Consider the following 72,089-nt stretch of genomic DNA (forward strand, 5'->3'; position numbering starts at 1 on the left):
ATAGCATGGCTCAAGTTTGGCCTTGTGATAGTCATGTAAATCAAACTCCCTACTATCCTCTTGAACATAGTAGGGCCTTCTATCTCATCCCCAACATCAACACTCGACTTCACATTTTTCTTCAATGGTACCGAAAGAGGCTTACATGCTATCATACCATACTTAGATAACATATCCAAGCCATACTGCCTTTGAGATAGCCATATACTATCATCACATCTGTTCGTCTCAATACAAAAAAAGTACCACAACTCACCCAAATCCTTTATCTCAGACTTCTTCTTCAAGGAAACCTTAACTTTAGTAATCTCGATATCACTGTCATCTATAATAATCAGGTCATCCACATAGATGACTATGATGACCAAGCCGACATCTCCCTTTCTCACATAAAGTGAGTGGTCATCATTAGAAACATAAAAGCCAATGTTAACAAGATACTCTCAAATCTTGTCTTAACAGACCATGTTCTAGGTACTTACTTTAGCCCATAGAACACTTTCTTTAACCTGCACAGATATGTGGGATGCTCTAAATCCTCATAACCTACTAGCTGCTCCATATACACCTCTTCTTGTAATTCACCATGCAAGAATGCATTCTTGAAATCCATTTGGTGCAAATTCCAACCTTTGGCTACTGCTAAAGTAATCACACATCTAACAGTTGCCATCCTTGCAACTGGGCTGAATGTTTCTTCATAATCTATGCCATATGTTTGAGTATATAATTTTGCAACCAGCCTAGCCCTATACCTATTAATTGAATCATCTGCATTATGCTTGATTTTATAAACCCACTTACAACCAATAGCTTTCTTTCCCTTAAGCAAGGGTACCAAATCCCAAGTCTTATTGGCTTCTAATGTAGCCGTCTCCTTATCCATTATTGCATCCCAATGAGCATGACCAATGATATCCTCAAAATAAGTGGGTTCAATATCCTCAACTACCTTTATCATATAAGCATAATGGTGAGTTGCATAACCTTCAAAACCAATTCTTTTAATAGGCTATCTGACCTTAATAGACCTACATACCACTAGATCAGTTAATGGAGCCTTTACATTACCATGTGCTCTCTATACACATGGTGTAACCAAGCTCATCATCCAAACACTCTAAAACACTAGAATCTTCATCAAATCCCAAATTACTAGTAGATGCATCATTACCATCCAACAATTTCTTCTTTCCTTTGTCTTTACCTACAATACTTGTAGATCCACCTAAAGATATGGGCTACTCCTTAGTCTCCCAGTAGACCAAGGGCTAACTGTAGATGTAGTACCATATTATATTTCTAGTCCACTAAGGCTCCATGATTCTTGCTTTTCTTTTTTCAAATAACTATCATGATCATGATCATTATCTAATGCATCACCATTAAATGCATATCAACTGCTCATCTCATAAAAAATAACATCTCTGCTCACTCCGAACTCACATGTGTGATATGATTATAACAATGATATCCCTTTTGCTCTAAAGAGTATCAAATAAAAATACAATTTTCAGCCTTTGGATCAAGTTTCTTTCACAACTCATCTAGCACATGAATATATGTGATACAAACAAACACTTTCAAGTGTGACACATCAGGCTTCTTGCTTGTAAAGCATCATTCAGGGGTCATCTCATGAGCTACAATTATGGGAGTTTTGTTCATAATATAGATAGCAGTATAAACAACTTTAGACCAAAAATATTTTGGTATATTCTTCTCATCCATCAATCCCCATACAACTTCTGCAATATACCTACTTTTTCTTTTTGTGACCCCATTTTGCTGTGGAATAAACTTGCAAGTAAACTATCTCTTTATTCCATGAGACCTCAAGAAGCCACTAAACTCATTAGATAGGTACTCTCCCCCTCCATCTGATCTCAAGCACTTAACTTTCAAGCCTGTTTTTGTTTCAATAGCAACCTTGAAAGTTTTGAAGTGCTCAATACATCACTCTTTTCCTTCATGAAATATGTCCATAGCTTCCTTGAACAATCATCAATAAACGTGACAAAGTATTTGCTGCTACCAAGAGATATGTTCTGTGTAGGCCCCCAAGGATATGTATGCACAACATTAAGTATATTTTTGCTCGCATCTCTATCATGCAAAAAAGGTTGTCTTTCTTGCTTATCCAACTGATATACTTCACACACCTTGTGAAATTTTGCAACTCTAAAAGCAAACAATCCTATAACTAATCCTTTGGACTACATTAATTTCAATCTTTGTATATTTGTATATCCAATACTTTTATGTCATATTTCAAAGTCTGCGATCACTCCTTTCCCTTTAGCATACATATTAGTATTCATAGTAGGAATCCTAGCATCTAAAGTGAACATGTAGCCAACTCTACTTCCTTTTGTAACCAATCTGTACTTATCATTAAAGTCCTCTACAAAATAACATTTTGCATTAAATTGAACTCGCAACCCTTGCTCTACCATTTGGCCAATAGACACTAAATTCTTTGTAATTGATGCTACATATAATACATCTGATAGACTCTTTGTCTGGCCATCATGCAAGGACAAGGAAACCTTCCTAATGTGTGAAATTAGGTGGTATGAATCATCACCCATCTGCACATAACCTAAATTTGGTAAATCCTCCATCTCTCCAAACCATTTAGTATGATTGGTCATATGATTAGATGCATTTGAATCAATATACCATACATTATCATGTGCCCCATTTCTTGTAATACCATTCATCATATGCTGCATAACAAACATATGCTCATTTTTGTCTTCATTCTATCATGAAGACAACGCATAGTTTCCTTGCCACAATTTCCATAGTGCATAGCATCCTTCTTAGCATAACAATGAGCTACAATATGACCTATTTTGCCATAATAATGGCAAACAATAGCAGAATTTTTAGAACCTCTATTCTACCATCCAACTCTTCCTTTAAAGCTCCACTTACCTCTAAAGTCTCCACAGCCTCTTGAAACTTGTATTTAATTGAATTGCTGATTTAACTTGTTTTGCTAGTTATCACCAACACATCCCATAATATAGCCTCTCAAAGAGGATCTACCATGTTCCCTTTATGAACTTGAGTAAAATTCATAGACATGTTCATCATTTCTTTCAAAATAGTCACTCTACATATTGATCTCTTCAATAATCGTGAGAGACACTAACTCATCAAAATCTGGAAATGGCTTTCATATATATACAAAAGTGATAAATGATTTCTAAGCCTTCTCATTATTAAGGCCACCTAAAGTAAATGAAACCAAATTATTATCATTAGGCATTGAATCAAAAGTTTCCAAAGCATTTGCAATGCTCCTCACCTTCAAAACATACTCATTGACAAACATTTTTCCTTTCTTCAAAGTATTCAACTCTTCCTTGTGTTGAATCTTGCATGCCTTTGTATTTACTAAAAACATGTTCAAAAATATTGTCCAAGCTGCATGTGAAGTTTCTACATTCTTGTTATGCCCCATCATAGTATTATCAATGACTACAGATAGCTAATATATCATCTTTTTGTCCTTTGTATTCCACTCTTTCAATGCCTTTAATTCATTCGCAGTTGCAAGGTTACTTTGCTCTCTCTCCTTTTCTTCACCTAAAACAAACTCATGAAGGTCTTTTCGTCACATAGAACTTCCACGATGGGTAGTTGTTCTTGTCCAACTTCTCAATGATTGGATTTTCACTGTTCTCTACCATTATCACAAAAATGATACAAAAAAGCAAGTCTTCTATAACCTTTCACAACAAGTACATAATAATATACCAAGCAACCCTTTTCACTTACTACTCAACCGTACATGTAATTTGTAACCTCTTTGGAAATAAAACTTATGTTTGCTTCCTAAAAACACCTAAAAAATTACAGATTTGAAATCTGTAACATGTGCACCCACTTTCAACCAACATAATCAAAATTACAGTATGTCTTAAAATTGTTGTGTTTGCAACCTTACATGTCTAAAAAAGGGCATGAAACATCCTCAGATTGGCCAAAAAAACTAGTGCTCTACTTGTATACCAAATCTCACAATAATTTGAGATTTTCACTCTACCCTACTTTCGGTGCCTCCACAGGCACCATCCAAGAGAAAGAGTGGAAGAATGGGAGAGCTTCTTACCTGTTGCTTACTTGCTTGAATGCTTGCTTCTTCTCCTTCACTTTAGCCTTCAAAACCAATCTCTATTAGTGATGCTGATCTGATACCATGTCAAGAATCGTGTGATGAGGAAACTTGCTTGAGCTACTGTGCCAAACACACACCATACACATAGGAGGAAGCTCACTCAATAACACAAGAAGAGAGATGGAGGCTAAAACATTTTTCTATTGGTTTCTTCTTCTTCTTCTGCACACAACACAATGTAGAAAAAGTATATACAAGATACAATATAAAGAAAAGTGGTCTACTAAGTCAGATAGTGCATAAGTGGCTATACTAATTGACTGACGCTATAACTATGCCAATTGTAGGTAGGTGCAACAAGTTAAATATAAAAAGTGATAAGTCAGTGGCCATGTGAGGATCATAATGATCACTGACGTGCGAAGTGTAGATATGCATACCCATCTAGCTAGGTGGTCAATTATTAATGTCCACATGTATTGAGCTTGCCATCTTAACAAATGCCTCTGATGATCCCTTCCTAAGTAGTGGTTACCATTTGAAGACGTATTACCCTCCCTGGGGATTGCTCCTTACTCTTTCTCATGTCGTTTTGCTGATATCCTTCATTCTCATTCTAACGATACGCATCATTCTTTTAGCCCCTCACCTCCAACTCTTGCCTCTATTTGATTACCCTCCTATGCAATCCAATCAATGTGGCAAGGTTGGTTTTGATCTATGTTATTTTTCCATTTACCTAAAGAAAGGAAAAAAAGAAAAAAAATTAAGAAAAATTAAGTCATGAGAGAAAAGGACTTAGGTCCCTATCATGCCAACCTGGTCTTTGTGAGAAAAGTTGAAAACACCCTCAGGACTAGGAAAAAAAAGAAATAAAAAATAAAGTAAAATAAAAATTATTTTAGAAAAAAAGAAAGAAATTTCATGTCATAACAAGCCTCACTTCAAGAAAAGGTGGCAAACACCCTTGGATGGGAAGCTAGTTGAGGAAAAGGTGGCAACACCCCATAGTCTAGAATAGCTGACTCCTCTGTGGAAAACCCCAAGATGCAATTTCAAAGTCGCCTCCTTGGTGCACTATGTCCTGCGATTTGACAATTACATCCGACCCCTACAGCAGACGACCTCTTTTACATGCCAGTCAAGTTCTTGATCTGTTGGCTACCTCCTTGGGTACGCCTCTTCATCAACAAAAGATGCTATTTGATATTATCAATAAGATGAAGCTGCTTTTCATTGAAAAACCCTGAGTGATGTGAGTTTTCATTCTAACCCGATGGGGATGTAAGTTTGGGCTACCCTCCTATATATATCAATAGAGCATGCGATGAAAGGGGGGGTGAGCGTGACAGATTTTTCCTTCAATCAACTCTAAGAGGTGGGGATTGAGGGACATTATGACATTGGTGCCACGTATGTTTCCATTTTCCTATGTGTTATGGTCTCTCAAGACCACAAGAGGAATACATGATACATCAATTTTCCTAAAAACAAGCCTATAATAACAACTAACTTTTTGAACCATCTACAACCATGATCATCATTTAATATTCACAAACACTATAGAGATAATAAATATATATTATGATTATTCATGAGACACCATTCTCCTAAAATATAAATAATAGGTTACAACCATCACGACTACTCTTGATCACATAACTCAAAGTGGACAATATAGATATTTAGGAATCAAACACAAATAACTAGGATCAACATCAGTGACCATCTCATGGCACTATTCTAAAGAATATTTCATTCCTGATTATACAACATCTGATTGAATACAACTTCCTAATATTTTTTGAACTTGCGCCTAATTTTTAGATGAAACATCATATGAAATCTAAAGACACTTTACACATGTTGATCCCAAAAGCCTACATGTATACAAATACTAAGGTATGAAATAGTACCAAATAGATGATGGAATTCAAGGCCTAACAACAGCTGGCACAGCCTGATGGATGGCTAGGATAGTTAGGACCCAAATCCACAAGCATGCAACTAACTATCTAAAAACATGAAAACTAATTATGATGAAGAGTAGCTCAAAAAACATAGTTATGCCTTGCAGGAGACCTTGCACCTCTTGACAAGCCACACTAATCAATAGTGAGTAGAGGCCCTCTAAGATACTCACAACTCTCTAGTGCAGTTACATACTTGGCTCTAAGAGTTAGTGAAATGCACTAAGATATATAATGGAGAAAATAAAAAAGTACATCAAGGATAAACTTAAGAAGCTCTAGAAACATAAAGGATAATGTCCATGTAAGTAAACATCTACAAAAGTGAATCATTAGCACCATGAACTACCACAAGGTCATGATCCATAGCACTAAACCCCTCATGAACTTCATGAATCATTAGCACCATGAACTACCATAGGGTCATGTTCCATATTACTAAACCCCTCATGAAATTCATGAATCACTTCTTGAACCACATCACTCTTATCAATCTCATTAAAATGCTTATGTTGTAGCAAAGTAGCTACATAATCCTCAATGTGTCTCTTTGCCTCCAAAGCATCCTATAATTTTAACACTAAATCCATGCACTTAGTTTCTAGCATAGATACTTATTACTGAGTCAATGCCTCTATTTTATGAATCTCACCATCTTGCTCCATTGAAAAAAAAAATCCTTAAACAAATTATAAGGCCTAGAGATCATGACATCCAAATGGTTTACTTATCTGGATCACCGGCAAACAAAACATCAACATCATTGGCATCTTTAACATGATGAGAATAATCAATGTTGGCATCTGCCTCCCCTACATTATCTAATAAAGAAGTGATATGCTTAAGCAAATATTCAGCAATTAACTCAGGATAGATAGACCAAGCATATTCATATAACCTACTAAAAAACAACCCATCCTAGATTTGTGGAAATCTTTCGTAGATTTTGAGACCTTAATCTCAGCCATTAACATGTCATACATGAGACCAACCCAATTTGGAATCCCCAAATGCTTAGCATAATGGATAATGCCATAAGTCTCCTTGGCAATACTATCGACCTTGATAAACATAATGAAATGCTCCATAAACCATCTTAACTGCAATTTGTGATGACCCCATCAATGCTCTTTAGCACATATACATTCCTTAGTCTAGTAGGGTCCCCAAATTCCTGCTACATTTGTTCTTCCAAACATAGCCATGATATCAAGTTACTATTCATGGGAAGAGAAAAAACATGGCGGACTACTGATGTAGTCAACTCAACACAACCACCAAGTTTTCCATTTGGCTACCTCAAAACATCCATCTGCAATGAAGCATGCATAGTTGTAGCCCACCGATCCCAAGGTAACCGGGCATATGCATACAACCCTATCTTCTCCAACCACAGGTAATGAGCCTGTACTTCAACATTAAGATACAAAGTCAAATCAACAAAAAGTGTACTGACAGAACTTGAACTTAAGAGATGAGCAACATGCATCGGTGTAGCCTCTTCATCCATCAGCTGCTCAGACTTGTCATCATTTGTGGCATCATACTGCTCTTCATCCTCCTCCTCCAAACTGAGCATGCTTTTGCAAAGACAGCTTACGGGTTGAAGAATGCTTTGTGTGGGTCATGGCGGTAGCTACTACAAGCCGAGACGAACAAAGCAATGGAAAGAGAGATAAGAAAGAAAATGACTTAGTGCTCTGCTCTATTCAAAAACGAAAGTCCAAGTTTTGCCCTGTTGTGCGAGATGTCACATCATGATCATATGCATGTGATCTTTCACACATATAACTGTCACTAACTAATTCTTTTGTCCAATTTGGAATGATTAAATGAACACTTGAATAATATGGTTGGACTAGCCTTTTAAGCCTAAAGCCATTGACTATAGGCTTCAAAATATTACCCTGCAAAAATTTTCAACAGAAATGTACCCTGACCAATATCCTTAAAAATTATAAATGGCCTTGCATATTGAAGCTTCAGCTTACCAAGAAATCTCCCAAATTGGGAATTATAAACCACCATCCAGTCTCCTTAAAAATTTTCTTTTTAATATGTATGTTCACCCAAGCTTGTCTCTACTGTGCTGCATAATTTCTAAAACATAGGTAGCTAACACCCTATCTTTCTCTAGTTTGAGGAGTTGTTCCAGCCTCTACTACACTGACTCTTCAAGATCCAACTTATGTTCAATAGCAACTCTCAAGCTTGGAACCACAAACTCCATAGGCACTACAAACTCTAATCCTTATACCAAACTGAAAGGTGTGAGTCTAGTTGTCACCTTATATGCAGTCTTGAAAGCCCAGAGTGCAGAATCTAGCTTAGCATCCCAATATTTCCTCTTGTCCTAAGATCTTGTTGGAACTCTTTTCTTGACCATTAGCCTGATGATGGTAGGGGGTAGACTTCTTTTGTAGGATTATGTGCTCGACAATCAAGTCCTGAATAACTTGATTCAAAAAATGCTTTCCTCGATCACACTGACCAACTCTATAGGGCATCTAAACCTAGTCATAATGTTAGAATACAAAAATTTGGCCACACTAACTGCTTTATTATCCTTTAGGGCTTGAGCCTCCACCCACTTTGTAGCATAATTAGTGCAAACCAAAATATACCGATTACCCATCCTCTTTGCCACTGGCTTAATGGGTCCAAAAAAATCAATCCCCCACTTCAGAAATGGCTCAAGTGGTAGTACAGGATGATCCTACATCTTGTCCCTACTATGAAGAGGTTGACCTTCCTTCAAACATTGCAAACACTCTTTAGTATACTGATGAGCATTCCTTAAGACAATAGGCCACCATAGACCTACTTGAATATTTTCTTGCATGTAATCTCTCTTGAAAAATAACCACTTGATAGTTTGGCATGAGCTTCATGAAGCGCTTAGGTTACTCGTATTCCCAAGGAGTCCACCTTAGGTTAACCCTCTATATAACGTGCATTCAAATGATATTTCAAAAAACCCTTTTTAAAATATTTACACCATTTTATGTAACCCTTTTGTGAATTTTGAAGGCAATATTTATATCCCTTTTGTAAATCTAAAATTTGAGAGAAGGTGCATTTTCATAACCCCTTCTATACAATTCAAATAAAAACACGATGCTACATTACTTTACACCTAGAGTTTTCACTATGTTCCAAGTTGAATATCTAGACATCATACCAATATTTTAAATATTTTTGGGGGTTGATAGAGATAAACAACAAGACCTTTATAGCTACCTACCCACACAAGGGGACAAAGAACCATAGAAACCAAAGCCCATAATATAATAAAGTGGCCTGCTGAACCTGTGACGTATCGTGGACCTATCCAGTCTGAGTGCATGAGAGAGAATATCTTGGACATCAATGAAAGCATACATGGGTAGAGAGGGAGTGGAGGGAGTGGAGGGAGTGAAGGCAGTATCAAAAGGTTACTTCATGGGTGTCATTTACTTCATGCCCCCAATCCAAATCATAATTATTCAAACTCTTTATGCCCTAACCCCAACCCAAGTCATCATTACTAAAAAAATTGTTAACTCAATGGATGCTTTAAGATAGGTTCATACTAAGTGTAAGCGACCAAGAAAAAGCCAACCGATACAGGCCCACCTAGTTGATGTGGTGAGAGCGAATTGACTTTCAGTGTGGCAAGGACCTAAAATGACAGTCCGACCAACCTTAAACATTAATCTTTCACACATTTAGGTGTTTTGGAAAAAGAGCATGCAAGGCAAGTACTTGTGTTCTTATCCAAAGAGAGCATGCAAATAAAGCAAATCAAACATTAGGTTTTGCTTCTAGAGGTCATCATCCAACTGCTACACCTACATTCACTGCCTTGGCAAGCCAACCTACCACTTACAATCCTCTACAACTAATTTGAATTGCTATTGTAATCCTAGACTCAACCAAATGTGTGTTTTTGCTACCTCTGGTCTATCTACATTGTTGTCATCTTTTTCAAACATCATCAAACATATTCAAATTGTTGCTATTGCATTTGGGATTTGTTTAAAGTCACTCCAACAACAAACTAAAAGTGAACTCCATTAGAAAATGCAAGGGCTGGAGAAATAGGCAATAACTAGAGTGTCAATGTCAATTGGGAAGCCTAGAACAATAGCAAAGGCCTCTCAAGGTGGGGGATAGGCTGTTGGATGTGTACAGATGCTAGGTGGTTTGCCTGATGAAGAAACACAACATAAAGGGACTGGAAATAGGACCTTGATTTGGGGAAGCCTATAGGCAAGCCTATAGGTAGTTGGGTGAAGGCTGTCTTATGATGAACATGTGAAGGAAGCTCCCAAAATCATGTCACGTACCTAGAGGATTGCATGGACAACAAAGTTAGCACTCCAAGAAGCACCATGAATTTTGGTATCCACTAGGAGAGGGGTATAAACAACAATGGGCATGAAGAGGGCTAATGATATTTGGATGGAATGATGGAGTGAGGGGTGGAACACACTAACTAGTGAGCTTATAGAAGAGATTAGATAGCACACTTGAACCTGCATATAACATACTCAGTCCTAGTTTATGGTCCATATCAAAATCAAATATAAGGGCTGTAACATATCAATTTCATGTGAAATCAAAATCAATTCTAAGAGCTCAGATGCAAAAATAAAAAGACACTAAGTACCATTATATCTAAGGCAAGGTTTCTCAAATATAACAAACATTACATTTTGGCATTAGCAATTTGGTCACAAATGAGATCTATTATGATAGTGAATACAAGCATGATTAGAACTACCTAACAGATCAAACCACAATACAAGGTTATCAATTAATTTACAAGAGTCATAATAAAACACAAAAGAAAGTGTGAATTCCAACCTAAGAGGTCGATGAAGCTTGAACCAAGGCCATAGCTTTGAAGTACATCCACAGAAATACAACAACACAAATAGTGCAATTTCTCGAGTAGAAGGGAACTGATGTAGGTTAGCATGATCCTTGTAGCTTTATAATATTAGATGCCTTGTCAATGAAAACAATGGAGAAGATTGAGGCAAGATTCCAGTTGGACAAGAAATTGGCGCTCCTCTTGAGATTGAGAGAGAGCTATGATGGTGCTTCAAGCTTCTTTGTAGCTACAACAAGGTATCATTATCTCGAAGGCTCATAACCTTCATCTGTAAAGTTCTCATACCAAGGTTGATTCTGTGAATCTCTAACACAATTGTTGGTTGTATCTCATTTCTATATGCACTTTTTTTGTAGAGCTGGTAGCACTTACCTAGTCTAGTATGGCCAACTCTTCCTGCACGTTGTTTTGCATATGCTTGAGAAATGGGTGTAATGATGAGGGAGTCTAAACGAAGCTTTTTGTAGATGTTCTATTTTACAAATCCTAGGTCATCTACATAATAAATGCCATCAATTGTCAAAGAGGCTTTAGCGATGTTGGTGGCTACTACCACTTTCTTTGAACCTAGAGTAGCTGGCTCAAAAATTCATGTATGCATCTCACTCGCGAGGGCACTATAGACAGGGAGAATGATTAGCTTAGGAATGTTTCGACCCAACCCTTTCATCCTTTCATATAGAATCTGGCAAGCAATGTCAATTTCTTCCTAACCAATTAAGAAAATAGCATACCTCCCTCTAGTTCAATTAGATGGATCTGCATGATTGTGTGATTAAGGTGGCATCCAAATAGTCACTCTCAAGCTACTTTGCATACAACATCTCCACAAAAAATGTCCTACCTGGAATGAATATGTTGTAGTTGAAAAAATAACCTAAAAACGTTTTAGCATCCAATGTTGCTGATGTAACAATTAGACACAAGCCAGTCACATTGACAAACCAACCCTTTTAACATCCCAAACAACACATCGGTATGTATTGTGCTTTCATGTGCCTCATCAAGCATGATCACAGAATAAGCTGAAACATTTCCATCAACAAGTACCTCTTTCAAGAGCATATAATCTCTCATGTACTTTATTACTGTCTTGGGTCTTGTACAATCCAGCTTTTCAGCATCTAGTGTTGTTGATGTAACAATTAAGGTCACTGACTAACCAACCCTTCTAATAGCCAATATATATCTGATGACAAGAGGAATATTCCACGGTGGATTCCGTGAGGTTTTGCAATGGATTCCGTAAAATTTTATTTATTTCTGGGGCTAATACACAAGGTGGATTCCTTGTGCAAAAAGTCGATGGGGACACCTATCCTTTTCGGGTGTCTTGTTAATTTAACGTGCAAGTGGATGATTCCGCAAAATATATATTTAAATTAATAGACGTTTATGAGTTTAGAGTGCGCACTCGTAATAAATTAAGGTTAGGATTGAGTTCTAACCAATTTATTTATTTTGTAGTTGAAGACTGCTAGGTATTCACTTTTGTCAGTTTAATTTTATTATTTTCTAATAATTGTGAATGCTTCAGTTGATGTGTAGAGCAGGCAGCGATGGCGTTGGAAAGTACTGGAGGATATCGTGTATTCAAATTATTATCATTTTTTATGGGCGCGCATCTTAGGCATGGTGCCAATATTTTGGCGCGCTTATTTATTGAAGCGCTTGACATTTATTTATTATTTTTGTATGCGCATGGGCACACGATTTAAATATTTGTATTGGATATTTTATTTGGGTACTGCCTAACTCCTTGTGTGCCCAATAGCTTTAATTCTTTAGTGGGACAAAAGCAAACACAAAAGCTAAAGCGTGCTAATTGTAAATTGGGCTATTTTTTGAGCTTGGAGATGAATAATATATCAAATACATGCTTTGTGGAGTGCTTACACAAGGCATGGAGGGAAATTGTATCCAATGAGTCTCTTGCTCCATGTCGTGCAAGCTTTCTTCCTTGTTCTTTGTGCAAAAATAGAGTTCTTTTGTTCTTGGGGACCTTCCGGCGCACACTACGCGTGCATACAACGTTCAATCTGTGCACCAGTGGTATCAGAGCGAAGCTGAGATTGAGAACTTCCAATCGCTTACCATCTTGCGCGAAGGTGGAGCTTCTGGAAGGATCGAGATCTACAGTCAATCTCGTAGCAAACGGCCAATACTAGCATGTTCCTGGTAGTCAAGAACCCCCTGCTACACACTCAGATCACGAAGGATCGACTTCTGCAGCAGACGGAGGACCACGTGGGAAGCTTCTTCAACAAGTCATTTTTTCTCTACTCTCAGATAAATTTTTTTCATTAAGCTTAGATTAGAAGCTTAATAAGCTTAGAAAAAGCTTTTAAAAAGCTTAAAGCCCCCCAATTTTTCTGTCGGTGGCAGTATGTACTGCATGTCATCGAAATAGTTCAATGATGTCCTCTTGTCCCCACAAAATTACGAAATTTCTAAAAGCTTATAATTCTAAAGCTTTCTAAAGCTTCAAGTTTCAATTCCAACTATTTATCATAGCAGCAGTTCCTACCCGGCTAAACACGAACCTGTCTTCAACTCTTTGGAAGCCCTTGTTCACACCTGTGGACTGATAGAACCAGATTCCAGCGAATAGTTTGCAACACACAGTATACATGCAAGATTATTTTTGGGAAGACGACTGTGATATCAAATTCTGCAACCGCAAAGGAGAAAATACTACAAAAATCCATTTAAAAAAGAGAGAGAAATAAGCCTTGTAAACCCGACTTTGAGCTACGCTCATCCCGTTGACAAGATTTCAAGTGTGTGAGGTCTTTTGGAATTTTGCAGGATGTCCAATCAAACCATGGAAGATTTTATGGCTGAAGGTGACCTACCCGAACCAACGATGGAGCAAAAATTGAATTTGATTATGATGCAGCTTCGAGAGGAACAAAGAGCACGATAAACCTTGCAAGCTCAATTGGCCAATCTGCAATGATCTACCGCCGACCAAGATGGACCGCAATCTCAAGATCTTATACGACGTACGATCGATGCAACACTTGAAGTGCAATCTATTCGGAAAGAAACAAAGATAAGTAAGATAAATTTCAAATTTCGTACTTTCAATGGGTCACGCGATGGAAAGACTGTACTTGCTTTTATCAGTCAATTTGATGATTATTTCCATGAAGAACAGTATGCTGAGAAAGACAAAATTAAGTGTGTCACCAATCATCTAGTTGACCGAGCATCCCTATGGTGGACTGTTGTCCGGAAAAGCATTGATTGTCCTACTACTTGGGAGACTTTCCAAAAGAAATTTTCACAGAATTTCCTTCCACCCCAATTCCATGAAAAAGCAATCAAACAATGGGATCTTCTACAACAAAGAGATCGTGAGCCTATTTCACAATATACCGAGCGTTTTTGGAACGCTTTATTGCAACTACGAATGCTTGAAGATGTACCTGAGGCAACCCATAAATGCAAGTTTATGTCTAGCTTACTTGGACATTTTTATGCAGAGGTCAACATGTTCAAGCCAAAAACTCTCGAAGATGTAATTTCCTTGGCCCATGACACTGAAGACAAAATTCGAGGACGAGAGAAGCAACCACAACAATTTCAAACCAATGGTAACTTTGGTTCAAAACAATTCAATTCAAAATTTTGAAGATTCAATCAAAGTCGTTTCCTTCCATCTTCATTCCGTAAATCTTGGACACGACCACCTGCTTTGCCATCAAACACAAATCCAAACCCTAAGCCATCTCTCCAGTCAAATCCCAACATTTCTAAACTTCTTGCTATTACCAATAATGTATCTAAAGCCAAACCCATAGTTTCTTACAAATGTCATCAACCTGGACATCTAGCGGCCAATTGTCAATTCAAAAAGCCAATTGTTCATATCAATTATTTGGGAGCGACAGAAGATGAAGAACATGAAGACATTAGGGGAGTTTTGAGGTCTCGAAAATGCCCTGTAAGAGATCCTAGAGAGAGAAAACAATTTAAGAAATAAAATCATTTTATAGAATTTTTAAAAGGTTTATATTTTGGTAAGTTAAAATATCAAAATTCGTTAATAAGTCATTGTCGTGATATTCTCGTGGTCACATCGAACCTAGAAATCTAGGTTGCCATAAAGTTGGCAAGGTTGTCATAATGAAGATCTTACCTCTCCTCATTAAAGTGAAAAGTAATATTCAATTTGAATTTTGGTGGATACTCGATTGCCTCCCTCCATCATTTCTCTCTTCTTTTTTTCTCCTCCTTAGTAGTCTCTTCTTTGTTTTCATTCTTGCTTCTAATCATATCCTTAGCTATGGATCAATCACCCAATGATCTCTGTAACTCAGCTATGGATCAACCATCTAATGATCTCTGTAGCTCTCATAAAAGACCTCTCTATCATCTTCATATTGAGTTGGACAGTGAGTATGAACCAATAAGAAAGAGAACAAAATCTATCACGGTTACAGAGTCTATGAAACATATACTGAGGTTTGAAGGAAAGAAGAATATTGATCTTTGGTTAGATGGAAAGCTATATCCCAAAGATCCTAGCAGAAATAGCACTCCTTTCTATAATAGCTCATCATTAATGAGGTTTATTGGTGATGGCTACAATGGATACACTTAATCTTGTTGTAGAAAAGGATATCCTTGGACTAGAGAATCATCTTTTGATGAAACACAATATAGAGTTGTTGCAGAAGCTAGAGGATTGTCAACAAAAATTTCATTCATTGGAAAAGCGTATCAAAGCTTATCAACGAAAGCAAACTTTATTAGGCCTTCAAAATCGACAAAGAGCTCTTAAAAATATTGATAATCTCAAACGAGAAGGAGGAGGCTGTGGTAAAAGAATCCAAGTAGCAAGGTATATTTTTTTTCACTTGAAGAATCTTAAATATGGCTTTATTTAAACTACTTGCATTGATTTGTGATGTTAATTTTGCTTAGATCTCTTCTACAACCAAATGCAAGTGAAAGAGATTCTTTAAAAGTAGCTCAGTTTTATTATCATCTTCTTCCTTCAGTAGTTTCAAAGGATATTTTGGAGAAGAAGAAATTTAAAAAGGCAAAGAAACAATGCTTGGAGTCATTCGTAAAGGATCATTCTTTGGATTCTGAGTTAGTACAGAAGACACTGGATAGTATTGGTATCAGTCGAGATGCTTATATGCAACTTTTCCAGCTTTTACAATCAAATATGAAGCAAGGACAGGTACGTAATTGCATACTTCCGAAGCCATTTGTGGTTAGGACTATCAGACAGAGAGTTAATAACAAAGTGATGGAGATTCTAGGTGAGCCTTTTCATATCAAGGCTAGCTTCAAGGGCAAGAAAAAGGAGGTTACATTCAATGAATTTAACAATATTTTCCTTGACTTGCCCACCCTACAATGCTTAATGATCAAATTTTATGACTTGTCAGTAGCAGAGGCACATGGAGTGGCTAGATTTGTGATTAAACTTGATGAAAGTGAGATTCTGAAATGTAAAAAATTGGAGAGAATCTCTATCACCTTGATGAATAGAGCACTTTCGTCAGGTCATTGCAATCACTCAACATCATTTAGTGTTCAATCTGAATATAACATATGGTGGCTAGGAGCATTTGAGGTAGATACTAAGAATTTTGATATACTATATTGGGTTTTTCATCAAACATCAATACCTAATGTTATTCAAAGGCAACAAGCAAGAGAAGAGCTATTTGTTGAAGGATTTGGGAACTACAGTGGCACATAGCTGGTGACCTAAAGACACTCAAATGTATGTATAATGTATCAAAGGGAGCTAACTCGAGATCTCCTTGCTTATACTGCATGTCACCAGCTGGAGAGTTAAACTCAAGAAATTGGAATAGAGCTCCCCCTAGGCACAATAAGGATCCACAGTTTAAACCAGTCTTGGACATTCCTTTAGCGAATGTCCATATTTGTACACTTCATGCACTTTATAAGATAATTGAAAAGCTTGTTCATCTCTATATAGGATTTGCATGGAAGCTGAAGCCATTATCAACTAGAATAGATGCTATAACAAAGGTTGAAAAAGTTCTCTCTGCAATTGGTTTGCATGGTGGCAATGTTGTTATTGAACCAGATCTTCAAAAGTCTAAGGATGGTAATTGTGTCCCAAAAAAACCATCTATTGGTGGAGTGAAGGCTAGAAGGTTTCTAGGCTTTCATGGGAGACTTGGCAAGATAAACTCGAGAAATGGTGGCTCAACTATTAAATTTAATCAGTGGAAATCCCTACATAATGCAGTTAAGGATCACACTAATAATGGACAAGCTCGAAATAGAAAAGCTAAAGTTTAGGAAACACTAGACAAAGTGTTTTTTTATTGTGATAAGACTGAATGGAATGATGATGATCTCAAAGACTTTAAAAACCAATTGAACCTTTTCAAAAAGGCGATGATAGAAGCTTGGGGTGATCAACACTTTACTCACTATATGGTAAGAAGTTTGTATATGTTTGTTTCTTCATTGTCGAACTCATATAATGTTTTTTAATAACTTTCTTTATTTGTTGACTATGCAGCATATTCTATACAACCATGCTCCATACTTTATTAAACAATATGGATCTCTATCTATTTGGTCAACCCAAGGTATGGAAAAATCACATTATCAAGCAAGAACAAAATATTTCAGACACACAAGACATGGAGGTGGAAGACACAAAGCCAACAGTTTATTAGAGGTCTTTCAATGGTTCTATTGACAAATTTGGCATAAATTCAAGCTTAAAGATACAACCATATCAAGCAATACATCATCTTTAGCAAGGACTATACAAATTGTTACCCAAAGAAGAAAAGATAGATATTTAAATTCTTGTGCAAAGCAAAGATTTACAGAATGGTTACAAACCAAACAAAGAGTTGGGACCCTTAATCTTTGGCATCTTCTAGTCTGATTGTGTTGCAGAAGAGTCCTTAGTTTCAGGCACCTCAACAGGGCCTTCAGAGGAGTCCTTGGTTTCAGGTAGCTTGACAGGGCCTCTAGACGAATCATTTGTTTCATCCCACTCAATAAGACCTCTGTATTTCAAAAACTCTTGTTTTCGATAGCTTGGAAGAAGCTTCAAATTTCTTACTATCTCCTACATAAGAGAGCAAATAGGAGCCAAGAACTCCAAAATATCCAGCTCTAGATCCACTGTATCCAGGCATGAAGCTAAAAACTCTTATGGCTTCTTCCTTCTCCACTAAAATGATCTTGTCCAAACCTCTGCTGAAAACTTGAGATCCAATTACCTTTGAGATAGCTCTTAAAGCCATCATTGGTAGACTTGGAGAGCTTGACAATCTACTATGATATATTACAATTGTTTGATTGTTTAAGTTTCCAATATAATGGCCAAGGCTTTGATTTTTTCCAAGCTTCATTGGCCTAGAGCCCTTGGCTCTTCCAAGAAAGTTGTCCAGATCTTCAATCTCAATCTACAGAACAAACCACAAAAGTACAAGATATAAGATATTTATCTATAATGCATAATAAAGTCTAACATAAACTCAATGGGTAACTTCGAATTATATTTCATACCTTAGGGTGTTCGTCTTCTTCAAGAAGACTATCATCATAAAGATTTATTGAACTCTTGGGCTTCTCATCTGATGGAGACTTCAATCTCTCTTCATACCCTACATCATCAATATGAAGTTTCTTCTGGACCTACAAGAACTCTTCTTCTGTAGGTAGCCCCCCCTTTTCGTATTCTATGATCTGATTAATACATGTTTGTAAGGCTATAGAGCTATCTTGGAAATTCTCTCCCTCAACATCAAGACTTGCTAGTGGTTCTTGTTCATAACCTATAAAATTCATGTCATTTTTTCTCCAACCTGTAAGGATTGCTAAGCAATAATCTTCTCTAAGATCAAAAAGATGTTGAATATCATTTAGCAACACATATCTCTTCTTGTTGATAAGATAAGTGGGAAATGTTGGAACACATGCAAGAGGACCTTCTTCATCAACCTGTGCACTTGGCTCAATCTCCTTTTCTTCCACCATTGTGATGTTGTCACTCTTGAACAAACCTACATCAAAACCTTAGACAAGTTGATTCTCAACATCTTCTTGGAACATCTCCTCCTTCTCTTCGACCTTCTTATCCATACTTGCAATATCCTCTAGCTTTCCCTGTTGGTCTATATCTAGAGAAGAATTTTCCATGTACTGAAGGTACATAATAAATCCAACGTCCTTGTGGATCAAAAGGCATTGGTGTTGATACCTGTGGAAAGGGCAACATGTTTCTTTCTTTCTGAATTCCTCATCAATGAGGTTGAACCTGCCTAGCAAAGTTGACTTGGATGTACTGGTGGCTCCCATGACATCACTATAATGAACAAATCCATTGACTTCCAAACCTTGCACATGTCTATCATAAAAACATATATACTCCTTAAGTTTATCTTTAAGATTCTCCAATAACTCCTTCAAATCAAAAGGAACATTGAAAATTTTCCTGATATAGCCAAACTTGGAAGAATTTCCAGTGGTGTGTAAGAAATCAAAGAGCCTATCATCAGATGTCTCAATTATCTCCTCCTCATCCATTCTTTCCAAAGATAGCTTCCTCTTTGTCATCTTGACCAAGAAAAGATTTATCCCTTAAAACAAAGCAGAATAGAAACAATATCCAAATAAACAAGATGGAACCATGGAAAGAGGCCCCAAAATTGCATTTTTCAAGACAAAAAAATCAAAAAATGAGAAATTTTTTTAGTTGACCAGTGAAACACGAAAATTATAGTGTCCAAGGCAAATGCTTGTGAAGAAATCGCGTTTCACCGGACACTATCTTGAAGACGAAAATTATTTCAATATCTCACCGGTGAAATGCAATACTTAGCAAAATATCACTAACAGGGACATTATTTCGCGTTTCACTGGTCAAAAGATGCAAATCAAGAAGAGAAACATGAACTATAAATTAATTCTATGGAAACACAGAAATTTATGATAAAATCCTTTCTGGAAAAGCTATGCTGCTTTTAAAAGATACAAAGCACATAAGATCTGTAATTATTCAAGTGTTACTAAAAATTCTTTCTATATTAATCAAGTTTATTTTGTTAAAATACTTGTAATAAAAAAAATTTGTTACCTATCAAAGATTGTTGAACTGCTCTCCACATAGGAAGCAAGGACCTTGAAGGGAAGTCGAGACGAAATTTTGGCAGAAAAGAAGACAATGTCGGAGAAATGGCTTCGAAATGCTTTTATATTGATCGTTAAGCATGTGGTGATAGTTCTAATGAAAAAGTTTGTGTAATGATGGAAAAATAAACGGGACCGCAAATTTGGATGAAATTTTCAATATTTTTGCATGCACGAAATGCCTCAGAATGCGTGCACATGTGTCTCACTTAACACACCGTATCAAACTCCTCAGAAGACGTGCGGACTCTCTTTTTTCAAAAATACGTCACACGTGTGTTACATAACACTTTTCCAAGTAATGCTTGTACCATAGATAAAAAAATTCTGGTAAGCGAGAATACGTCACACGTGTGTTATTAACACTTTACCAAGAGCGTTGAGTCCATGCAAATTCACCGCCTTCACCTTTCAATGCATTTCCAGCAAGCAGAAAACATTGCTACTCCGCCTTTACCTTTGGTGTTCCTTCTAATCTCCAAGCATTTCACTGCTTCCCCAACAAAGGAAACCTTCGAGCATATTCTCGTCATTAGGCTGAGATTGTGAAGAATAAGCTAAAAAGAAGGTATGGTCTTCTGCATCTTGCTTTTCAATAACAGGCTCCATTCAATGCATTCTTTTGATACTGTTCCTTAATCCTTTATGTTATAATGAGCTTATCAGCACTACAAAAGAATTTTTTCCACAGTGGGAGCATTCCTTAATGTTGTGGAGATTTAAGGAAATCTTCAAACTTCTTCCCTAATTCTGTGGATATTTTATGTAATTTTAAAAGCTTTCCTTAGATCAAAGCTCTTTTTTCTTGGTTTTGTCGATTTTTTTGCTATTCATGAGTTGTCCGGTGAAACGTGAAAAGAACATGCTTCAAGGAGGCCTCATGTCTTAAATTTGTGTTTCACTGGACACAATGGACAACAAGTCCGGTGAAACGTGAAAAGAAGCAGCTGCAAGGAGGCGCCTTGCTTGACACTCGCGTTTCACTGGACACGCTCGAGAAAAATTCAGCTGAAACGTGAAAATGACATGCAGCATGGATGCCTCTTGTCTGAAACTCGTGTTTCGCTGGACATGCTAGAGAAGAAGTAACATGTCTTTTTTTGGTAGATGGCTAGGACTAAGGCAACAGCAAGAAAGGAGAAGATTGATCCTAGGGATTTAACATCAAAGATTCATCAGTCTTCAAAGCCTCAGAAGCTCTCTAGAAAATCAAAGCCAAAGAGAAAGTTTTCTCAAAATGTCAGGTGCCTAAGGGAGATTAGGAAGGCAGTAAAGGCTCTTGACAATGCAATTCCAAAGTTGTCTTTTCATAGGCTTGTCAGGGAAATTTGTGACAAATATAGTTTGGATAGTTTCAGATGGACAAGAACAACTCTTAATTGTATACAAGAAGCCACAGAGGATTTTTTAGTTGAGTTTTTTCAAGATGCCTATATTTGTGCTGCTCATGCTCATAGGCTCACACTCATGGACAAGGACATGGTAATTCTTAGGAGGCTAAGATATAGATTTTCAAAGGTCCTTGAGCCAATTCCCCTCACACTGATGTGAAGACATTTAATATCCTTAATGTGCCCCCAGCTACTAGGAGAAAGAAAGATGATTCTGGTCTCAGGGTTGATGATGTCACCCATGAGAGGGATACAAGGCAACATGAAAAAGAGGAGAAAGCTAAAGAGGAACAGGCAGATAAATGGAGAAGAGAAGTAATTGACAGTATTATTCTTGTTGGCCTAAGGTATATCCATCCATAATTACTTATACTTTTTGATATTTTTTTAACAATAAGATTTTTCTTGTTTATACTCACTATTTCTATGCCTTTTCTAGGTGTATAATGCATGAGTTTTCTTTGGATATACAACAAAAAATTGAGGTTCTTGATCCATCTATCTCATTCTTTATGAGGAACGAGCTTGATACAAGTTTTATTGAGCACTGGCTCAATCTGATTGACTTCGATACTTTGGAGCTCCTTATAATTCCATATAATGAAAAGTAAGCGATTCAATATTCTATTAGAGTTTTTGAGATTTTGTCCTACTAATTTGTTGAGATATGATTGCTTTTAGTTCTCATTGGAGCTTGATTGCAATAGACCTTGTGGATAAGCAATGTTTTTTAATCAACTCTATGAAAGGAAGCCATGGAAATGCTAAATTGTAAGTTATATTATCCAAGGGCTCCTTGATATTTCAATTATTTTTTTTGTAAGTACTCTAAATTTCAACATATTTTATATATAGAGGTGCCAAAATATTAATTGAAGAGCTAGAGAAAAGACCCCTATGCCGTCTGAATTGCTTGCAACAATGCAATATAGACAAGTTGCGGTAAGTTATTCATTAAAATAATTGAAACATGAGTTTATTCTATGAACTACCATCCGTCCTCTTTATAGTTTTACTTTGTGTTGGTGGTTGCAGTGTCCCCATCAGGATGGTAGCCATTCTTGTGGCTGGAGGGTAATTGCAAATGCTAGAAGAATGGTTAACTTTGTTTATCTTAATGATGATAAACATGTAAAGGTAATATGAAAGATGCTAAACGTTAAGATAGATATTAATTGCAAATAGTCCATTGATGATAAAAATATAATCTATTGTAAGAACAATAATGAACTAAAACTCTTTTTTCTATAAATGTGTGACAGTTTTCGAAGGATTGCTATACATCTGAGCATGTTTGGTACGTCAGAGCAAAGCTCTTGAAGTATATAATGGTCGATTGTATACAACCAACAACAGAGATTGGTGGGGATTTGCACCATGAAGGAGATGCGGTGCCTATAACCACGGAAGGCGAAGCCACAGCTTCAACACCTTCTGTACCCAAGACATCAAAGAAAGGCAAAAGGACTCCTAGAAAGGATAGTTCTCCAAAAAAGAAATAGCTTTGCCATATCGCCTTGTAAGCCTTCATATATAGAAATTTGCCCTTCAGCCCTTCTATATCTCATAGAGATGGCAGATAGACATCTGCTACAAAATTTGTACATATATTTTATATTGATAGTAAAGATATCTTTTCTTGAATGTCCTTGCAGTGTATATTATTTTCTCTCCTTTTCGATATCTGCAAAAAATAAATTACAAATGTTAGTTAGTTAGAAAGTGAGATCTTGATATACATCTAAGTAGATATAATATGATGTGAAAACTTACTCGTTTCTTGTCAAGTTGGAATACAAAGGAGCATGGTAGTTCAATGTATTCATTTTGTAAATCCATCCTCACTTGATGTAGCGTACATGATTTTCTGATCTTTAAGATTGCAATAATATCCTCGTTGAACCAAATATCAAGATCCACTATAGGATCTTTGCTGAAATCATTAAGATTATGGTCTAAAGCAACTAGACTACTACCAACAAAATGCCATCGACTATAGTAAAAGCTAAGGATAAAATTTTGAGTAGCAATCATATATTTGCAAGCTATAGAGTCTTGATCTATCTTACATATAATTTTTCCTTCTGTCCTTGTATCCCATCCTTCATCAACAAATTGTATGATATGATCATATGTTAGTCTCTTCACTGAAAGTATGGTTTTTGTTATTCTTATCTCCATATTAGAGAAGAAATCAATAAATATATTAATAGGCATAAATAAAGTAACTTTGCTTAGCCTACTTGAGATATTAGATTTTAGTGCTTTCTGGATCTCAGAAAATATCTTACATCTATAGCCCTCACTAGTAGCTGGACTTGGCAAAGGCCACTCAAAGCTTGAGAAATCTGGCAAAGGAAGGAGTTTTATTGATCCCCATTGGCAATGCCGCATAGGAATAACATAAGAATGGTCATAAAAGAATATTCCATTCTCTGCAAGCTCTGTCTTCTTTCTGCCTCTATACATTTCTTCTCCAATTGAACCATGTATAACATCAATAGCATCAATAATAGATTCCACTGGTTGCCATTCCTCAAGATTAGAGGGATAGACGTCTACAAGACAAACAAATATTATAATGGAAAAACCTAAACCATGTTTAAGAAAGGAAAAACTTTAAGAATCAAATTCTTACAATTTGGTCTATGCATTGAAAGCTTTGAAGATCCAGGTTTCAAACACAGCTCTCTATGCATGAACACATGTTGCACTAGTACCTCTTTGATGCTATTCTTATTTGTTCCAAGCTTAAAATCTCGGATTCTGCCCTTCCAAGCAAAGATAAACGAGCTCTCATGTCTTTGCCTTTTTCCACGTTTTGCTTGTTGCATGGTGATCCAACTACCTTTGCTAATGATAGTAAGAATCCATCTTCCATCAGTTTGGAATGAGTTAAACACTGATATGAATGTGATTTGGGAGCTTGGACGCCTTGTTGAAGGTCGAATTTCTGTATCCATGGTAGAAGAGAAAGAGACATGCAAAGAGAGAGAGAGAGAGAGAGAGAGAGAGGACTAGGCTACCATAATGGAGGGAAAAACAATAAAGGAATAAAAGAAAGGAGGGAAAAAACTGAGCACCATGCTTTTCACCAATTTGAATTTCGATTACATCAGTCATTATCATTAATCTAGAAACATCATTAAATAAAAGTAGCCGAGACTCTATGCCATTAATGCAAAAGATGTCATAATCACGAATATAAGAGACTAAAAATACATAATAAAAATACAAATTCGTAATATTATTATATTTATATATTTTTGTAAAATTATTTTTAAATTTTTTTAAATAGAAGTTCCATTACGGAGGCTTTGCTATTATTGGTCTAGAGCACTCTCTCTCCACATCCTAAAAGGCATTTTCGAGACCTCAAAACTCCCCTAATGGATGCCAGATTTCAAGGAAGACGATGACGACATTGGTACTACTTTAGATACTTTACCAAGTATGCCAAATCCCCATTCTTTATTAACGATGAAATGTCTTGTGCATGGTAAAGAAAATACTGTTTTATATGATGATGGGAGCACACACGACTTTATTTCTACAAAATTGGTCAAAGAATTGAATTTACATACTGTTTTTACACATTATCTCATCAAGGCTGCATTCTTAGACACTAGATACAATGGAACACAAGAGGTGCATGACTTAGAAATTAAAATTGGTGATTATATTGAATGTAGAAATTTCTTAGTTGTACCTTTGCAGTCTAGTGACATTATCTTAGGAATGCCTTGGTGACATCAGTACAATCCTGATATAGACTATTCCATGCATTCAATGAAAATTCATTCTAAAGGGAAACAAATCACATTGCATGGTATGCACACTTTCAATAATTTTCCATTGCTTAGTCATACTCAGGCTAAACGTGCATTACGAAAAAGTAGTAAATCCTATTTAATATGGGTGAATGAAATCGAAGCTAAAGAAAATCAGATGCAACCTAGGCACGCACAATTTCTTTCCCAATTTCAAGATTGTTTTGCTGCTGATTTACCACCTGGATTACCACTTGTGCGTCCTGAAGATCACAAGATAGACCTAATTCCTGGATCACAACCACCATGTAAAGCACCATATAGACATAACCAAATTGAACAGAAAGAAGTTCAAGCCCAAATTGAAGAATTATTAACCTAAGGACTTATTAGACCTAGTAGTTCTCCATTTGGTGCACCTGTCTTATTAGTGAAGAAGAAAAACAAAACCTATTGCATGTGCATTGATTATTGTGCCCTAAATAAAATCACTGTTAAGAATAGATATCCAATTCCTAGGGTAGATGATCTTATGGACAAGCTACAAGGATCTGCCATATTCAGCAAGATAGATATTAAATCTGGATGCCATCAAGTAAGATTGGACACATCTGATATATTCAAAACTGCATTTAGAACACAATTTGGACACTATGAATTCTTGGTTATTCCTTTTGGTTTAACTAATGCACCAGCCACATTCAGTCGTATGATGAATCACATATTTTTGAAGCATTAGCATTGTGTCATTGTTTTCTTTGATGACATATTGGTTTTTAGTAAGAATGAGAACGAGCATTATGAACATTTATATTTGGTTTTTAAATTATTAAAAGAGAATCAATTATATGCCAATCCAGAAAAGAGTGAATTTTTCCAAACAGAAATTGAATATCTAGGACATATTGTTTCATCTGAAGGTATTAAAGTTGACCCTAAAAAGATAGAAGCAATTTTGAATTGGCCGATACCCAAAAATGTGCATGAATTACGTTCTTTCTTAGGTCTTGCTAGCTTTTACAGAAAATTTGTGAGAAATTTTTCATTGCTTGCATTACCTTTGACAAAACTATTAAAGAAAGGCATTGTGTATCATTGGTCTAACAATCAACAAAAGTCCTTTGATTTACTGAAACATGCTTTAACTCATGCTCCTGTATTGCAATTACCTGACTTCAATAGACTCTTAGTAGTCCACTGATGCTAGTGGATCTAGAATAGGAGCAGTCCTTATGCAAGATTCTCATTCCATAGCCTACTCTAGTTGCAAACTTAAACCCTCTGAACTTAAGTATTCTACCTATGATAAGGAGTTGCTAGCTGTAGTACAAGCTTTACATCAATGGAAACATTATTTAATGGGATCCGAATTCATGATCTAAACTGGCTAACAAAGCATTAGACATCTTCTTAGTCAACCACAAATATATGACCGACACATTAAATGGGCTGCTTTTATTCAAAGTTTTCATCCACTCATACAATATCAACCCGAAAAAGAGAATGTTATTGCCGATGCTTTAAGTAGAAGACCGACTATTCATAATATTTCTATGATATCTTTTGACTCTCTTCTCCCTATGAAAGACACTTATGACCAAGACCCTACTTTTCAAGCTGATTGGAATAAACTAGTTGCAAATAATTGGATTCCTATTGATTCATTGTCTTACACTGATGGATTTATGTTTTATGAAAAAAGATTATGTGTGACTGTTCCATTTCGATCATTTGTTTTGCATGAAATTCATTGTCCCCCATACCAAGGCCATAGAGGAATTATTTCTACTTTGCGTACACTGATTGAAGATTTTTATTGGCCATACATGGAAACTGATGTATCTAACTTTGTATCTGAATGCTTAATTTATCAAAGAGTTAAAAGACACCATGGTAAACAATATGGTTTATTAATGCCTTTACCAATTTTAGAATGACCATGGGAACAGATTTCAATGGATTTTATCACTGGTTTACCTAATGCTAAAGCTAATCATGACATGATTTGGACTATTGTTGATAGGTTTAGCAAACAAGCATATTTCATTCCATGCAAGAAAACATTAACTGCATCTCAAGCTGCTCAATTGTTCTTGAAAACAGTTTTCACTAGTCATGGTTTGCCAAAAGTTATTATTTCTGATCGTGATTCTAGATTCTGTAATAATTTTTGGATTACTTTGTTTGCTAACTTAGGAACAAAGATTGAATTTTCATCTGCATTTCATCCTAAAACAAATGGCCAAACAGAAGCTACTAACAATACCATTTTAGAACTTTTACATGCATACACAATTTCAAAACCACAAACATGGGATACACATTTACATTTACTTCAGTTCACATACAATAACACACCACATACAGCTACACAGAAAGCACCATTTGAAATTATTGATGGATATAGATTGCCTACACCTGTTACACCATTGTCAAACAAAGTTCAAACTGCTAATGATATTGCTAATATGCATGCTACTATTTTTGATGAAGTTAAAGATATGATTGCCAAAGCCCAGCAATCATACACAAAACAAGCCAACAAGAAAAGAAAAGCTATGAGTTTCAAAGTTGATGGTTATGTTTGGTTACGAATTGAAAAGCGAAGCTTACAAAGTGTTGACAAACACCATGTTGTAAAATTAGCCCCTAGATTTTATGGACCTTTCAAGATCATTCACAAAATCAATGACAATGCATTTAAACTAGAATTACCACGACATTGGAAAATTCACAACACTTTTCATATCAGTTTATTACGACCTTTTAGAGGACAGTTACCTGTACACCTTGTGAATGAAAACCCTCCTTTGCTAGAAGAAGAAACTGAAATCCTTGAATCTGAAACTATTCTAGATACTGACTTTATGACCACTAGAAATGGCCATAGATATTCTAGATATTTGGTTAATTTTAAAAATCATCCTGTTGAAGAGGCCCAATGGATGCACGCTCGAAACCCAAGTGCTTAACCCACACTGCTGACTCCACATTGAGCTAATAGCAATTGAGGACAATTGCTATCCCACCCCGGGGATATGATGCTAGGAGGCATATTCCACAGTGGATTCCGTGAGGTTTTGCGGTGGATTTTGTAAAATTTTATTTATTGCTGGGGCTCATACACAAGGTGGATTCCTTGTGCGAAAAGTCGATGGGAATGCCTGTCCTTTTCGGGCGTCTTGTTAATTTAATGTGCAAGTGGGTGATTCCATAGCAGGTGATTCTGCAAAATACATATTTAAATTAATAGACGTTTATGAGTTTAGAGTGTGAACTTGTAATAAATTAAGGTTAGGATTGAGTTCTAACCAATTTATTTATTTTGTAGCTGAAGAATGCTAGGTATTCACTTTTGTCGGTTTAATTTTATTATTTTCTAACAATTGTGAATGCTTCAGTTGATGTGTAGAGCAGGCAATGGTGGCGTTGGGAAGCACTAGAGGATAGCATGTATTCAAATTATTATCATTTTTGATGGGCGCGCATCTTAGGCATGGCGCTAATATTTTGACGCGCTTATTTATTGAAGCACTTATCATTTATTTATTATTTTTGTATGCGCATGGGTGCACGATTTAAATATTTGTATTGGACATTGTATTTGGGTACCGCCCGACTCCTTGGGCGCCCAATAGCTTTAATTCTTTAGTGGGACAAAAGAAAACACAAAAGCTAAAGCATGCTAATTGTAAATTGGGCTATTTTTTGAGCTTGGAGATGAATAGTATATCAAATACATACTTTGTGGAGCGCTCACACAAGGCATGGGGGGAAATTGTACCCAATGAGTCTCTTGCTTCATGTTGTGCAAGCTTTCTTCCTTGTTCTTTGTGCAAAAGTAGAGTTCTTTTGTTCTTGGGGACCTTCCGGTGCTCACTATGTGCACATACAGTGTTCGATCTATGCACCAGTATCATCCTTTCATCTGTCTTCTCAAGCATGATCACAAAATAAAAGCTAAAATATTTTTATCAATAAGTATCTCTCCCAAGAGCATACCATCTGCCATGTACTTTATTACTATCTCAGGTCCTACACAATCCTCAAACTTGATGGCATATCCTACCCCCTCCCCTAGTCTATGACCAAACTCTTTAGCTACTCTCTTGGCAAGAGACATTGCTATAGAAGTTGAACATATAACCTAAAAATATTTCAACATCCAGTGTTGCTGATGTAACAACTAGTCACAAGTCAAGTCGCTAAACTAACCAACGCAAGTTAGGTTGCCAACTAACCTATGTCATGCTACCAAATCATAGAGTGCACTATGTGATTCAAAATTTGAACACACCCACCATCAACAACATCAAATTGTTCGCCAGAAACTTGCTCACCAAGAACCCATCTTGCTGCCATAGCTCATTGCCAGTAGCAAAGTAGTCTCAAAAAATTTACTAGACATATCCACTATTGTGCTACCCACATAAGGCTCCTATTCAAACCCCTATTCAAGGAATTTAAAAAGCATTGTTTGACCCATTTCCAAGGCCTTTATGGTGATACAAGCTTTCAAAGATAGATTGAATGTGGCAACATTAGCAAACACTTCCTACTCTTGTATCCATTCAAAGCACTATATAACCAGCTCAACGTCATGCCTCTCATAATGAATTTTGAACACTGTGGCCCATGATACAATGTCTTGAAGATGCAATTTGCCAAACAGTTTATAAACTTTTGCAATGGAACCACATGGAATATACATGTCTACTAACATGTTTCAAACAAGAGGATCTATTTGTGATCCTAAGTTACTTATCTCATTATGTATTTTTTTGCCTCCTTATAAGGATCTTTTAAGGCTACAAGATTTCAAGGATAAAACAAGTGTGACCGCATCAACAAGGAGACATGTTAACTACATATGTTTGAAATGCTCAAATGCCTCTTCACCATGCCCACGGTAAGCATATCCAGTGATGAGTGCATTCTAGAAGAATGCATTTGCAACTTATAGTTTATCAAATACTTGATGTGCTTTTGCAAGAGAGCCACATTTGCCATACATATCAACTATTGCATTGCTCACACAGATAGCTCCTTGTCAAACCCTCTCCAAAGAACTTTTCCATGCACCTATCATCCTTTATTGAAGGCCTATGAAATGCCACAAGCATCAAATAGAGGACAAAGTTACATCATCCAAAAGCATATCTTGCTCTTGCATCTCAAAACATTGCAAAGCCTTGTCATCTTCATGAATCTCACAATATGCCTTTATCAAAGCAGTCCATGTTACAACATCCCAAGTTAGCATGCTGTTGAAAACTCTCTCTCCTTTTGCTACAGAATCACACCTCCCATACATGTCCATCAACACATATCCTATCATAAGATCATTTCCTAAGCCTGAGTTCCAAACCTTAGTATGTATTTCCTAGCCTACTCTTAACGCCCCCAAAGTGCCACAAGCATTCAAGTACATAACAATGGTAACAAGTCATGGCATCTATAGGCATGCTTTGCAGCAACTGCATCATTTTGTAACATCTCAATGCTTCTTCACAAGGCCCATGTTCTACATACACTGCAATCATTGCATTCCATATGACCATATTTTGAACTAGTAAATCGTCAAACACCATCTGTGCTTTTACAAGGGACCAACATTTGCAGCACATGTCCACAAGTTTGTTGGCCACATAGAAATTTCTTCCAAACCCCTTGAAATACTTTGAAATACTATTGGCCCTTGTGAATGAGACTAGCATGGCTACATGTAGCAAGAAGACAAGTAAAGGTGATAGAATCTAGTGTTACACACCCTACTCTTGCATTCCCTCAAAACAATGTATAGCCATATAACCTTCATGGTTTTCACCATATATCTTGATCATTGTGTTCCAAGCTATGATGTCTGATCTATCCAGCTCATCAAAGACTTTCTGTCCTTCAGCACAACAAACCCACAACTGCCATGTCTATCAACATGTTCCCCACACAAGGGTCCTTTTCTGAACTTGTTTTTTTAGCATGAGCATGTAACTCTCACCCTTTTTTTAATGCTCCAATGTTTCCACAAGCTTTCAAACAGAGAATGAACATGACAGCATTTGCAAATACACCTTCAAAACTCATCTTTTCAAAGCAGTTGAGCACTTCCTGATCAAGGCCATGTTCATCCTGATCAGCATATCCTAAAATCAGTGTAGTCCATGAGATTGCATTTTCTGGTAGGCAACTTATCAAATATGCAATGAGCTTTTGCAACAAATAAAGAGCATTTGTAAAACATATCCACTAGTGTAGTTCCTATATATTGTTCTCTTTCTATTCCCATTTTGGTTATTTCTATAGTTATTTCCACACCTACTTCCAAATTTCCTATATTGCCACAGACTTTCAAGCATGTGACAAATATAACTGTATCCATATGCACACCTTCTAGTTGCATCTCTATGAAACACTGGAGTATATTGTCATCACATCCATGTCGAGCATAACAAGCGAGTGTAGTCCAAGAGATGGCATTTTGAATTGGCAACTTATCAAACACTTGTTGGGCTTCTACAATTAGTTTGCATCTGCTGTACATATACACAAGAGCGCTACCCACAAAAAGCTTTATTTCTAATGCCCTTTTGGTTATTTCATGATGCATTGTCCTTCCTGTACCCAAGGTTTCTTTAAGTTTCCACAAACTTTCAAACTACAAGTATATGAGACAGGATCTGGGATTGGACCTTGCATTTGTTGCAAAAAAATTTATGTTTCCTTAACAAGCCCACATTTAGCATAATGTGCAAGTAATGTGTTCACACATGTATGTCTCAAGCTAGAAGCACATTAAATACTTTCTCACTTGCTGCAACCAAACCACATTTACAATATACATCTACTAGTATACAACCCACATGAAGGTTTGTTTCTAACCCTAGTTCTATGATACAGACATGTAATCTTTTGCATGTTTCTAAAGCTTCTTTGGTTGTGAAAGCTTTCAAACATGCAAGCAACATCATCTACATTTGGTTTGATTCAATATTGTTCTGTCTTATTGCCTTGAAATACTCCTATCCCTTGTAGACCAAGCTGGCATGACTACATGCAGTAAGGAGACAAGTGAATGTAATAGAATTCGGCTTCACATCATGTTGTTACGTCTTCTCAAACCATTCCATAGCCATGTTAACCTCATGGTTCTTCCCATATGCATTAATCATTTCATTCCAAGATACCACATCTTGAACACACAAGTCAAAAACTATGCATCCTTGAGCAATCGAGCCACACTTCCCATACATACTGCCAAAATGCTACCCACATAACAATCTCTTTCTAAACCAAATTTCTTGTCAATCTCAACATGTATCACATGGCCTAATTCCAATGCTCTTGTCATGCTATAAGCTTTCAAGTGGACTGTAAAAGTGACAGTATCGCAGACACCCCTTCAAGCTACATCTTCTTTAAACAGTTCAGCATTTCATCATCCAGGTTTTGTTGAGCATATCCCGCAATAAGAGCATTCCATGTAACTACATCTCAAAATGGTAGTTGGTCGAATACCTTGTGTGCTTCACCAAGATAGCCACATTTCATATACAAATCTACCAATGCAATATTTATATAAAGCTTTCTTTCCGATCCTCTTCTAATGTTCTCATCATGTATTTCAAAACCCCTCTTTACTTTAAGGTGTAGACATATGCAACAAGGTTATCCTCCAACCTCTTCCAAGTGCATATCTTGGAAACACCAACCCAACCTCCATTTCCATCCTTCTACGAATATGCTACCACCACTCTAGCTCACCTTGACTAGCCTTCCAACCCATATGCATGATACCCAAAACCGCCTACATAGCACAACTTCACTCCCATCAAATCCACATAGAAATCATTGATGTGATCATGGCCAACAAATGCAGCTTTGACATCTGTAGCTTCCACCATGGTTGTGAAGAAACCAGAGTTGATAGAGGGTGAGCTTATGCCCTCCCGTTTGACACCAGTCATGTTGGATGCATCAAACAAACCGAATTCTAGGAGTGGAATGCGGAGGTATACCAATCTTGGAGCTGAGTTATTCTAAGGTACTGGTGAACTCTTGTATGCAACATGTAAACAATCTTTTCATCAACCTGTATATGATCTCTCTCTCTCTCTCTCTCTCTCTCTCTCTCTCTCTCTCTCTCTCTCTCTCTCTCTCTCTCTCTCTCTCTCTCTCTCTCTCTAACACAATAAAGCATTTAGGCATAGTCACAAATAGTTGGTACTACCTCCAATCTTGTTGATGTTTGAGAGAACCACACTTGTTGAGAGGGCTTGATCCAACCATATCCACCTATGTTAGGCATAGTGGAATAATCTCCACTATCCAAAAAGTACAGGTAAAGTAGACTTTTGTTCTCCATTTGTGATCCAACAACACCATCAATTTCAAGATGGTAATTTCCAAATCCATCAATTGAGTTTAAGTCGCTATTGCAAGACTGACCATCCACAACAAAAGAATTCTGATTAACTTGTGCCAAGATGTATCACATTTGACAAATTTGCTCCATCAATTGTCTCTTATTAAGAATCCCTCCCAGGTCATGGTTTCCAAGAACTGCAGTCTCCCCAGGGAATTCTGGCAGAAGCCACAGGTTGTTTGCATGAGTGAGAAGGCCATGGCTAGACTATGAAGAAGGGAGACCCAATTGAGCATTCTCTTTGCTGCCTTGTTCCACCTTCTACGAGAGCTCTTGTAATGGCAACATGCACAGGGTAAACCTACTCTCTCTCTCTCTCTCTCTCTCAAAATGTCTGCCTAGCTGTGTGTGAATCCTGTATGTTGATGAAGTCACAGGTGACAGGTAGGGTAAGAGACCAAGTGGGTGCGGCAGGTACAAGTGCGCCATGCACGGGCGATTGAAGGTACATGAGATAGGGGCAGGTAAGGCAACAATGCTGAAGGCTCGTCTACATGTAGGACAACGTCGTGCAACGGTGCAAGGCAGGAGTGTGCCTTTCACACAGGCTTGCTATCTCAGCACGAAGAGGTTCCGGCGGGACGGTCAAAACCAACTTCTTCAATATAGTTCAAGATAATTCAAGATAATTTCACATAGGCCTACATGACAACAAACCTTCCTTTTTCAACAAAAGCTTACACCTCTAGGGACCGTGGTACAATCAGAATGAAACAATACTCAGTCTCCTCTCCAATGGGTGAGGAGCTCAAACCTTGTTTCACAGGGCAAATTTGAGCTCACAAAGACTCCAGAAGGGGCAACCCCCCCATGGAAGGCTACACCCCCTTAGCGCTTATCATACAATGATGAACATGTCCATCATTTGAACTCTCAATTTAGTTGTTAACCCAAATGTTACTAGGTACTAATGTTGATGGGTAGCCCAAGGCCACTTAGGCATGCCCAAGCATGCCTAAACGAGGTCAAGTCCCTAACATATCTTCGAGAGCCAAGTCCAGATACTCCCGTAATTTTAAAGTGTTAATATAGTCAACCCTAATTAGTCAAGGAAAGGCATGGGTCTCCTAATGTATGGTGTACTAAATCATTTCATGAGAGAGATCCACTCATATTACATTCAATGTCAAGTAAACATAGATTGAGAAAGAGGGGGGCATTTAGTACACAAACTTTTTTGAGGGGCAATACATGATCAAATTGGCATATTGGAGTCACTTGAAAAGAAGAGAAAGGTTGAAAAAGCAAGGGGCATATGAAGTCCAAAAGTGCCTAGGGACGTTATAAAACTGAAAAAGAAACTCTTAGGTCTAAAAAGTAACCATTAGTAAAAAGCAACAAAAAAAGCAAAGCTCAAAACGTGGTAAGGAGGTGCTTGGAAGTACATTGACTACATCCAAGTGATAAAAATTGAATCCAAAATTGAAAAGGCACTTCAAAGCACATCAAGCTAAAAATAGCATGAAGGCATCCAAGTGCTCCAAGTTAATTCAAGATGATTAAATTGAATATCATGGACCCTCGAACATTCACTATAATATCATTTTAGAGTGTGACCTCACTCCCACATAAGTTGTAAATTAAATTTGTTCACAAGTTAAGGCACCACAATGTGCATGTCAATTGAATTAAATCTAGACATGTTAAACATGTCAATTATCATAGGATCGTATATAGTAGAATGTCTAGTTGGGATACCCAAGAGTAAGTGGCCTTGCCCACATGTTTGGAAAGAAAAACCCAATCTATATTTAAGGTGAAAAATCAATCAAAGAAACTATTCCAATGGTTGCAAATTCTCCCCTCCTAGCTTCTTTTTGCATCTCTATGCTTCTATAATATGTGAGAAGTGATGACATTTGTCTCCTAAGCTTATTGAGATAAGAAGGATAGCTTTTTCTCTTCTTGGTTGTTCACTTTTTCATCTTTGTTTTCTTCTATTATATAATTCTTGTGTATGGAGATGGAGTTTCCCCAAGGTTGTCTTGCCTACATTCTTCTAGGTCCCCTGAAGGGTCTCTAAGGCATTGTGTTAGTAATAACTTAATTGATTGTAGCTGGCTGCATAGGTCTTGGCCTAGGCTGTATCACTTGCATCTACTACGCCATCCTGACATTAGGAATGTACCAGCAAGTCCTAGTTTCATGGCCATTTCTTTGGCATATCTCACATTACTTTTCTTTCCTCTTGGTGTCAAAAAGACCTAAATACTGCAATTTTTGTTTAATCTTCTTATCCAATTCTCTCTCCTCTACCTTTTTCTTATGTTTATCCTTTGATTCCTTCTCGATTTCTTATTTTTCTTCTTGTGCTTCTTACTGCTAGACTCATCATCATCAAAGTCACTGAAATCATCCTCTGATACTGAACTATACTCACTGTCCTCACTATCACTTTCTAATTCTAAATCCAAAGAGTCACCATTCTTACAGATCTTTGATCAGGAGGTACTAACCTCCTTTCTACCCTCATAGCAGCCCTAATCAACATACCCAATGTATAATTCTAACCCATCCCCACATTGGCAATGGGATTCCTGATTTTACCCCTCATGTCCTTCATAAAATAAGTGATATACATCTCTACTAATAGTGCATCACTAACATCCAACATGCTCAACAAGTTCTTAAACTTTTTAGCATAATCCTCCACCAACATATTCTTTTGTTTGATCTTCTTGATCTTCCTTAAAATGTCTCCTGGAGTTTTGTCCTTACAATACCTGCTTAAGAATGTTGTCTTTAAAGCATCATATGTATTGAATGCTACCATACCATAACTAGTAAACTAGTCCATGGCTTTTCCCTACAAGGTAGTAGCAAATTGGTGCTTCTTGACTTGATCTCCATATATCTAGTTGAATCCTCTCAAATTGAGCCACACAGCAGTTAGATTCTTTCTTCTTTTTCCCTAAAAACTTAGATGCTCAGACCTTTGGGTTGACAAGCTGATTTGGGTTCATTATGTTTTTCTTTTTGGGCTTCCTCTGAGGTGGTAAATGATTAAAATTCAAAAATTTATGAGAGGGGATTCTAGCACTCTACAACAAAAGTGTCCTCCCCAGCACTAGATGTTGTAACCTTTTAAGTCCCTATCTAACTAGGAGGAGTATCTTGATGTTCAAGCGGCAATATTGCTTCCTCATTATTTAACAAACTTGCTATGCTTGGAGAGGTTTAAGGAGATTCTATTGAGGTGGCAGGGAAATGATATGCTATCGAGGTACTCGCAGAGGTACCCACCACCAAAGAATTCCTCCTAGCATCTATAAATTGTTCTTCATCTAGCCTGCCTAATCCTCATGCTTCTCCTCTATCATTCATCCTTGCAACCTATTTTTCTTGTCTTGCTAGTGCTTCCCTTAATTTCTGGGATCTGCTTCTTGTTAAAATGGGATTTGACAAATGTGGATAATTTTCTGATATAAATGCTGCCCATAAAAGGCACATTGTACATCTTCAATGCCATTAGTATCCTGCACTACTGCAATGTGTTCTTGTGGTAACTATTTCCAAGCATGATGCCTAAATCTTGAGAATTATTTCTATGAAACCAACAGGATCGCCAAAGTGTTATGACCTCTCAAGTCCACAACAAGAATACAAGATATATCAATGTGCCTGTGAATAGTCCTACAACATCAACAAACTTTCTAAATCCATCTATAACCATTATCATAATTTAATATTCAAGAACACTACATAGACAAAAAATACATATTATGATTATTCATGTGACACCATTCTCTTGAAAGATAAATAATAGTTTGCAACCATCATGACTACTACTAATCACATAACTCAAAGTAGATAACATAGATATTCAGGAAATAGACATAGATAAGTAGGATCAACATCAACAACCATCTCATGGCACTGTCCTGAAGAATATTTCATTCTTAATCATATAACATCTAATTGAATACAACTTCCTGATGTTTTTTGAACGTGCACTTGACTTTTGAGTGAAACATCATATGAAAGCTAAAGTCACTTTACACATGATGATCCCAAAAGCCTACATGCATACAAGTACTAAGGTATGAAATAGTACTAAATAGATGATGGAATTCAAGCCTTGACACTATGCATACACAGGCAATCCTCTACCATCACCACAAAACACGTAATCTGCTTTGTGTAGTGCATTGCAAGGCTCCATGACCTGCCTTCTCGCACTTATACACAAGATGGGTTGGGAAGCATTGATGTATCATCACTTGTGCACACTAGTATACTTCCTTTGCACCATTTCTCTTGTCGATTTCTCAACCAAGTGAGACTGATCTATCATTCTCACATGAGCCCTTGTTGAGTTTAGTGCTACATTCTTCATCACCAATAACTTAACAGCTCTCCATCAATAATAACGATGCTACCTCCTTGGGTATTGTTGCATGGTCCATGCCATGCTTGACACATGCTATGGTGAGTTGTGGTAGCTCCTGCAAATGACTTCGACCCCTAGCGCGTCGATGATGGTCCACCTCGACCATCTGAATGGGTCAAGTGTTTCTAACCCTACCCCTTGAGTTTGTATGTGTGTGTGTGTGTGTGTGTGTGGTGACTTAAGTGTGGGGATGCAAGGGTTTGGTTTATGGTCAAGTGTTGGGCCCTTGCCAATTAGACATACTAGTCCTTAGTGTGGGGACGCGTCCCTGTGCAGCTATATGATCTTTAAATGATGTGATGTCTTCTCTAGGCCTTGTTGGGGTCTCTTTCCCACCCAACCGTCCTATTCTACCCTATCCTCGAGGTCTTTCCTTGCCCATTTAGCCCTTTTTTCATTGTATTGTTATTCCATGTGAACACATTCTATATTCACCAAAATTGAAATATGACCTTACAATCTTATTTATTCCTTCAAACTTAACATTTTTCTTTGTACCACCCTTTGTTTCGAGCAACGGTTCCTTAGTTATTAATTTTTGAAAAATTTTCTACAAATTAGACATGTTTCTATGTGAACATGCCTTTTTTGTACCAAAACTGCAGTTTGACATGATAGCCTTAATCTTTCCCTTTACTAATTACAACTCTCTCTCTCTCTCTCTCTCTCTCTCTCTCTCTCTCTCTCTCTCTCTCTCTCTCTCTCTCTCTCTCTCTCTCTCTCTCTCTCTCTCTCTCTCTCTCTCTCTCTCTCTCTCTCTCTCTCTCTCTCTCTCTCTCTCTCTCTCTCTCTCTCTCTCTCTCTCTCTCTCTCTCTCTCTCTCTCTCTCTCTCAAACTGCTCTATTTTCATAGCAGTCTCTCTCTCTCTCCCAAAATAGGCCGAGTCTCATGGAGGGTCAACTAATGCTTTTGATTCTTGAATTTGTAGAAGTCATGGTTTCCTTGGGATCAAAGCATTCGAGCAATAAGCGATCTTAGCCTAGTTGATGGGACGAGGTTAAGAAAGTGGACCATTATGCATCAAAGGGAGGTACAAAGAAATGGAAATGCAAAAGGTGTGAGCAATTGAAAATAGGAGGATCCAATCGTGTGAAGCAACACTTATGCCATGTTGACATTGGAGTCCAAATTAATTTCTGCCCAGATACCACACTTGAAATCTGAAGGTAGCTCTTGGCAAAGTACCCAAGTGAAGAAGGTAAAGCATAAGCAAGGAAAAGACAAGCATTTGATGCCTCTTCTTTTAGTGGACAAGTTGATGATATAGTCATGGGTGATGGAGTCATGCTTGGGGGACTTGGAACTTTTGTATCCTCGCAATCCCATAATGGAAAATGCAGCAAGCAACAAACCTTGGGAATAGCTTGGGATCCTCGTAGAAAGGACAGGGTGGATGCAACTGTGGCGAGGTTTTTCTACCATGATCATGTTGCATTCAATGTTATAAGATCTCCCTACTTCCTTGAGATGGTCCAAGAGATTGCAAAGTATGGTCCAACCTATAAGCCTCCCATCATATGAGACTGCGTACCACTTTGTTGCACAAGGAAAAGGATACAGTTGAATGTGCTTTGGCAATTGTGCAAGAAAGTTGGGTGAAGAATGGCGTCTCTTTAATAGCGGATGGGTGGAGTGATACTTGAAAATGGTCCATCCATGGGATGGTTGCTTATTCTTGAGGAAAGATGCAATTCATTTCCTCACATGATGCCTCAAGTACAGGAAAAAGTGCAGATCAGCTTGTGGAGGAATGGGCGGAAGGTGTTGAAAAAGTTGGGGCTGAAAATGTAATCTAGTTTATGGGTGGAGTGATACTCGAAAATGGTCTCTCCATGGGATGGTTGCTTATTCCTGAGGAAAGATGCAATTCATTTCCTCACGTGATACCTCAAGTATAGAAAAAAGTGCAGATGAGCTTGTGGAGGAATGGGCGGAAGGTGTTGAAACTGTAGCAGCTATAGCAACCTCTCTTTGTCTTTCTCAGCTTGCACAAGGTTGGAATGATCCTTTGTCTCTTTGCTCCAGCCTAAAACGTTGTTCCCACTTGCATGGGCAAGTTTTGCCAAGTGGTAGCCTCCTAATCCCATTTTCTAGCATTATTTGCATTATTAAATTAATTTCAGCTTTAACATTTTGAAAATTAATTTAATAATTATTTTAGTGTCTAGAAAATTAGTTTGACTAGCCAACAATTGAATTGGCTATGCCAATTAATCTCTCAAGTGTTCCCGAGTCTTCTTTAACCCCCAGATTGGTAGTAAGCACCATTAAAAGGATTTCATGGTATCATGGTATCATGGCAGTGGAACTATGAAACCAACCTTCCTTCCGTGGAGCAAGTAATAATTAATGAAATACTGAAACACAAATATTTACCTATCAATCTTTGACATTGGACACCTATTGGCCCCAAAATCGGCGTTCCTTTCGGTATTTTTTTAATTTTTGCAATTGAATGTGAATACAATGGGATTCCTTAAATTCCCTTCACAATCCAAAATCCCTTTGCTGTCAACAATGACTAGCAAACTCTTGGCACTTTTCCTAAGGTTGTTATCAAACCCCAATTTACAACAATATAGGATTTACAGTAGAGAAAAATACGATTTCTTAGCCTCTAGGGATTAGAATGCTGAGATCTTCGAAGCAAGGTTGAGAAATGGCGAGAGAATGTTGAATGGAGAGAAAATTTAGACTTCTATCATGAGAAAGTGGAAGAAATCAGCTATTGCCCTATCTTGACAGCCATGAAAGCTGTCTCCATTGATGGAACACACAGAATATGATTTTTGTTTGGCTGAAACAACTCTCAAATTGATGTTACCAATTGTTATAGTCTCTTCAGGGCAAGTCACCAGCTCTCGGAGGGCCTTTTGTTGGTTGAAAATGGCGTCTCAACTGTTGTAGCAGCTATGGCAAGGTTTTTTTTGTCTCTCTCAACTTGCCTAAAAAACGTTGTTTTTACTTGTATGGGCAAGTTTTGCCAAGTGGCAGCCTTCTAATTTCTTTTTCTACCATTATTTGCATTATTAAATTAATTTTTAGCTTTAAAATTTTGTAAGTTAACTTGATAATTATTTTAGTGCCTCGAAAATTAGTGTGACTAGCCAACAATTAAATTGGCTACACCAATTAATCTCTGGAGTGTTCTTAAATCTCCTTTAACCCCTGGATTGGCATTAAGTACCATTAAATGCCAAATCCCTAGTGTCACCCAACTGACACTTATAGCTAATAAAATGGCATCCTAGATATTGGGACATGAGTTTTGGTAGTCTCATGACTCTTTAGAGGTGCCAGATGGTTGATGATGTGCTTATTTTGGATGCTTCATCTCCCTATGTTTGTGAGGGTTACATTCTCGATAAAATGTCTTGGTTTGCCTTTAAGAAGGATGGTGCAGTGTGTGTTGTCTAGAAATTATAGTCTATACATAGTAAAGTATGTGGTGCTATGTAGACTTGTGCCTTTGGGATCCATCTTTATTTTGCTACATTTATCAATGACTACTCTAGTATACTTGGATGTAGGCTTTGTTGGAGCTCAGTTGTAGAGGTGCAGAAGTTTGAGGAGTGAGTGTGAGAGTGTGATGACTGGTGTGAGAGAGAAAGAGTGAAAGTACGATTGGATATGGGTGTACCAACCATATGTTGGTACATAAAGAATAAAATGTATTTATACTTAGGGCACGTAAGGGTGCATTCACATGTACAGCTAAATAATGTGCGTATGCTTTACACGGAGGTCAAACGGGCCTTTATCCCAACAACCTCCCACTTAAAGGGCCGAAGTGAACCTCTAACCAACTCCCTCTAGTCGTATGCAATGCTCATCTACAAGGTTGTCCTATGTTTTGACCTTGGTCAATGTGATTAGACCACCTTCTAGAATCTTTCTGATAAAGTGATATTGCACATCTATATGCTTTGTGCATGAATGATACATGTCATTCTTAGCCAAATACACAGCACTCTGGCTATCACATCCCAAAACTGCAGTAACCATAGACATGCCGAGATCCTCTGCAAGGCTGCTCAACCATATAGCTTCCTTAGAAGCTTCAGTAGTAGCTGATATGTATTCAACTTTTGTAGTACTGAGTGTGACGATGTGCTGCAACCTGGAACACCAAGAAATAGCCCCATTAGCAATTGTAAAGACATATCCGTTGGTAGACCTATAAGTGTCCGAGTCACCTGCCATGTCTGCATCACAATAACCTTGTAAACTAAGTGCATCCTGCCCATAGCAAATACACTTTCTTTGTGTACCCTTGAGGTATCGAAGAATACACTTGACAGCCTCCCAATGTGTTTTGCCAGGATTTCACATAAACCTACTAACAACTCCCACTGCATGAGCAATGTCTGGATGAGTAGCAACCATAGCATATATAAGAGAGCCATAAGCTGATGCATAAGGGACTCCCTTCATAGCATTTTCTTCCACATCATCTTTTGGGTTGTTGGCTTTACTAAACTTAAGATAGGGAGATAAGGATACCCCAAAAGGCTTAGCTTCAGCCATGTTAAATTTGTCCAGTACCTTTTCAATGTACTTTTCTTGAGATAAACACAACAATTTCTGCATTCTATCTCTAAGAATCCTCATGCCCAAAATATGCTTTGCATTCTCCAAATATTTCATCGAAAAGGCTGATTTTAGCTGATTTTTGAGAGCATCCAAGCGAGTCTTTCTTTTCCCAGCTAGCAACATATCATCCACATACAAAACAAGTATGATGGGGCTGCCATCTCTATCCTTTTTCATGTACAAACAATGATCTGCATGGCTGTGTGTAAACCCATGAGATAGCATAAAAGTGTCAAACTTTTTGTACCACTGCCGTGGTGCTTGCTTCAGCCCATACATGTTGCATTTTAGTTTACACACCATTTGTTCTTTTCCAAGAACTACAAAGCCCTCGGGCTGTTTCATGTAAATTTCCTCATCAATGTCACCATGCAAGAAAGTTGTTTTTACATCCATTTGGTATAGCTCTAAGTTCAATACAACAGTAAGAGCAAAAAGCACACGTAGAGTGGTCATCTTCACAACAGGTGAGAAGACCTCCTGGAAGTCAATCCCTTCCTTCTGTGCATACCCTTTGGCAACCAGTCTTGCCTTTTACTTGGGTTTCCCATCAACTGTCTTTACTTTGTACACCCATTTGTTTGGAAGAGGCTTCCTTCCTTTGGGGAATGATACAAGATCCCAAGTATCATTTGCATATAGAGATTTAATCTCTTCCTGCGCATAGCTAGCTGCCACTTACTGTTGAATTCGCATGACTTGGCCTCTTTGTATGTAAGAGGCTCACCCTCATCTATAAGCATCACATAATGCAAGGAGGGGTCAAACCTATGTGGTTGCCTTCTTACGCGTATAGACTTGCGTACCCAATGATTAACATTTTCAGGAATTGGGTCTACACATGGAGGTAAATTATTTTCAGCAGTTATTGGCTGTTGTAAGCCATTTTCAGCATGCTGTTCATGCTGTACAGCACCTTTATTTTCATTACCAACACCTGCATTTTTATAATCAGCAAGTCTATCTTGCTGTCCATGACCTCCTTGTGCTCCTATTTGCTGTCCATCATCGTGTGGCTCAAAAATAACTAGCTGATTGTCATTTTCAGCTTGTGGTACAGCACCATGAGGCTTATTTTTTGAAGTAATAGGTGGCTGCAAACTCCGAAATTTGACATTTTTCATATCTTCATTAGAGTCTAAAGTACCTTTCAGCAATTTTGCCTCATTGAACTTAACATTACAGCTGCGAATAATTTTCTTGGACGAAGGTAACCACACTCTGTAGCCAAATTCACCCTCATCACCATAGCCCATGAAAATGCCTTTGGTGGATTTTGGGTCAAGTTTGTTCCTCAACTCATCTCTAACATGCACAAAAGCATCACAGTCAAATGTGCGTAAATGGTCATATGAGGCTGATTTGCCAGACCAAACCTCCTCATGGATGCCATTATTTAAGGACCTGTTTGGAGAGCGGTTGCAAATGTGAACCGTAGTATTGAGTGCCTCTCTCCAAAATTCATGAGGGAGATTAGCAGTGAATAGCATGCACCGCACTCTTTCATATAAAGTCCTATTATATCTTTCAGCCACTCCATTTGAAAAAGGGTTGTAAGGGGTTGTAAGCTCCCTCTTAATTCCATGCAAGTCACAAAAGGACTTGAATTCAGTAGATGTGAACTCACCTCCATTATCAGTTCTCAAGCATTTTAGCTTTCTACTTGTCTGAGTGGTCACAAATGCATGAAAAGTTTTAAAAATAGCAAACACTTCACTTTTCTTTTTCAACAGGTATATCCAAATCTTTTTGGAACAATCATCAATAAAGGAGATAAAATATACAGCACCACCCAATGATTTCATGGGCATACTACATACATCAGAATGCACTAAGTCCAAGACATTGGACTTATGAGAGACACCAGAGTAAAATGAATTTTTTATTTGCTTTCCAAACTGACACTCATTACAAAAGTCAAGTTTAGAGCCTTTTTCATCAACCCTCTTCAGAGAGGTAAGGACATCAAGTTCTTTTTGGCTCATATGGCCTAATCTCTTATGCCATAACTCCAAGTGACTGCGAATTTCAGCAATTGCAAGAAACTTGCCATTCAAGGCTTTACAGTGCAAACAATACAAAGTGTCCTTCTTGGTTCCTTTTGCAATCAGCATGGAACTCTTTTTCACTTTTCACAAACCAACACCAAACAATGTAGTGTAGCTATGCAAGTCAAGCTGACCAATAGATAGTAAACTCTTTTTAATGCTAGACACATATTTGACATCTTTCAACACAATCTCTTGTCCATTGTCTAAAGACAAGTGTATAGTGCCAATCCCATCAATGCTTCAAGCATGGTTATTTTCAAGATACACCTTTCCATAATTGCCTGCATTGAACATATCAAAACACTCCAAGCACAATATCTCAAGTGTATCTCCCCCTTTTGCCAACTGCTTCTCTAACGACGAGGCTAGGGCACCATCATCATGGTACTATTCATTTTCAAAGCCTTCGAAGCTTGACATTTTCCAACCCATGGAAAGGTTGATAGCCTCAACATATTGTAATGGTTGTACTCAGGCAAAAAAAAAAAAAAAAAGAAAGAAAGAAAGAAAGAAAGAAAAAGAAAAAGAAAAAGAAAAAAAAAAAGAAAAGAAAGAAAAAGAAAAGGAAAAGAACTGAATGGAAAAATAAGAAGCATCCACGATCACAGCACAACACCTAGGGGTCCTCAAATTAGGTATGTCTGGTGACCTTGGTCGACCGGCTTCGTCCCTAGTCCCCTAGCCCCCTACAATCACCCACAATTGTTCAGGGCACATCAAGGGCAGGACATACCTGGGGAGCTTGTCTCGCCTAGGGTTAGACCTGTCACCTTGACCCACTTGCACAATTTTCTTTTGCACTCTGCCTTAGTACCATTGCAATTAGTGGTGATAAGCATCGCACGATTGGCCATGAAAAGTACACCGTACTCATCAAGTAAGTCCAATAGTTTCCAGCTACTACTAAAAGTGCGGTGTCCCTGTATTCAATTATGCTCCATCGTGCAGTCACAATGCAAAGGATGTCTCATATACCTTCACGTGTACTTCTTCTCAACATGGACAACTTTGCTTCATCCACACATTGTTGTGAGAAACTAGCCCACACTCCAGTAAAAATATTTTCTTGAATATGAATTGTAACCACCAAACCATGCAGGCCCCTTCGTTGATACCACTAAAGAGCAAATCACAATGGAAGGCATCACCAACGAGGTCCGTGACATCAATATGGATAGAAGGATACAACAAGTTCTTCCAGATCTTTCAGTGGAGAGTGTTAACTTACACACCGATGTAGAGAGATGCATGACAATGATGAGAAGCAGTGAGGCATCACATGGAATTGACACATGTATTATAGAGCACTAAGATGGTAAGCTTGCTTTTGTACAAAACTCATGATGTGAAGGCACGTAATTCTTATTCATCACCAAAGTAACATCGACAATATTTTTTAACATGCAGAGGGTAGAAAAATTGAGTGTCTTGGATTTGAGGTCACATCGGACGTGGCACATGCACAGAGAGGTAAAGAAATGATGTTCGTGAATTCCACACATGTCATGATTGGATGATGTCAGAGCTTTAAAATATTCTAGGATTATATGATGTTAATAGCAATGTGTGTCCTTGTGTAGGGAAGGAAATAATGCAAGAACACGGACTAGTCGTGCTAGGGGATGTGGCAACTACCAGTAAACAAGTGTGACTCATGGGTTTTTTTTTTTCCACAATACAATGCCAATAAGAATGGTCTGTATTTTTGCAGAGGGGGATACAATTTTTGATTTTCAACCTATAATGTTAGAGGATGTGCCAACCATAAACACTGGTGAACTAACGTGTCTCAATAATACTATCTACAATAACATTTTGAACAAAAAATATGTTGCTAATTATGAATTTATCATACAAAGGGCCATAATGAAAGTCACATAGAATTCCACTTGTAAGACATCATCTCCCACGAAGCTACAATGGTGCAAGATGTTTCAACCACACATGCAGGTAAACAAACATGTAAGAAGAATATTATCTATCATTAACATTCAGTAAGAAGAATATGTTACTAATCGAGAAGTCAATGTGCAAAGGTCCACAACATTGAAAGCCCTATGGAAGACCCCTTGCAAGTCGTTGTCTCCCATGCTGCTATGATGGCGAAGGTGGAGTGACGTACTATTCTCTATGACCCATTCGAGATCGGACATGCATTATGAAATGATCAGTCAAGTGAGGCCTTCTCTCGATTGGTAGAGGCATTGGAGAAGGTCAACAAAAACAAGATGGTCGAGGTTGACGAAGAAACCACAAACACAGCATGCAAAATCATGGTGGTTTGTCTCCCTAAAGATAGTGACGTGCATGGATTGGGGGATGGAATTCCGTCATGGAACTCCCATACTGAGGCAAAGTCAGTCGATGCCATGTATCTGGATGATCATGTTCTCAAGGACGCATGGATGTTACTACTTGCCACAACACACTCCATGGTAGAGTTTGTCGAGTAAGTTGTGGAGGATGGACACCGATGGATGAAGTCAAGGCAAAAGTATTGGGCCTTACGCATGGCACAGGTTATTCATTGCGAGACACCTATATGTGTCATTAGATGTAGAGAGGTGAGAGTCAAGTCATGATATGCTCATGCTAGATAATGTTTATATATCACACTTGTTGGCTCCATTTAGTGAGTATGCTTGCTAAAGTTAGTATTTCAATCTTTAAATGTAAGTACATGTGCTATATATTCTAGCGTACATGCGTTTAGATATCTCTTACAATGGAATCATCCCTTCAAAGTTCACAAAAGGTGACATTACTGCGAATGAGTGGGTGCGAGATACATCAAGATCCCCAATCAATATGAGATCCAATGTTGTTAAACTATCATTGATATGTTTTGTAAACATTTAGTAGATTCCTAATACGTTATATGACTACCAAATACTGTAGTTGGCATGCAATGTGGTAGGGCTTTTTGGAGCTCATTCTTGTAAATGTACACAAAAGAAGGGGACACAATTTTAGATTGCAATGCAAGATGTGGTGACTTTGCATCGGTAGTGCTAAATTCCAATAGACTAATTGCATATCTGTATCGCTTCGCCGAAGATGGAAAATATCTAAGAGCAAAGGTAACATTTTTATATAAACTTGTACAATACCTGATTGTAATGTAGTGTTCTTTTTCATCATACCAATACATGGGTGCTCACCCTTCCACGTATGCATGTACAACTACCTCCCACAACTAGAAAATTAATTGTATTCAATATGAATGGGGTGCTTCTACATATGTGGCCAAAGCAAAATGTATCGTTACCAGTGAAGCCCCTAGAAGTGGGCAAGTATTGCAACCAAGGCTTGCTAGGTTTTTGAAGGAAATATCTACATTGTTTGACATTGCTATCTAGAACTCCATGAAGGAAGAGAACTTAAGTGAGCTGCTCCAATTGGTTAGAAGTGAATGTGTGAGGTCATCAAAGCAAGCACCAACCTTTGTATTCCAATATGGACAAGGAAAGTGGTGAGCAATTCCCACAACAAATTCTATCAAAAGGAGTTACACAAAGCCCCTTTTCATGAAATGTTTTGACGACATTGATTGGCCGCACTTCAGTCCAACAATAACACTATTTGTGGATGATAGCATGGAGAAGATGCAGATGAACTCACCCAACACATTTATATGCCCACCCCCATTTGAGGGAAACCCCATGGACACAATCCTTCTAGAGCACATGCTTCCCTACTTGATCGAGCTAGCGTGCTTCCATGGTTCAATCCTAGACTTTGTTAGGGATCACCAATTCCACCCCCCAACAATGGAACTCGATTGATATTTGATGTGCATGATAAATATGTACTTTTAGAATTATTGGATTCTTTTTATTTACAAGCACAATAAAATGAGGATGAGAGGGAAGAGGAGAAAGAGAGAGGAATGTGCAAGTGAACGAGATTCTGTATAGGCATTTCCTCAATTGCAATACTACAAGATGTGTAAACAGAGCATGTGCAAAATATCTAGGGAAGGGTGGAGTGTAGAAACATGCATGCATGTGAATGTATATGTGCACAGTGGATTGAGTAAAAATGAGGTAATATTGTTGTCTCGATATTAACTATTCGAACAAAGTGAAAAACAATAGATATCTCACGTTACTACAGTGAGTGTAACAAACTATTTGATACCCTATCCTCTTGTAGTAAGGCCACACAATAATGCTCGTGGAAGTGATATATCAGGATATAATATCAAATCATGCACATAAAAGTGAGAGGTATGTAAATGTATATATGCATGTGGGATAACAATGTGATATTCTTTTCATCCTGATATTAACAGCTTAAAGTGTTTAAGATAATTTACCTCATGCAAACCCTTGACCCTTGTAATAATAAGAGGGTTGTGAAAAATGGATGGATAACCCTTGAAAAATTAAGAGGGGGGAGATAGAGAGAAGTTGCTAATTTAGAGTGTGTACGAGAGAGAGAGAGAGAGAGAGAGAGAGAGAGTATGTGTGTGTGTGTGTCTTCGTGAGAGAGAGAGAGAGAGAGAGAGAGAGAGAGAGAGAGAGAGAGAGAGAGAGAGTGTGTGTGTGTGTGTGTGTGTGTGTGTGCAGGAGAGGGAGGAAGTGAAAAGCTGCTAATTGAGAGAGAGAGAGAGAGAGAGAGAGAGAGAGTGTGTGTGTGTGTGTGTGTGTGTGTGTAAGAGGGGGAGAAAGAGAGGAGTTGCTTATTTGGTCTAGTGCCCTCTAATCTAATATTCATTAGTTGCTTTATTTAATTGTTATATTTGAGAGAGTGTGAGAGAGGAGCGAGAAAGGAGACACAGAGAGAGAGAGAGAGAGTGTGTGTGTGTGTGTGTGTGTGAGTGAGTGTGAGAGAGAGAGGGAAAGGAAAGGGGGATAGAGAGAGAGTGGATGTACATGTATTTGTGAGAGTGGCACAAGGAGAGAGAGAGCAAGTGAGAGAGAAGGTGTGTAAGAGAGGGAGAAGTGAGAAGTTTCCAATATAGAGAGAGTGAGTGAGTGAGTGAGTGAGTGAGTGAGTGAGTGAGCGAGCGAGCAAGTGAGATGGGGAGGAGAGAAAATAGAGAGAGAATAATTGGTGAAAGATGGGGGATAGAAAGAGAGAGAGAGAGAGAGAGAGACCTTAATTAACATGAGGGGAGAAACATGGGAGGGGACGGTAGTGGTGAAAGTGGTGGAGGTGGTAATGACAGCAGTAGTGGAGGCAGCAGTAGACGTGGTGACAGTGGTGGTGGTGGTGGTGGTGGTGGTGGTGGTGGAGATGGTGGTGGCAGTAGGAGCAATAGTGGTGCTTGATATGTGCACAAGAGAATAGGAGGAATAAGCAGAATATGTGGAACAAGAAATGGAGGTTGCCCAGAAAATCTTGCTTAAATGCTCGCTCGAAAAGCTCGCTACTTGCCCTTCCCCCAAGTTAATTAGTGTGCACAAAAATATGGAATAAGTAATTTTGTTAATGAAATGTGAATACTTGTCACATTTGCACATCTATCTACTCATTGTTAAACACAAGTGTACTTAGTAAAATTTAACCCACGACATTAAAAATGAAAAAAAAATACACATTTTAAATTGGATCATTTAATATTGAATACATTAAAAATTCATAGCATAGATGCATTCACTTCAAAAATTAAAGCGCTCTACAATTTTACAACATGTTAATCTGACCTACGTAAGGAACAAGGACTAAAGTGTTATTGGGGTTAGAAAAAATATGAAGAATGGAAAAATAATTTAGAGTGAAAAAACATATTTGAATTTAGATTTTATGCAAAAATATATGAGCCAAAAAGAAATGCATGCTTTTTGGAGGAATGTATACTCTATAAGGTCGAAAGAAAATCAAAAATATCAAAGGGGAAAGAAAAGCATGTCATGCTCTTCTCCCCTCAATACCTATAAAATTATTTTATATTGGAAAAAAATCATAGATTCCAATATCTCTAAGCTAGGTCCAACCCCCTAAAGCATCCTATTCTACTCTTCATAAGGATTCCAAATATGCTATGCATGCCGAGCTTTAAGCTTTGTATTAAGAGCAATCTCTTGCAACATCTCCTACTATTGATTCCCTCTTTGTTGGTATTTCTCTATACCTACAACAAACATAAAATGCTACATCACAATCAAGTCCATTCATACTATCCTACAATCTCTCCACTTACTCTTGGCCTTGTTCCTATGAATTAAGCCCCAAAGGTAATCGAAATGTCCAAATGACTTTGAAACGAGTCAAAAAATTACATGAGAGTTGTTACAACCATGCTCTACCCATGACCAACAACAAACATTAATTTTAAAGTCCATTAGCATGTGCTCATGAACATTGTGCCATGAAGACAATATTTATGGCCCTAAAGAGATGTAAAGAGAGCATACAAGATCTCATTGATAATGAGATGGATGTTGAAGCTTGAGCGCAAGGTTGAAATGCAACCTAAAGAAGCCTAGAACCTATGAAACTAGAGGATATGATGGTCGCACACCAACCGCAAGTTGCAATGACTTTTGACAAACAATGATTGATGGCCTAATGATAAAAATCAAGTTTGGGGTAAAATCATGGTTATTATGAGTATTCGAGATTTATTATTTGAAATTCTCATTTTTCTTAATTAAATTCATGAGAATGATCGTAGACATCTTAACCAAAAATAAAAGAAGAAGCCTATAATAGTGTGGAAAGGCATCTAGAATTACTCCATTCACTTCATAAATTATATTTGCTAAAAATTACTTGCAAAAGAACTTATGAAATGTTGAAATAAAAATTAGAGTTTATATTTTCTTTTGGAATATAAACAAGATTGTGAAGGGTAGTTTCTATGCATGACATGCATAAAAGAATATTAAAAACATTGTTTTTATAGTTATGTTATTGTATTTTATATGTTATGGAATATATTTTCTTATGGTTTCATGCTTGTAATAGCTAGATGGCTTATGATTATGTTGGTTTCGGACATAAGGATCCCAACCAATGCTTTTTAATATTCTGCGGAATGCTGAAAAACTCATCTCTAGTGGGTGGAGGTATTATGCTCTTGTGAGAGGTATGTGTTTTTGATTTATGAATCACTCGAGCACAGAAGAGGCAAAAGGGTTGAGTGGTAAATCTCCCTATTATGTAGGACATCTTGGGAGGCCCATGAAAGCTTAGCATGGCTTTGAGCTAGTAAATTTCATGTTGTACATAAAAGAAGTGCAATTACATACAACCTAACCTTGCAAGGTTGGATGGCCTTATCCTAGGTAAAACAGTTGTCTTCTTTGTGGAGAGAAAAATTTAGTACCACTCTCACATTTGATTTTGGCCCTGAATCGATTGAGTGGTTTATTGAAAAAAGAAAAACTCGCTAGAGGGTAACTAAATAGAATATTATCAATGAGTCACTAAAGTACATGAGATAATCCCAATCCAATTCAACCCCTTTTGTTTCAATCTCTCTTTCATTTGAAAAGTCAATTCTATCTGTTTTATTCTTGTTTTCTTAGAGTAGAGTGATGTAGCCACTAAAATCTTTGATAAGGTACTAAAGTTTCTTCTTATTTTAACACTTGTTTTGGCATGTCTGGACGTCTCTAAGGAGTTTACCATTTGTACTGATGCTAGTGACCATGGTATTGGGGATGTTTTGTATCAGGACCATTGGAGTATTGCCTACAAGAGTAGGAAGGTCGATGATAAGGAAAGACAACTCCATGTCTATGAACAAGACATGCTTGTGATCCTTCATACCATAAAGAAGTGGTATCACTATTTATATGGCATCCATTTCAAAGTCAAGAGTGACCACCAAGTTTTAAAGTATACTCTTGCAAACCAATCCATCTCAAAAACAAAGACAATGTTTAGCCACACTACAAAGATATAACTTTGATATTTCAAACATGGTAGGTAAGGATAATATTGTGGTTGAGCCACTATTAGGGATGTGGATGTGTTCCCTACCTACCATCTCTACCATACACAAAGATGGATACAAGACATTCAAGAGGAGTATTTGTTAGACGATCAAGCTACCACCATGATGAGGAAATTGCAGCAAGGTGATGGAGATGAATTCCCTAATTTTGTGGAATAATGGACTCCTTTGGCTCGAAGGAAGAGTGTATTTGACATCTCAAACAAGTTTCAAGCACTAGATTTTACAAGGGATGCATTATTCAACATTTGCTATGTTTCACAATGCTTGCCTTTTCAACAAAATAAGGATTCCATGCTTTTGCCCAATCATGTACTTGAACCTATTCCTCATGCCAAATGGACTGACATTAGCATGGATTTTATTACGAGGCTTCCTACCACCAGACATGTGTGGAATAGCATTTTTTTTAATGGTCAATCGCCTAACCAAATCAACCTATTTTATATCCATCGAAGTTCAATATTCAATATAGCAAGTTGTGGAGCACTTCACGAAAGGAACCTTTAAGCTTCATGGGCTTCCATTAAAGATTGTGTCTCATAGGGATACAAAGTTCATGGTAAATTTTTGGAAGAGTTTGTTTACTCCATGGGCACTACTCTGATTTTGAGTATCACTTATCATCCTCAAATGGATGATCAAACCAATATGGTCAACAAATAGTTGGAAGTTTATTTAAGGTATTTTTGTCATGATACTTGAACTTCTTGAGACCAATGGTCACAACTTGCAAAGTTTTGTTATAGTAATACCATCATGTGACCATTGGCATGTCACCATTTGAAGTACTTTACGGCTATAAAGTACAAGTACCCTCAAACCTTTTCCATGATGATGTGAATGCTCAAGCTAAGGCTAAGTTAAAGAAGATGGAAGCGCTAACTAACTAATGTAAAGATAATATCCACAAGAAACAAGATATCATGAAAGCATATACTAATTAGAGATGAAGGCATTTGGAGGTTGAAGTGGGAGATTGGGTTTTCTTGAAAGGTGCCCAAGTCTAGGTATGCTTCACTCAAGGACAGATGCAACAAATTAGCTTACATATTTTATCATCCTTACCAAGTCATCAAGAGAGTTGGGGATCTTACTTATCACCTTGAATTGCATTCTACTACATGTATTCATGATGCTTTTTATGTCTCTAAACTCAATAATTATATGGATCTTGAAACTAAGGTACTTGAGGAATTACCTCCTATGTATGAAGACAATCTAATTATATATGAACGTAAGAAGGTCAATTGGAAAGTGAGAAAAGGTTTTAAGGAATCATACGGTGTTGGAATATCTCATTAAATGGTGAGGCCTATCTATGGGAGAGTCAACTTGGAAACCATCCTCATACCTTGATTCTTTTCCATGGCTTATGCTGGAAGATGATTGAATTCACTATGCAAGACAGCTTAGTGTATTATTTCATCAATGAATTAAATTATCATAACTCCATCAAGACTAGATTTTTATGCTTTTGAAGATGCCTAGTGTTGTCTACTTCAAATCAACACTTAATATGTCAATTTGGAGCTCTCTAATGAAGAGTTATGGTCATTTGCTCCTTGATATTCATAGAAAATCTACAATTTGGCTTGTATTTGTGCTCATTACATTAGAGGACTTCATCACACTTCAATGGATGCTTTTCTAATAAGAACCTGCATGTTTTAAGACTCTCACTTTGATCTTCCATTGTACATTGCACGATATTGAGTTTTTTAGGACAAAACTATTTTGGGTTCGAATGGCTCGTCACATAGGAAAATTAGCCCCATCCTTAAAAATAAGGGTTTGGGTATAAAAGGTAGAGAATAAGCAATGTGTGCATCTTTTACACTTGTCATTTGGAATTTTCATCTTGGATATTTCTTCTTGGACCTCCCACCTTTCATCGAGGTGTGTTTGCATGGCCACCATTGCATGAGGTGTCTTTCATGCAAATTTTCATTATATGCCTTCATTTGATTCTATTGCTATGGCTACATTGACCCATGCGTATCAATGAGAAGTATTATGATAGCATGTAACTTGATTATTTCATGTGTTTCTTACATATGTTCTTTGTTTAGAAGTATGCTTCATTTTAGTAAGACCAAATATCACTATAAATTCATAATGACCGAACTATGTTCTAAATATAGTTTTAAATATATTAGTTGATGATATCCTAATGTGAGATCTATTTTACTAAAAGTCGTATCCCCTTTAAGTTTACTTGATAGTTCATCTACTCTTGGAATAGGGTACCAATTTCTTACAATCACTTTGTTTAGTACCATACAATACCCCATAAGTTTTGTTTTTCCTTTCGAGGTATCAACATATGGGGTGACCTATGGGATTCAACCACCAAAACATGGCTAACTAAAGAATAACTTCAAATTGAATTTCAACTTGAAAAACTCTGAAATAGCACTAATAAATGGTAGGACTTCAATGTGGGGTCCCCCATTTCTCAAGAACCATAAATATGAATCTCTCTTTCAACCATAGAGGAGTTTGTTTAGTAGGGGATAAACCTCTCCTATCCCTTCCTTACCTGCAAATGAGTAATAAAGAGTTATGTTGCAAACTAAATGAAAGATGGCACATCAATTAGAATCCCAAACAATGGGATTACAAATTCACTAATCTATGGCTACTAGTTATTCAACCCAAAATGTATTGTCTCATGTGGCTAGCTACTCTCAAAGGTCTATGGACCAATGTGAAGGCTCTAAAAGAAGGGTTAAGCAATGGTCTATACCCAAGATGCAAACAACAGGTCGAATCTATCCCTCGTCTATTCTACAGTTGTTCACAAAACACTAACATTTTTTGCTTCATGCACGTCCTACTCATGCCCTACCATCCAACTAGATTAAAGGAGATAATTTTGGGGAAAATTTATGGCATTCCACCAATCGCCCCTGGAATTGGTGGTTAAGTTTTTACATGTGGAATATATGGATATGTAGGAACAATATGGTTTTTGAAAATACATGCGTTGATCCTTTGCATGGTTTTAAGAATTATTTTTTGTTGCATTGAGAAGATACAAAAGCTTCATGTTGCTACTCAACTGGAAGCTAAGGAGGCAGAAGTGGTAGCCATCCTCCTTGAGATGAAAAGCAAATTCAACTAGAAGAGAAAGAAGAAATAGAAACTTCTTTTTGTTCGTAAAATAGATGTAGACATGTGCAACTTCAGAAAAGGTGGCTTCCCTATAAAGAAGCTATAAATATCTCATAGCTTTATAAATTTTACCTTTATTTAAAGAACGTATTTCAAGCATGCTTCTCCAAAGAAAAATGTTTGTTCTATTAAGAGAGGTATTTAATGCAAGGGAACCAATTCAAATCTTTCTACTATGATGCTAATGAAATCTTGTTATCTATCCCAATAACTAGTAGTACAACCATAAATAGTGGTGAGGATTAGGAATGCAAGGAACCCTTAGAAATGTTTGCACAATCCCAATTATTTATGAGGATCAAATTTAAATGTTACCAAATGCAAGATGAAGTAGACATTTCTTCCAACACATTAGAGACCCTTCACGCACAACTTGCAAGTACACTAACTTGACATGGAGGATCACTGGAATTGGCAATAATACATCCACATATAGATCATTTGAGCAATGGACCTTGCCTATGGAGCTAGTGGGATGATTGGCAATGAGGGGAGATAAGTTTTAGGGTAGGGCTAAGCCATGAATCGACTTGGCACATCCTTCATTTTAAAAGTCTAGGCTCACTTTGTTTGCAAGAGTTCCCAAAAGTCTAACTAGTCCCAATATGACCTTCCACTTTGAGCAAATTCTAGCTCCCATATAGGATCAAACACAACTCTTGATAAAAAAATTAGAGTTTAAAAGAGACGTCTCATTTGGCAACTTGGAGTCAAAAATTTGGCCTCTAGTTGAAGGACAATGAAATTTCATTAACTTGAAAGACCTTCAAAAGGGTTGCATCATGATAGGGTAAGGAGTGGGTATCAAATGATTTAGTAATTCAAAGATTGCACAATGGTTACACAAAGTGAGAAAAAGACAAATATGGTGTCAATATGTCAAATGGTTATAGATGGCTCTCTCTAATTGGATGTGAGGGTTGGTTGAAGATGATAATGTTTTCTAATTTGTGAACCCTACTAGTGTCCAAGTAACGCTAGCTTTTCCATGAGGATGAGGATGGACATTCGAGGGTTAGGGGAACCCCACTTATCCTACCCCCATGTAGTGTGATTGGCAGGGTTATCCCACCTCCACTCCCCTCATTGTAGCTAGGCATGACCCACCTCTAATTCATTCTCTCATGTAATCCATCTCTAAGCACATGAATGGTTGGAACTTAGGGCCCTGTTGCATCAAGGAAGAGGGGGGTGGTGGTCACTCAAAGGCAACTTTGTGTTAGCTCTACACACAAAACCAATTGGATTTTAGCTTTTTGTTTTTGTTTTTTTTTTTAAATCAACATCTCTGCTTTGCCTTGGAAGTGAGATTGCCATAGAAGTCTGGTTTATCAATAGCCCCTTTGCCCCTACTGGTGGTGGCGTGACTGGGCTCTTAGAAGCTGGAGGGGGCATGACCATCTATGTAGCCTATGCACATGAACGTGAGGAAGGTGGAGGGCCCCACGTTTTGTATCTATATGTACTACCAATATAGTAATGTGGGGTCCATATGATCAAGCTATAGTAGAGAGAGAGAGAGAGAGAGAGAGAGAGAGAGAGAGAGAGAGAGAGGGAGGGAGGGAGAGAGATCATGTGGGTGGTGTCGGGAATTCACTTTGCTTTTGACTGCAAAAGGCCTGGTGCATGCAGAGAGAGAGAGAGAGAGAGAGATCTACTTCCCGTAAGAAATACGCCCCAAAGTAAAAAGACGGAAAGCGGGCGGTGGGGTTTGAATCTCTTTTCGGCTGAGACTGGTTTTCGGTGAGACTGGTAAAAGCGGGTTTCTCAATGATGACTTTGAATAACTAACATGAGTGGGGAACATGGCCGCCTTCCCTCTCGCCCTCCCCCCCCCCCTTTCATCCGCCTATTGTGATAAATTATAATTATAATTACAATTGCACTATATATATGTCAATCACCATTCCTCTTCTCCTCTCCGCATGCTCTGGCGCGCATTGTGCCCTCTCGAGGCCTCTGAATTATTTCTCACATTGAGCCATAAAGGCTACGCATACCACGTCCAAACTCTTAAGAGGGGTGAGCAAGGCAAACAACTTAAAAATCATGCCCCTTGGGCCTTCCCCCTCCCGGCCCCCCCCACAACCCCCCATAATACATAGAGGAAAGAGCCATATTTAATGCATCGATATGCCCACCATTCCGAGATCAAAATTAAAAATAGATATTTTCATTGCATACATTGATCCAATCAACAAAATGACAACTCAATCTATCGACTGCTTCAAATCAAAGAGGAACAATTTGATTCACCTGGCTAGCACTGCATCTTGTAAAGGTGCTAGCAAGGTGATTGTGGAATGGAGCTATCCCCACTCACCTTGCACCTCCCCAATGTGGCCAAGGGTTAGCAGGGGGAGTGGCGTTCATTGACTCCCCCCTGCTACTCCTAGGTGTGACCTTGCAGCTCCCCAATGTGGCCAAGGGTTAGCACAAGGAGTGGGGTTCGACTCCCCCTTGCTACTCCTCAATGTGACCTAGCCCTTAGAGCTAAGTTGCATCTTCTCTAATAGGGGCAATATAGGTATTTTCTCCCCCTTACTAACATTGTCATCACCCCAAGACACCAATCATTGGATCCGTGGGATTGACTATAGCCATGAAAGTTGGACATTTGAAGCTCTTTCTTTCTATGATGCATTCAAAAAAGGTCAAGCTCAATCACAAATAAGAAACTTTTGTCTTCTTTAGCACCATGCTAGCACTACAAGCACATCTTTTTCATAAGTTTGACAAGGGCTCTCGTTAACTTTATCAAAACCCTACTTCTCCTATACACTAGCTATGTGATAGTGTGTTAGTGGGATGAAGAGGGTTCTATTGCTGCTACTATCACATGTTATGGCATGGCTCCTATAAGCCTTTCACACAAGCCATAGCTAGGGCTTAACTAGCAAGGTTAACTCGTTCACATATATAAGGTCAACATTACATTCCCTCTTTATTGGTGTAATGTGCCCACCTAGACAAACATCGATAGCATGTATTTTAGTAGTTCATCAAGAAGTAATCAAAACTACTACCTCCCAAAACTTGTTAGAATAATTGGACATTCATAATCTTGAGCTACATGAGTCTACCTTGCAAGGGAAGCTCCACCTCAGCCCCACAAGGATCGACCTAAAAGTGAGAACCTAATTTAAATGTTATAGTCTCCTATCATCCATCTAACATATGCTTATGAGATGACTGCATTGCTATCATCCCTCAAGCCAAAGCAAACCATTGCCATACTTCATCTAAAGTAAGGTAAAGTCTCAACTTCAATCCCCTAAACAGCATTGGTTGGGTTTTAGTTACAACATGCTAGGATAGTCAATGTTTGGCCCTTCTTAGCCTTTCCTAATCTAACATTTGAGTTATAATGGAAGCCTCTCACGAACAAACACCAGTCTACCATTTGAAAGACTCATCGAGGATCTAACCATCCACTTTTCTCAAGGGTTTTTCTTTAATTTTTTAATTAATCCAACATAATTTAGTTAGATATATAAAAATAAGCTTCATTAATTAGCCCTTTAAAATAATGTTCATTCGCATAAATTAAGCATGGACATGATTACATTAAAAAACTATATTTCCAAAAATAAAATATTTATTCAATTTTTATCATCTTTATTTGAATAATTGTTCTAGTCCATATTCACACTCTACTCGAAAGCCAAAATAAACTACCAAGTCTTCTCGCAACAACTAGCATTGGACCTTACAAGAGATCCACCTAGGCTTACAGGGGGTAGGCTAGTCCTAAAATGCTTAAGAAATTATGACTAGAACCCCCGGGCTCCTTGGCACTTCCTAGCCTATGATGAGTCCCTATGGAGAGACCTCTTGGGTCCAATGTCGATCCTAGCAATCCAAAGCAGTAAACTAGCTCCCTTGGTCTAGAGCCATGGTCTAGAGCCAAAGCAACTATCCTTGGGAAGGCCTAGTGTGCTCAACAATAAGTTCAACTTGTATTTAAGTATTCTTTCTTTAGAAATCACAAGAATTTTCAAACAATCTTTTGATGCAACAAGCCAAATGACAAATGCTCTTATGTGTAAGTGCCTAGAGATATGCCCTAAGTTCACAAACATAGGTTCCTAGTTTGAAGTCATTATTTTCTTACTAGATTAACCCACTCCTTAGGCAACTGTCATGCTTCTATTCAAGCATCAAGATTTATTTCAAGAATTATGTTTTAATCCTAGCGAGGTACTCGTTAACATCTACCCTAATGAAGACGTGTTTATATCTTCCTTAATTGCTTCTATGAGGTGGCTAGGTTTAGATTTAAATACCTTGCAATGAATTATCTAAACCCATAATTCATTTCTAGTAAGAAAAAGTATCAGATTTATTTGAGAACTAGACACCATCACGAGAGGTTAATTTCTAATTGAATTTCCTCCTAAGCATCTAGTGTTTTGTCCTTCTACTCAACAACCCGAGTGCCCATAAGGATCCCAATTTGTTTAGTAGTTTGATTTTATCGACATTACTTAATGAGATTTTCTTCTACCCTTATTTTAACAAAACCACTATAAAAATATGAAGAAATAATATTATTTTAACAAGACCACTACAAAAAATATGAAGAAATAATCTAGGCTTGGGGTTGTGGAGTGAGGGTGTCACTCGTGTGTGCTACCTTGTGTCTAGCTCCAGTACTTCTCCGCTCAAAGCCAATGTTTGTCTAAGTATGAGAATAAGGACAAAGGAAGTGTAGGTAGGGTTTAAGTGAGAAATTTGGCTTAGGAGGGTTGGCTAGTGGTGCTAATGTTTTTAGAAAAATTATTAAGGTTGTTACAATTGGAAGTGAGTCTATGCTTTGTAACGCTACTAAAAGAGACAAAGTTTTCATGTGTCAATAGAATTGGCTATTGACTATTATTTCTACTCTCATGATTTTTCATCAAACAATCTATGGTGAAAAGAGCAAGTGAATAGGTGAGAATAATTGGCACAATATCTTGTGGGGGAATGTGCAAGTGTAATCATACATTATAGTTTGCACACTGTATATATGTGTGCAAAAATCCTCTTATTAAACTTTGTAGAATTCTTAAAATTAAACTAAAAATGGTTCACCATATCTTCTTTCTACTTTCTTAAATAAAAGTATGGTTAGCTTTACTTGCTAGACTTTTGAATGTCATATTTTTATTGTAAAATCTATGAAGTCTAATGTCAAAACTAAATCCAAAGCTTATTCTAACTCAAATGTGACATGGCAAGAGCTCCATGCTCCTAAACCTAAAACACATTTTGGTCTTCGTTTAAACAAAAAGTACATATTCTAGCTTGGCAATCCCGAGAGAGAGAGAGAGAGAGAGAGAGAGAGAGAGAGAGAGAGAGAGAGAGAGAGAGAGAGAGAGAGAGAGAGAGAGAGAGAGAGAGAGAGAGAGAGAGAGAGAGAGTGTGTGTGTGTGTGTGTGTGTGTGTGTGTGTGTGTGTGTGTGCGTGTGTGTGTGTGTGTGGGACTATGCCATTATGTGACCAAAGTGCTAGAGCTATCATTGGAGTTCACTCTAGAGATTATCTCTTTTCTCAAGTCTCTAAAGATCAGAAGGATAACTAGATAGTAGTTCAGTCAATAATAGAAGTAGAGTTTGTCATTATTTAAATTTATGTTACTTCTACCGTGAGCTTTACAAGTAGAATTCAAGAGTCTATGCACATTTTCGAATGCCCTATCATCTTGAGTGCGGTTACGAAAGACCTAAAAGACATGTTCCAAGGAGAAGGTTTAGGCCTAGCTAGTACTAAAAATATGTTTATTTATGCACTAAGAGAATTTATAGTTTGGTTCATGTAGGTGTTAATGCTAGCTTCACTTGGACTAATAATTAAAACGAAGATGACCATAGAAAAGCCAAGGTTGATAAAGCTTGTGTATTTACTAGCCTTCTTGCTACCTTCATTCACTCTTCCTTTAAAGTTCATCCAAGATTGTAGTTATTTAGTCCATTCTAATCATCGAACTATTTAACTGATTGTAATTGATAATGGCATTACAATAACAACTAGATAGTTTCATAGTGGTCCCTACCTTTTAAGTTGGATTGTGTTAAGACAAGTTTTCACAAGACAAATGCAAAAAGTTGGATTCAAAGTTGGTCAAATGCATCTTTCTTGGATATGGTGATATGGGCTATCACCTTTGGAATCCACATGCTCAAAAATTTATTTGTAGCCATGATGTTGTAATCCATGAGGAAAAGATGCATATGAGACTAGAGCAAATAGTTGAGATACATAGGGTATTCTTTCGACAAGAGGAGCCTCGTGTTACAATATAGCCAGGATCCAATGTTGTGTAGGATTATGATGCTCAACAAAAAGGACAAGTAGTACAAGTTCTATAGCCAATTTTGAGATGCTCCACTAGAGCCTCACATTCTCCTCCTGATCATTTTGAGGCCTCTATGCATTATGTCATGGTGACAAATTCTAGTGAGCCCCTTATGAGGAGGCTATGCACTGACATGATAGTCACTCTTGAGAGAGGGCAATGCAGTCTGAGTTTGACTCATTGCAAAAAAATCATACATGGGTTTTGGTTTCCTTGCTAGGTGGTAAACATGCATTGCCATGCAAGAGGCTATATAAGTTGAAGAGCATCCTTGATCACCCTAAGCCAGCATACAAGGGATGTTTTGTTGCTAAGATTTTTAAAAAGGAAAAGGGAGTTGACTTTGATGAGATATTCTCCCATGTGGTCAAGATGACTACCCTTTCCTTGGTATTGGCATTGGTTGCACAAATGGATCTAGACTTTTACCAGATATAGGTATTGGGTTAAGACAACTTTCTTACGTAGGGACCTACATGAGGATATTTATATGCAACAACGTAAGGGCTTTGAGCAAAAGGATAGGAAACACATAGTGTGCAAATTGAGGAAGAGTCTTTATAGACTTTAGTAGGCACCTCGGGAATTATATAATAAGTTTAATGCATTTATTCATTCACAACATTTGCAACAGTTTCGTGCAAGCTCGATCTACCCTAAATAAGGCAAGATTTTTCTCTAGGTGAAGTGAAGCTAGCACAAGCTAGCATGCAACTTGTGCTTAAGGGATCCATTATTCTATGTTGTTATGTATAAGCAAGTTGTGGATGTTACCTATTTGCACTGGCATGGTTAAGAGTTTAGTGGCTATGGATCAAATTCAGAATGTATCGGACACTTCTTGGAAGGCATTAAACATTGAACATCATGGAAATCATAATTACTTGAACTCAAAAAAGACATATTCTAATGTTTCGAAGATGATTACACACGAAAATATACCCAAAGCCTGAGGATTTGATATTAAAATACTATATTCTCAAAATTAAATAATGGAAGAAGGAAAACACAGCTTTTTTTTAACACACACTTAATACCATGAAGGTAAAGCATGGTGAAGCTTTTGGAGAAACCTTCTTTTTTAAAAGCTTTAGAAAAACATAGGGCGGGTTGATTTAAGAAGACTATATATATATATATATATATATATATATATATATATATACATATATATGTAGTGGAATGCCATGGACCTGAGGTGGGGGGAGGGAGCTTGCAAGGAGACGATGATAGCCACCAACATGATCTCAAGGGGAGTCCTATGACATGTCATTGTAGCATTGTTTCAGGGTGTTTCTTTGTGTGTTTAGGGAGACTTGTGAACTATTTGGAGGACATTTGATGTGTTACCCTCGTGAGGTTTATGTTGATGCTCCTAGCATGTTTTTAATGGGCTCCTATGTTTTCTTCGCATTCATCTAATATGGTAGCCCTTTTCTCTTGAAATATCATTTTTTATCATGTGTATAATACTACAATCAAAGCTCATTCGTGAGTTCCTAGGAAGCTAGACTATACATGTATATAGGTGGCAACCGCAGTATCTAGGTTGATTGTAAGGATGGCAAGCAGCATGTTGGCTAGGAGTATCATCATATTTGGGCTGACAGAGGGCTTGCCATCATACTATTAAGGCTTGCATGTGTGATGACAACCGTTAAGGAGGATGCCATTTTGGAGCCAAGATGGCCTCTGCATAAAGTTGATCGGCTAATTGGGGCTAGAGGATTGATTTCATAGAGGAGCCGTGTGTTTTTATGTTGAGTCTGGAGCCAAGTGCAGTGATGTTGAGAAAGTGCTTGTGGAGGTTCAAGAGAGTCTAATTTGTATGAGTCATAAGAGGTATGATTTAGATCGATGAAGTAATAGTTTTTGGGCTAAGGGTGACCTAATTTATGGCATGAAAAATGAGAGAAAAATTTGCACGACATGATGATGATGAAGAGGAAGCAATAATAAATCTAAATTTTGATAATAACAATATTTGAACTAGAGATAGTGAATGGCTATGCTAATTTTCTTCCATTCAATTGAGGGGCTAATTAAAGTTAAAGTGGAAGCTAATCTTGATATGAATGAAGAGGGGAAGAGATCATGGTGAAGGCTTGACCTCTCTCACTCTCTTCCCTCTCTCTTTCCCTTCCACACCACAAGTTCAATGCACAACCCAACATGAAGGTGAGGAAGGAGCAAGAGTGGAAGAAAGAGGAGAAAGAGGGAGATCTATTTATACTTTTTGTGTGGGTTGAGGACTAAAGTAGGATGGGATTAGGATAATCAACATGTTCGCAGTTAAAACTCCACTTTTTCATCTCTTTCACATGCTTTAGTTGCATGGTTACTTGGCTACTTATTCACTACTTTTTACCATGCAAAAACTCTCTTCTCTTCATGTATGAATTAGAGCTAATTATGGATAAAAATATTTTTTACTTTTCTAAAATTTTGTATAGGGAATATTTTACAAGGGGTCTTTCACATCCTCCACCCATCCACATGTGGAAACAATGTTGTTATATAGGATAAGGTTTTCTTTTTGTGTTGTTTTTGCTTGTGATGGAGCCTATTGATCATTGAGGTAATTTTGTTATTGTTTTTCAACAATCAAAATTAGTTTTTATTTTTATACTTATTACATTACAATGATTTGTACCCATGGTGCAAATCATTACATTACAATGATTTGTACCCATGGTGCATGCACAAAAGCCAATTCAAATAATGATGTAATTTTTTATCAAAAAGGTCATCAATGGAGCTAGGGGAAGATATCAATCATTTGTATACCATCCTCACCCCCTTAGAGAAGTTGAGATGTCCTCATTTGAAGAGGAACTTGGCGGGGGGGGGGGGGGGGGGGGGGTTGTCCAATTTCAAGGACAAGTTCCTATTTAGTTCTTGGGACCTATGGGCTATAAGGCTACTATGGATCTATTGAGTGACTTTGGTTAAGTATGAGATCTCAAATTCTTCAAGAACTTTGAATTCCTAAGGTGACTCTAAAATTAACCATTCATTTGTATTTCAAAATGAGGATCAAAACAATATGATTAGTAAATCAGCATGTACAATCTACTATCACATTTTCTTTCCATTTAGCTTGTTCTTGGATACCATGTGAGATTGATCCAATCTAAGGGCATGGTAGGCACATAGTCACACCATTTTGAGGCCATTCCAAGTTCTAGTCTACCTTGTAATGAACATGGTATGGATCTAACTCGTGGATCATCCTATGCTATCTAGTTTTGAAAATACTATATCCTTGGGACGAAAGGGTGTTTGAAGGGGATAGGATCAACTTGAACTTAGTCGATAGAGAGGGGCATCTACTTTTAGCATTGCTAGGACCAGTACTCTACCACACTATTCCCCTAAAACAAGTTGATATAGGGTTCTAATAACAATCTATCCTAGCAACTAGTATAGTACTCTTTAGCCCATTCTATTAAAATGAGTTGATGTGTGTTCCTAATAACTATATATCCTAGATAGTAACATTATTAAATCTTAGAAAGTTACTCGATTAATTGGGTCTACCATTTGTAGGGAACATGTCATGAACTCAACCATCCACTTTCCAACCAACTCACATAAGACATTATTTAGTTATTTTACGTAAACACAAATAGCTTTATCAAGTAATACTATCACATAGGACTCATTTATACATCTTTTAAGTATATGACACAAAAAACTCAAACCAATCCTTTTGAAAACAATATATTTTTACTACATAGCTTTTGCACATCACTCTTTCTAGAGTAAGTAATGCCTAGCTAAGTTACCTTGGTCATGCACCATAATACTACTTGTTGGCAATTTTGCAAGAAGAGACAAATATAGATTATAACAACTATTGAATAAAATATAAAACACATACAAGACATGTCAATAATCTAAATAGCTATACACCTTTTACATGTCCTCCCCACACCCACAACCTCTTGGCAAGCTATTCAAGATTTTTGGGGCACCTCAAAATCCATGATTGTTCCATCCATGATTTTGTATGGTGTTCAAGAAGACATGATCTTCACCAGATTACGCATAAAAGATCTCTCGATCATCATAAGGATTAGTTTGCTAAAATGCTATGCTAACACTATTCTAAATTATAGGCTATATCAAACTAATGTTGGTACTACACTTACTCTCACATGAGTGCTTTATGTGTTGGGCATTAGAAGAATATGTTCTCATTTCGTGTACTTAGAAAGGTTGGTTTTACAATTATGTCTATGGTCAATACATGTATGATCCATTGTTGTAGTGATAAGCTTACATAATATAGACTTTATAGATTATAGAGATGGTTACACATGATACATTTGTTACTAAAGTTAGCTTTGCACTAAATGCTAAGTTGTGGCATCCACATTTTGGTCCATTAAATTTATGGTTCCTTGACAATTCTTATCATGTAAGACATGATACTTTATTTCCTGTATTTGCAAGCTCTATTAAAATATGTATGTGAGTTGTATTCCTATATTTTAATCAATTCACTAACATATTAAAATTTTGTGAAATTATATTCATATTAACTTTTCTTCATCTTCTTATAAATAACACTTAATGTTTTACATGAGGTTCTAGAGCCTCTCAAAACTATTACGGCTTCCTTCTAGGCTTTAAGCCAACCATCAATCAATATCAAGGCTTTCTTGTTCCTAGTGAAGAATCGATCATGCTTGCGCCTCTAGAATAGGTCAATGAAGACTATTCATAACAAAGTCACACCTTCCATGATTCAACTTCCTTTATCACATCGAATAAAATTAGTTTGAAATTGATGTAATAAACAAACTTGACATTTCAAATCCCCATCCTATTCTTGCCTCCAAATGACTTTGACTTCCTTGCACTTCCAAAAAGGTGATGAAGCTTCTCTTCTTTCCTTTTGTAGAATATGCACAACTGGGACAACTACATTGACTTGTTGAGTCTATCCTTGGCAGTCAACTTATGCATTAGAACTCGCCAAAGAACAAGTTGAGTTTACAAGATGGGTTAGCCCTCCACACACATGCTCCTTCTCTTCCAAGTCTTTAGCTTGAACCAAGGGAACCATCTTCTCCAAAAGCTAAATGCCTTGCCAACAAAGGTAGAGGATTTCTATCGATTTCTTATGACAACCTTTCCTCCTCCTACACTTCCACAAGATCATCCATGTGGTGGAGGCCAAGAATTTGTCAATGTTTCCATTTTGGTGGGAGATAAGCTATTTTTCTCTTTTCTTATCCAAGACTTGTTGTAGGAACCCAGGGAAACTTAGAATATCACATGTGTTTGAGGCCCACATTCTAAATCCCTTATATGTTAATTTTTTAATGAATCTAAAGCATCTTTTTCAATATAAATCTCTAAAATTCTTTGAGACTTTTATACCAAACCCTTCTATAAATATTTTTCAACAATTTTCCAAGAATAAAGCCATCCTTATGTTGATATCTCATGATAGGCATGTGTTTTTGTAATTTAACCCCCCAAATGTAGGAGTCGGATGTCATTGACATTGAGTTGGTATTGTTGTTCTACTTGTCTAAGTCAAGACTTTGATAATCTTTTATTGCATATATCTATCCATCTAAGGATGCCCTTCATTGCGATTTTCTTAGGTGTACCTAGGCTATCTTCCACCAAGATATTTGGGGAATCAAATGGATGCTTGAATGTTCAAACTGCCTACAATAGTGAAGAGTCTCTACACCAAACTTGAGCTCCTGTCCACTTGGTATTGTCCAACACTCCTTTCCATGAGGCAGCAATTGCTTAAGCCACCTAGGAATGTAGAATGGTAATCTTCTAATCAATGCAAATTGCATGAGACTACTCAAGGTTAGTCAAAATCCCTTTCTTAAATTTGACCTTAGAAACTTGATTAGCAAAGTCATAATAGATTTTCAATCCATGTGCTTAAGTGATGCAAACAATAATATCTGAGACTCTTTATTGTCATTGAGGAACACCAAATGCACCTTCGCTCTTTTTTATCCATGATAAAAATTGACCATGATATCAATCTCCATCCATTCTTGTCCTCCAATTTATTCTACAAAAAGAGCTAAGCTTTTTCTTTATCCTTTGCCACATAGAAGCAATAAAACAAAATAACATAGCTAGGTAAAGAGCATAAATATTAATGCAAATTTTAATAAAATTGTGCAAAATCAAGAGGGGTGTTTCTCTAGTGCTTGATTTGATCCAACATTCTTCCTTTTGTTTATCCTTTGCTACATAGAAACAATAAATAAAAATAACATAGCTAGGCAAAGAGCATTGACATTAATGTCATTTTTTGTAAAATCTTGTGAATTTGAGAGGGGTGTTTCTCTAGTGCTTGATTTGATCCAACATTCTTCCTTCAACCTCACCATCTTTTGCTTCATTGATATACCCACTCCTAATGGGCAACCTAAATACTTAGGTCATGTTGAATGAGCAACAACAAAACACATGTCCCAAACCTATCACTTCAAATTATAGTTCTAACAGTCAGGGCTTTGGTTCTCTCTACATTATGAACACCACATCCATTTTGTTATTCCTAGTTATTGAGCCTAAAAGCTCTAAATTTTGATTCTATACTTGTAATAGGCTGCCCATAGAGTGTTTCTTGGCTTCTACAATATTAGAATTGTCATCAGTCAAAAATTAACAAATAAAACATTGCTCTTGATTTAATGGTAACCTTTAACTCCTTGTGTACTTTCTTGTCTAAATTCTAGAATAGTGGATCTATTGCAAGGCCACATAGATATCTCTAAACTAAAGGGGTCCACCATTTCCAAAGGTTTAGAAAACAACATTTGGGTCAGTCTCACAAATCCTCTACCATCATGGGTTTTCCTTCCTTACCATCATGGGTCAATGTTATTGAGGTTGAACTACCCTTTCAAGTAAGAATATTATCCAGTTAGCAATTGCTAACCCATCACCTTATATGCAACATTCAACACTGTTATTGTTCTCTATTAAGACATCTTTCTTTTATCAAGTGACTTTAGAATAAGCTTGTTTTTAAGCTTCTATTTATTTATTTAGTAAATACACCATCCATCCTTATTTTGTTAAGTTACAAATGTCTTGTGTACCTATCTTTCCTAATGATTGGATAACCTCCACCAAAAATACCATCTAGGTTTGGAAATTTTCCCTTCTTCATCTTTGCAACTGGAAAGTGTATATCTTCTACTTTAAAAAGTCACTCTAATTATAGGTCTTGTTCTTTACTTTGGCTTCTCCACAACCCAATTGTAGACCACTTTTGATCATAATCCTGCAAAATATCAGAAGGCCCCCTACAATCAGTCTAAGAAGGCCTTGACAATCTTCTATGTTTGCCTTGCATATATTACCTTTCTTGTCTTTGATCATAGTGATGAATGCCCTTTGCCTTAAGCTTCAATGAGTTGAATAAATAGCTAGTAGAGGCATCTCTTACCAAGATCCATTTGTCTTTAAATTGGAATTTCACAGCTTCAATTTTATTTTTGTTGAACTTCAATGGAAACCTCAATTCCTTTGAGTGCTTGACATAGAACCAAGTCATTAGGGCAATCATTGAGAGATAGAAGGAGAGAATCTTGGATTCTTTGACAATGATGTTCCATCCCCCTTTTCTATGTAGCCTTATCCTTACCATGTTTTTTGCAGCCTTTGTTATAGACTTTATACAACTAATTCAACTTTCCATTAGGCCATTACAACCATTACAATCCTTTGCCCACATATATGGGAGAACCTTTATCTACAACACCCTTTGAGCATAGCCTAAGTGTTCAAAAAAAGTGTATGATCAAAACCAGTAACTTTGGACAACATAAAAAATGGATGCTTGTTGCCATGAGTGAACACCAGTGCAAAGTCTATTTTCTCTCTAGATGTTACTAGACCATCCCATATTTATCTCTCTTGTATAAGCATATTCCTTTTTCCATATGAATGATCATCATCAGATATTCCAATCACCAAGTAGGACTATGCTATCATTCCCCAAGATGCATTCTCATTTTGACCACGTGCTTGCACTTTTTGTAGAAGAAATTGGTGTATAAATGGACACTAAGTCGTAGACCATCATTACACTCACCATATTGCATTCCCATCTCCCCTAGTCCAAATTTCCTAAGAGCAAAATCAGTCGTAAAATAGTAGCAACTTCTACCTTGACCGCAATAATCATCATTTGCATTGCATCCTTCAAAATACAACTTCTATGCTTCCTCTATCCTTAATTTCAACCTTGTAAGGTGAAAATCTTAGGTTTTCTTTTTCATAGGACTATGTAGCATAAGTCCTTTCTCACATGGCTTTCACAACTTTCCAAACTTGTCAAATTTGAGTTACATTTTGGGGTATGATAATTAGTCTACCAAAGCTTATGTCGCCATTCATAGGAATATTCACCACCATTGTACACTTCTTCTTCCCCATCCAACACAGTGAAAGGTTTGCGGTCAACCAAAGGCTTATGTGCAAGTTTTTGGAGAAAATTTTCCATTTTCATTTTAAGTCCATCATGTTGCTCCTTACTCTTTGGCGGCTAGTTTTCTTTATTGGCATTTTGATGAACTTTTGGTTGTTCCCTAATAATTTAAGGTTGACTCTTGTCTTTCAACACATCCTTCTAGATTGAGACACCTCCCTTTTTTCTTTTCCAAATTTTTAAGTTATCTCATCTTGCAATAGCATGCATAACTTGAGGCTCTCTTCTTTCTTCCTTCTCCCCAACCACTTGAGATCCTACATGATGGTCCTCCATAGCTCCTCTTTTTGGGAAATCATTTGCAAAGTGCCTACCTTCTCTACATACAAAGCATGTGTCTAAGAATGCAAAGGACCTATTTCAACAATTGACTTGATGCCATTAGCATCAAACAACTCTAACACTTTTGACCATGGCTTCTATCTACCCCATAGTATATAGGCATGCCTTTTAACTTTGAGTGCATTAGGTGAGGTAACATCAAGTACATGTATGACCTTACCAACACCCATGATCTCCCTAATAAGCCACACTAGGAGACTTGGGGAGGGACCCTAATAGGGCACTTTAGTTGCAACACATTGTCAAGAGCAAAGTTAGAACTCCATAGAAGAAAATACACCAAGTAGTCTCTAAATCCCACTGAAGAGCTAAGAATCTAGTTGCTTTTTGTGCAAGTTGACAGTAGGACCAAAAAGAATCATTTTCCAATAGATTTGAATAGCAACAGTGTAGCCTTGGTTCCAAATGGATTCCTAAAATCATTATAGGAACTCTTCTTCCATTGGTGCATGTCCATGTGCAAACCACACAAAGTAAAATTAGTGTATGTTTGTCTAATTTGAGCTAGCGAGAATGCAACAAAAGCCCATAAGACTTCTTTGCATTCTTAATGGAGGATCTCTTTTTGTTCAAGCTGATTGCAGTGCATCCATTTCTCCAGTTTAGCTAAGGACATGCAAATTTGAGCTCCATTCTATCTCCATTTCTCTTCACCTTGATCTTTGCACTCAAGAAGGTCTCACCATCAAATGGGAGGCTCAACTTAGGCTCCTCCTTGCATGCATGTAAAGGATAAAGGCTTTCCACATGTTAATTGTAATAACTTCACTTCATGTGGCTTTTACTAGCTCTAAACACCCGCTTTCTCCACCACAGTCCTTGTAGTGATTGTGTTGTACCACTTAATGCCCACTTAACCAAGAGATGGTGGGTATTGTTGGTAAAAATGAAACTTATTAATGCCCACTTAACCAAGAGATGGTGGGTTGTATTCTTGGAAAAAATGCAGCTTGTTACATTTCCTAAGGACAAGTCAACAATAGGTACATGTTGTACAAAATGATTTATGGCCTTAAGAGGACATCTTCAATTAGTCTCTATTTACAATCTATGGCATTCATTGATGTTTATAATGAAT

At 37.4% G+C, this 72,089-nt stretch overlaps 2 pseudogenes; both read right to left on the reverse strand.

The window, feature by feature from the left end:
• Nucleotides 1-11,204: 11,204 nt before the first annotated feature.
• On the reverse strand, nucleotides 11,205-29,418 carry LOC148013215 (putative pre-mRNA-splicing factor ATP-dependent RNA helicase DEAH5 pseudogene; annotated as a pseudogene).
• Nucleotides 29,419-32,929: 3,511 nt separating this feature from the next.
• LOC148013216 (putative inactive purple acid phosphatase 29 pseudogene) lies at nucleotides 32,930-34,146 on the reverse strand (annotated as a pseudogene).
• Between the last annotated feature and the right edge of the window lie 37,943 nt (nucleotides 34,147-72,089).

The sequence above is a fragment of the Lygodium microphyllum genome, chromosome 26 (genome assembly GCF_053477565.2).
Source record: "Lygodium microphyllum isolate KBCC chromosome 26, Lygodium_microphyllum_v1.1.10, whole genome shotgun sequence".
Classification (NCBI taxonomy): Eukaryota; Viridiplantae; Streptophyta; class Polypodiopsida; order Schizaeales; family Lygodiaceae; genus Lygodium; species Lygodium microphyllum.